Raw genomic sequence first — 68,291 nt, 5'->3', positions numbered from 1 at the left:
CAGATACTGTTTGGTGGTGCGTCCTAGGGGAGGACTTTGGGATCATCCCTTGGCCCAGACTCCTTGCCAGTGGGCATCACGGCTGAGCTTTAGGACTCACAGCACAGTCACACAGGGAGGTGGGGGCCGGATGGCACCTCTGGAGGTGTCACTGTCCCCTCAGCTCCTGCTCGGATTCTGGCTAAGACACAGCCTGTGCTCAGGCTCGATGGATGCTCCACTGGGGAGCAGCGCCATTAGCTCAGAGCCGGGACAACACGCAGGCAGACACGGTGCCGCCGCTGACCATCACCTGCAGCTTGCTGTCCCCTGCGGCCGTCATCCCTGCACACTGACTGCCGGGCAGTTTCTTCAGACGCCCACGCTCAGGGCAACGGTATAAAGCAAACTGCCATGCTGGCCACTACAAATACGTCGGCTCGCCCAAAAAGCTTTTCCAGCAGCTCCAACAGCAGCCGGACTGCTGAGGCTTTTTTGCGTCCCAGTGTGATACGGGAGACGCCCGCACCCTGATGGAGGACGAAGGATGAGCACTCTCACCATCAACCAGCTAACTGTTGCTCATAGGCTGCTGTGGTTCAAGCGGGGCCGCCAGCTGTGCAACACACAGCTGCTCCCTCCCTCCCTCCCTCCCTCCCCAGGGGGATGGCAGGGGGAACTGGGAGGCTCAAAGGGAGAAAACTCGTAGGCTGAGACCAAGGCTTTGATGTGTGCAGGGGAACGTGCTGGTGCAGTTTGTGATTGAAAACTGCGGGGACATCTTTGGGGAGGAGGTGGCCGGCCTCTCCCCTCCATCAGCCGAGGAGGTGCCAGCACCTGTGGACAGGTGCACAGGTATGAGGAGGGGCTGAGGGTTTTCAAAATCTGGGGCTTCTGGTCCAATTCCTTATTGTGCTGCTGGTGGATTTTGGTTTAGGTGTTGTCCACTTCCACGAGGTCACTTTGCTGCACGTGCTTTTGTGTTCCACGGGTGCGTTTGGAAGATCAAAGGAGCCGTGCAGGTGAAGCAAACGCAGAGCCCCAGGCAAAAGACTTCTTGCACACAGCACCCTCTCTGTTCATCCTCTACAAAGAAGCAGGGGCAGGTATGGTGGTGAAATCAGAAATAGTAGAGGGATGTCAGGCCAACAAACACTGACACGTTTCTCATGTATGACAGTAGTTTCTGATAGGTCCAAGCAGCTGCTGTGCCTCCTCCTGTCATTAGATCCCTTGTCTGTTTGACTTTTCCCACCCTGTAATGATAGAGAAGAAAAAACAGAAAGGTTGTTTCTCAGATGCATTGGGAATGTGCTTAATCAATCTAAATACTTACAAGAAGTCAAATACAAAATCGCAGATTTAAAAATAAAAGGCTCACGCCCCAGAATGGGATAATGCTGCCCAAGGGATAACGGCAGAACCGTGTCCCAGGAAGGCAGAAGAAAGCCCAGCAGAACGAAGCTGGCAAGGGTCTGTCCTACCCTCCAAGACCCCTCCAGTTTGTGGTGCCCCAGCCCGCGAGAAGGGGCAGCCCGTCATCCCAATTCATCAGAGCTCCTGAAGCCTATCTTACGACGGTGCAAAATGTGGATAATGCAAAGCAACCAAAGGGATCTTATTTGAGGAGCTAAGGTAGCAATTTGGAAAACGGTAGCTTACTGCTCCAGGTGTCTTGCCACCTGTCAACTTCAACCTTTCCGGTTCAGGCGCTTGTACCTTTGCTTCCAACCACCCCCGAGAGCACAGCAGACTCCTCGGTAGACCCGGAACAGCTGATGAGCCTTTCAGAGGAAAGAAGGTAAAATGAGCTCCCTTTGTTTAAAATGAGAACTGATTCCAGTTGATCGTGGTTTTACCTCTCTAATAACACTGTGGAATATCAAGGTTTGCAGGGTCTTTCGTTTCAGGAAAATGAAAAGCAAAGAAACAGAAAGGGAAAACAGGTCTCTGGAGAAGAGGCTGAAAGCACACCAGAAGAGAAAAGGAGAGAAGAAAAGCTTTTCGAGATCAACCGCTGAAAAAATTCAGGAAGGTCAAGAAGCCCTTCCTGACCTTCCTGAAGAAGGTGTGTACCAGACACTGCTGTCCATCTTTCAAAACTCTCAGCACTGCACTAAGGGCATGAACTATTTTTAGCGTGCACAAAGATGGCCCCAGATAGGAAGCAGACACCTGCCTTTTGGAAAAAAATGCGTGTCAGCAGGAAACTGCCATTCCCAACGTTGCAGGTTTGGTTTTGCACTTATGGAAGTACTGTTTGCTCAAGGGTAAGCAGACACCTCGCCACAAGAGCCTCAATCCTTAGCTATTTACCTAGCTACCGAAATAAAGAGGCAAAGTAAGTCCCGCTGTTTTGTCCATGTTAGCAATCCTCACGCTGCCCTGTATCATCTGAATCCCAAATATGCAGCAACGTTGTTCCAGGTCACTACATACGCTTTAGATGCTGGCACTTTTTAAAAAGGCCGCGGCTCACCTGAGGTAATTTGGGGGCGGGTCGTGGTGTTTGTGGTGGTGGTGTGTGTATTGGGATGGACACTTTTTAGTTTCTTACTTCTTCTTCCCTTACCAGTAAACAGAGGTCTATTTCTCAAGATCTTGAGAAATGTCCTGAAAATAAGTTTTCATGACTTTTTTGTATATAGATGAATACTCTTTTAACGTACACTATTTCACTGGTGCTAGAAGTACTATATTCCACTTCACATGGCTTGTTTCAGTGACAGCCTTGTACCGTAAATTCATATCGTGTACCCCCTTTTTCCTGGGATCCACAAGTTGCGATGCCTGCAGTTTGTAGTCCCTGCATGCACAGGCTATCTGCCCTGGCTGAAACCTGACAGGATAACAAACGGTGATTGCTTCAGGCAGCTTCCCTATGCAGATGTCCCAGGAACCCCTTTGGAAGAGTAACCCAGAGAGGGTGCTTCAGGGAAGCCGCAGGCATGTCCAAAGCGCAGAACTAATGAGCAGGACATGCACGGGAGAGTCTGTGTTTAGTAGCCACCTTATAGCTTGAAGTGAGCGATTCTTATTTGCTTTCCAAATCCATTTTCCTCCTGCCTAACCCAATTGGAAGAGTGAGTTCCACCGCATTTTTTTGTGATGTACTGAATGTATTCTTTTTAAAATCAGGTGCCACCTTCTTGGCTTTGCTTCACGCTTTGTGCTGTCCCCTTTTTCTATGTACAAGAAACTGCACTGAAGACAGAGCGTTGATGGTTCTATTCAGCTGCAGGGGAACTGCCATGGAGGCTGTAAGAGAGGGGCAGGGCCGGGCGCAGGCCGGGGGGTTTATCCGTTCTGAGCCCCTCGACCCCTGCTGTGCATATCTGACAGCCCTGCCTCGCTCACAGCCGCTGTCCCAGAGGGAACAAAGCCCAGGAGAGAAAGTTCTCTGTCGGCTCAGGGGAAGCACACATGCATGGGTGCAGCACGCTCGTGTTGCAGCCAAAGTGATAAACCAGCCTTGCTTAGCGCAGCTCTCCGTGCAAAAACCTCCGTGGCTGCAAGGATCTCAAGCCTCGACTCTGAGCGCTCGATGGAGCTCCCTCCCAGCCAGCCGAGATTCCCGACCGTCCTGACGTGGCGCTTTCCCTCCCAGCAGCGCCCATGCCCATTGAGTGCCTTTCGCTTGCAGCCGGCTGTAATGCCGGCATCACCCCTGCACTCCAGTTTTTGGCCTCTCTGAGTGTTGCTCACTAGAATAGCCCCGAGGGTGACACCCCCCCCCCCCGCCCCGTGCCGGCTGCCCCCATTGTGTCCATAGGGATAGCGGTTTGCCTGCGGGCATGGTGGGATGGTGTTTCTTCCAGGAACCACATGGATGGCAGGGTGAGCCCTGGGGGGGCTTGCGCCGCCCGGGCTCAAAGCTGGGGAGGCGGATTCCCCGCTCGCAGGGACTGGGGGCGAGGGGAAGTGTTTTAGGGACGGACTGTGGGGGCCGGAGGGAGGGATTTGAGGGACGGACGCCGAGGAAGGCCTCCTGCCTGCAGAGATGGCTCTGGCCCAGGGCAGGGCCCTTCTCTGGATGCCACGGGGTCGATTGCAAAGGACCAGGCTGCCCCATGCAGGGAGCAGGTGCGTGCCGGGGCTGCCAGGGGGCCCTGCCTGGCTGTTCCCAGCCCAGCCCCGGCTGGGGCCAGCCCTGCGCTGCAGCCCTGGGGCCGAGGCGCAAGGAGCCGGGCATTGCTGAGGGTGCTGCACCCTGCCGGGCCCCGCCGCCAGCTGCCGGCTGCCCTGGGCTGCCCCTCGCTCTCCCCAGCTCTGCCTGCTGCCAGCGCCGGGGGCACCGCCACGGGGCTTGCCCCCTGCCCACAGCTGCCCTGACCCACGTCTGCAGCTGTACGTGGTGCCCACATCGCACAGCTGGGGCGGGGGTGGCAGGTCTCTCTGGTGGCAGCCTGGGACTGGGGGCAAAGCCAAGCCCATCCCTCGCTTGTGATCTTTGTCCCCAGGGAGAGCCAGTGCAGACGTGTGCTGCGCTGGAGAGTGTCGCGCAGGGAGGTGACGGCCGACTGCAGAGCAGCACTGAGACCTGCGTGACAGCAACGGCAGCCAGTGGCCGCAGAGCAGCCCAGGGGAGCTGGTTCCCTCGACGGGCCCCAAAGCAGCCTTCCTCAGCCCCTGCTTTTGGTGACGTGTGGAGCAGCGCAGGGATGTCTCTCAGGCTTCCAGGCCTGAGGAGGCTTTCCTCCTCAGGGGCACTGTTAGAAATCCCGCTCCCAGGATTAAAGCACCCCTCCCACCATGGATCCGAGGCTGTGTATCCAGCCCCCTGGAGCTGGGTACAGGTGCCCTGAGGGGTCTCTCTGGGAGGATGGGGCCACCTGCCTGGTGGCTCTGACACAGAAATGATGAGCTCAAGCCCTGTGACTGTGGCCGGCCGGTTCAAAGCCTCCGAGTGCCTCAGTCTTTCTGCCCAGGAGCGTTTATCCCAGGCACTGTTTCAGGGTGTGAAGATGGGTGCCGGTGATGTTCTGGTGCCTCCACATGGCTCCCACTTCAAGGTTACGATGCCTGAGGTCAGCGTCCACCTGAAGGCCCTGACAGAGATCTCCAGGGACTTTGTGTTCCATTTTGTGTTGCCTTAGGGCTACAGCGTGCTGGGGTTTGGGGGCGACAAGGTTATGGTATGCCAGAGGTTAAGCGAGTGAAGCGTTAAAGCGTGTTATTTTTATGGACAGAATCTGGGTTTGTTGGCTCTGTATTCCTGGGGTTATGGTAGTGTGATCTTACTATGTGTTCTTTGTGTGGTTTTGGTTTGGTTTTTTTATGTGGAGAGTGCCTTTTTTCATGTTTTTGGCCTTTGCAGGGTTTGGGTGGGGGCCTTTGGTTTGTATACAATGTTTCTTCTGGTTGTTTTTCTGCTGTCTGGTGGATGGCGGTGTTTTTTCTGTCTTGTCGACCAGTAATGATGGTTTCTATATCTCCTGCAGGTCAGGCAGTGTTACTTCTGATGTGGTCTGACTCATTTCTGGTGAGTTGGTAGGTAGGTATGGAGGACTTGTGGTCCCTCCATGGAGAATGACTGCTAGAGGACTAAGAGGCAGATCAGTGGAGGGGTGAGAGGACTGCTGGCCCACAAGTAGTGACTGTCAGAGGACTAAGTGTACTTGAATTTATGCGGGCTTCCAAATTCATGGTTGTTTATCCTGCCTTGAGGAATAGCCATGGGAAGTCACCAGCCACGCAGAAGAAGAAGAGGATTCCCAAGCCTGTGTGGCTTTCTGGTTTTGCTTTTGAGTAAGAAAGTCTTGTCTCTCCGTGAGTACAACTAAACCGGTCAATTTTGTTCACCACAGAAATCAGGGAGCAGAGCCTCACATGGCTCCCAGGGCATGGTGAGAAGCAGCAAGAGAATTCCTGCCTGGCACCTTCTCCAGGGGAGCAGTGCTGCACTTTCACCGGGTGAGCTCTGGTTCTGCATGAGTGCATAAGTTTTTGGTCAATTTCCTCACCACAGGAAGCAGGGAGAAGGACTTTTGTGCTTCTCCCCACATGGTTGCAAGGGCAGGGAGAGAAACAGCAAGAGAATTCCTTCCTGGCACCTTCTCCAGGGAGCACTGCTGCACTTTGTCAAGGTGAGTTTTTTGGGGCTGTGCATGACTGCCAATGAAAAGAGGCCAATTTTGCTCACCACAGAAAGCAGGGAGCAGAACTTGTGCTCTGTGCCTGACAGGGCTACCAGGGCAGGGCGAAAAGCAGCAAGAGAATTCCTTTCTGGAACCTTCTCCAGGGGAGCAGCGCTGCACGTTCCCAAGGTGGCTTCTTTTGGAATGTGAATGATTCCAGGTATGAGAGGTCAATTTTCTTTTTCTCCGAGCAGAAAGCAGGGAGCAGAACTTTTGTGCTGTTCCTTACATGGCTGCAAGGGGAGGGTGAGAAACAGCAAGAGAACTCCTTCCTTGCACCTTCTCTGTAGGACAAGGCCTCAAGGACAAGAGTCCAAGTACTGATAGCCTGATGAACAGAGACTTGTTAGAACTTGTAGGGCACAAGCCCTGGGAGCAAAGGAACAAGCTAACTGCAGACCCCTGAGCCGTCACAGTTGAGGAGGCAACCAGACGGACAGAGAAACAAAGTAGCCAGATAAGGGAACAGATGGCGCCGATATGTAATTAAGAAAGCTGCGTAGAAAGAAACTCCCTAACCTTGGAATAAAAATTATTGCTAGGTCAAGATAAACTAGTAAGTACCTATTGTTCTAACGGTGTGCCTTAAATATTAACCAATCAGTGTTTCTTACGCTTAAGATTTAACCAATCAGTGTGTAATATGTAGAAGGTAGAAACATATATAATTGTAAGAAAATCACTAATAAAGGGACAACTTGCTTGCATCAAGCTGCGTCCCGTCTCTTCATTCGCTGCACTTCTCCAGGGGAGCTTTTACTTTTCCAAGGTGACTTCTTGGGTCTGTGTAATATTGCAAATGTGCCGTGTCAATTTTGCTCACCACAGAAATCAGGGAGCAGAACTTTTGTGCTGTGCCTCACATGTCTGCCAGGGCAGGTTGAGAAGCAGCAGGGGAATTCCTTTCTGGCACCTTCTCCAGGGGAATTTCCCATTTCCCAAGAGACTGCTGGTGCCGGCTGCAAGGGCGCTCCCAGATAAAGGGTGGTCTTGTGTGATGTTGGGGTTGGAATTGGTGATGTCTCCTTTCCTTAGTCTCGTTAAGGCTTTGCAGTGACAATTTGGTGCTTCGCTCCTATTGCTCTTTTGTCATATCGCTCACAATAGCTACTGCTGTTTCCTTTTATCATATTGCATGCTATTTTCCTGTATTATAATACAAGAAACTACCTTGGATATGTTTCAATGATTGATATATTTGATCGATTTGATGTGGAGTTCATCTTTGCTGGGTATCCAGTCAGTCAGCAAGACATAATTTGGTGTAGTGGGCAGCATATGAAGCAAAAATGTCTTTATTTAGGAAAAAAAAGGTTCCTCGACTTGCTGTTGTCAGGTGGGAACCATTGCCTTATGGTGTTTGGGCCAGAGTGGTCTGGTGGTGCTGGGCAGTTGGGCCATGCCAGGGACAGAGGGACGGGAGTAGGGGAGGGGGCGGGGGAAGGGGTTTAGGGACGGACGGGTGGGAATTGATGAAGGATTTTAGGGATGGACCGGGGTGGGCGGGGGTGTTTGTGGGTATGGGGGTGGTGGTGGTAGGGGTGTGTGTGTGCCCCACCCCGCAGCTCCCCTCGGCTGCTTCCTCCTCACCAGCACCTGCTCAGCACCCCAGAGGGGCTTCCCGGAGAGTTCCCGGAGAGCCGGGGAAGGGGCTGTCCTGCACCGCCCTCCAGACGGGGGCCACGCAGGCAGACCCCCGAGCCCCGCCGAGGGAGGGCAGCGCCGCTGGCCGCCCCCCTCCCGCCGCGTCTCCTCACCTTTGCCCCGCGCCTCGCGCAGCCAGCGACCCCGACCGCCGCTCCCACGCGCGCACAGCTGGCGGGAAGAGGCGGGCCCCTCGGCCTCGTGCCCAGCACAGGCTTCGCTGCAGGCCTACGAGAGGTAAAGCCGGTCCCGGGGCACCATCTTGGTGAAGAGGAGAGAAGTGCGTGACCTGCCAACACAGGTGTGGCCCCGCCCCCATGTGCCCTTTGGTCGGTTGCTATGGGAACGAGTCGGGCTCTTCCCCTAGCAACCGGCTGACAAAGGGCACACAGGGGAGGGACCACCCGTATGTTGGGAGGTCACACACATCTCTCTTCTTGACCACGATGACGGCAGGCCCCTCGGCCTCGTGCCCAGCATAGGCTTAGCTGCGGGCCTACTAGAGGTAAGGCCGGTCCCGGGGCACGTGGTGGCACTGGCCGCGCGGGGCGGGCGGTGGGGGTTGGGGGTATAGCCTCAGCTATAGCGGGAGGAGGGTGCGGGCCCGTCTCTGCGGCCGGGCGGGTTGCGCTGCCTCCAACAAGACAGCGGCAGCAGAGAGACGGGCTCCGCAAGCGGGATGTCCAGCGAGCACCCGACTGCACTCTGTGGTCTCGGCCTTTCCCATTGGCGTGGTGTGGCCCACGTGCCGCCAGGGCAACCCTCTGCAGCGAGCGGGGGTGCGGGGGCTGCGCGGAGGGGCTCGGCCCACCGGCCTCCTGCACCCGCCCAACCTGCCGGCCTCCCCAGCCGCTCCCCCACGCAGTGGCCGCCCCGCACTGCGCCGGCAACGGGGAGCGCTCCGGCGGCACCCAGGGCACGGACAAAATCCCTGAGTCACGTCGCGCTCCCCCTGTCTGTGGCGGCTGCCCCGCGGGTTGGTGGGAGGGCCGGGGCCACCCCCGAGGGGACAGGGCTGCGGGGGGCGGTCGCCCAGTCGCCTCCCCGCCGCTCTCCGGTAACAATGGTAACTTTTTCTTTGGTAGGATAAGGGCAGTTGCTCTCGGTCAGGTAGCTAGTCTTTTTTTCCCAATGCACATTAAGCTGCTTCTGAAGAGGGTACGGCCTATTGGAAGAGAGATCTGTAACCCTGGATTTTACAGCTGTTATCAGAGTGCAGAGCCATCCCAGATAAGCCCCCCTGTGCGGTTCACACCTTGTCAAAGAAAATCAAGATGTGCTATTGGTTACAGTATTTCCGCTGATACTGCCTTTCCCAAAACATACTCTTCCCTTTGCATATAGAAGCATGTTAAGCTGATACAAGTGCACTTAGGATTGTGCTGCTGCGGGGATCCAGGTCATTCACCCAGGCCGCTACCAGTCAGGTGGTTAGAGCAGTCAGCAGCTGCACTGAGACCAGTCTAACATGTTCAAACTGAATGCGAGCGTATGGCTGAAAAAGTTCATTCGCCGTGGCTGTGAGGGTATCTGACAATTTGATCTGTGGGTTTCTGCAAAATACCCACTTCATGTGAAAGCATTGTTTCTCTTAAAAAAAAAAAAAGAAAAGTACTAAACTATGGTTCACATTTGTTTTGTGTTCAAGAATGCTACAGAAGAAAATCCTCAGGCCTATACTGTGCAGAGCTTATCAAATGAACCTTACAGCAGGAGAGCAAGAGCCTGGCAGGTGTCCTCGTGGCTGTTTTGAAGCTGACAAGCAGTAAAGGCAGGATCTGGAAACTGCCTTTGCACTTCCCTTGCGGCCAGAAAGAGAGAAGTTGCAGATCCGTTGGTCCCATCCTTAGCAGGAGTGGGCACCCAGGCACGGCCTGAGCAGACACTATAACAAGAAATACAAGCCTTTTAGCCCCTGTGGATCAAGCACAAGAGCAGCCTTCTTTCTGCAGCATTACCCTTAGGGAAATGCTGTGACATCCTTGACAAAGACATGCACTGCTGCAGAAAGTCCGGGGCTTTTCTGAAGTGGGCTGGGAAAGGCATGTTCACCCAGCATGTAAGGAGTCTCACTTGTCCAAGAGCATGTCACTGAGAGGCCCAGAGCCTGTAAAACTTTTGCAACACGGGTCTGTGCAAGAAGTAGGGAGGTGTTCTTTGTATTAAAATATGAAAACAGATAAAGTAGAGACAGGAAAGTAAAACCCAGCTGCAGGATTAGGCCTCTCTTCCTAATGTTCCTAACCTTGAGAGAAGAAACTGTTAGGCTGCATGATGTACTGTAGTGGGCTTTGCAGGTAGTTTTTTTGTTTGGGTGATTGTTTTTCTGGGGGGGGGGGGGTGGGGTGGGGTGGGGGGGAGTTCTAGAAGCAGTTCCAGCAGAGTCTGCTACCAGGAGGCTGTGGTATTTACTGTGGGCTGTGAGACTGTACGTGGAGCGGAAGGGAAGGTCACGCTCGGTAGAGCCTGTTGTGGGAGGGATTGCAGAGGAGCTGGAGACACCAGGAGCTGCTCTCTGGGCCCCAGGTGCTCATGCTCGGTTGGTAATCAAGGCGTAAGTTTTTCAGGAAGAGGCAGCATCCTGGGCTCTTTTTTGTTTTCTCTCCAGGGTTCCACAAGGGTCTTGCACTGCCTATGTGTACCTTGGGAGACTGGTTTTAAAACTGCACGCCATTAATACTTGATAGATTAATGAGAGTATGCTTTAACAGCTTGGGGTGTCCCCCTTTCCAAGAGGCTTCTTAGGTTGCACATCCTCTGCCTTCTTAACGAGGAGCTCTGGTTTTGATGCCCGCTGTGCTATGAGGAAAAATCCCCCCTGAGTTTCTGTGTGGTTCAGCAAGAGAACAGGGCAGCAGACTGGCCCTGTAGGCGCTTCTCAAGAGGCCGGCTGGAAAAGTGCTCAGTAAACACGTCTTTTGCCTTCCTGGAGTGACTTGTGTGCATCTTGAATGGTGCTGGTAATAGCGTTGCCTCCTCTGTCTCTTCCAGTGGCATACCCAGATTGTGTGTGTGCGTGGGAGGTCGACGATGAGCTCGGTGGCACTTTTGACCCAGGAGAGCTTTGCCGAACACCGCAGTGGCTTGACGCAGCAGCAGGTGAAAGGTGAGAAGACACAGCTGAGTTCCTGTGATGTGCCTCTAAATAGAGACTGCGCAGGCAAGGTTCCTTGCTGTTAGCCAAGCTCGCTCCATGCCTCCGGCTCCCCCTAAGTGTCCAGGCACGGCGTTCGCCATTCCTAGGCTGGCGGCCTGCCAGACTCTGGCTTTCCACCCACAGGAGCACATCGGTGGTGCTGCACAGTGCAGGGCCAGGCGGAGGCAAGCCTCAGATCTTCACAGAGCTCTGGCTAGCAACGCTGTCAGCCGTGGGGCAGGGCATGTGCAAGCATGGGTCATTGGGCTGCAAGAGAGCCTCGTGGGATCAGTGTGCTGGATTGTCACTTCCTCCTTTGCTCAGCCAGGTGTTGGGGAAAGTCATTATAACCGTATTGACTGACTCACTGATGGGTCTCGGCACCCATTCTCCAGCTGCGAGCTGGCCCGCTTGGCACAGCCCAGTGCACAGCTGAGTCGAACATAAGCTACAGGCTTTCCCTGGACTCTGCCCCAACTAGAGTGCTTCTGCTTCTCTCTGCCTTCTTCCTGGGCATGTGTCTGTCTTGTCCCCTTCTGACCTACAGCCTTGCTGTGTCCCTTTGATTTCCTTCTGCTTGGCCTGTTGTCCCCCGATCAAGCTCCTCTCAACAAAGTTGGCCATAATGTGCTTGTTTGCTGCCACCATTCACTTGCACGGTTGCTTCCTGCATCCATGGCGGCACCTACTGCAGTCTGTGCTGTGCTGAGCTCAGCTGTGCTCCCGACTCGGCTGCTCTCCACAAGCATAACTGTAGCAGGATGAATAGTAGTGCACAAGTCCTTTGTTGTCCCTCTTTGATGATGCCTCAATAGAGTTGCACTGCCTATGAATGGGGGCGTTTCTGTGGGGAGAGCATCTCATTTGCCTTGTTTGCTTCACCGCAGTAACAGCTTTAAACTCTGAAGAAGAGAAGGATCCTCCCACCTACGAGGAAGCCTTCCCTGCGCTCCCTGAGAAAGCACCATGTTTGGAAGCTGCCCGGGAACCTGCTGGGCCCTGGAGCAAAATCCGGCCAATAAAGGCTTCTGTCATCACTCAGGTTGGTGGGAGTGGGTGTCTTATCTCCCTCCTTTTCATCCCTCCAAAAAGTAGGTGAAGTGAAGCTTTCCCTGGAGTATGAAATCCCTTAGTGTGTCAGAGTAACTGCCTCTTTGCTGTCCTTTGCCCTGGCGCACAAGGAAGACTGAAGCTGAATGCTAGGACTGCTCTGGAGGGGGAGGGATGTGTTGAAAAACTGCCCAGACAAAGCTCTGCATCCCTGTTGCACAGATAGCTGGAACAGGCCTGAAGGGAGGATTGCAGAGGGAGGCACTGACAATCCAAAGCACACTGACACCTTGCTGTGCCCTGCTTGTGTCTGTCCCGTGGCTGAGCAGGTGTTCCATGTGCCACTGGAGGAGAGGAAATACAAGGGCATGAATCAGTTTGGAGAAGGCGAGCAGGCCAAGATCTGCCTTGACATCATGCGGAAGACGGGAGCTCACCTGGAGCTGTCTCTCGCAAAGGACCAGGGCCTTTCGATCGTGGTCTCTGGCAAGGCGGAAGCAGTCACGAAGGCTCGGAAGCAGATTGTCGCTCGACTGCAGACTCGGGTGAGGGCATCTAACTGTTTCTGCCTTCGTCTTTGCTCTTCCCCAAGACTCGCAAATGCTTTGAGACCCTTGGGCCCGTGTGCTTGTAAGCCAAAGAGGTATGACTAATTCAGCTTTGCTGTACGTTTTCAAAGCACCCAACTGGCAATTTGGAATGGGAATGAGGCTTAAAATAGGGTTCCAAGGTAATTACAGGCCGTGGTGTTGCATGAAGCGTGGAGCCTGCGATCTCTGGAACATTTGAGTTGCAACCAGTGACTTTGTGCTGAGGTGCTGGTGCTGGAGGGGGTGCAGGAGCCTCACACACAAAGCTAGTAGTGTGTGAGAACGGGACTGTGCTTTTCCTGAAGTCCTTCAGAGGAGAACGTGGAAGGCTGGGAGAAAGAAAAGTAGAGGAAAGGAAGTCCTGCCAAAAGCCAAAAGCTTCGGGTCAGGGTTCTGCATTGTGTAACTCAAGGCACACTGGTAAGGAGCCACAACCCTGTTGTTTCGGTTGCTTCAGTCCTCTAGGTTTTGATCTCTTACCTTAAGGTTCTTGAGCTCATAGTCAAGGTGGTAGCTCTTGTTAGGATGTATCGCAGCCAGGTGTTGCAGTGTGTTTTAAAGTATAATGCCAAAGGTAGGTAATGCAATGTTAATACCATGTCTGCTTAGCGCTGTTCAGCCCCTGTGTCATACCCTGCCAGAGGAAAGAGAAAGGAACGAAACCCTACATCCACAATGTGCATCTGAAAAAACAGTTCAGGTCGTGCCGCCACAGACCCGTGAGCCACTGTTCTCAAATATAGCTCCTTCTGCCCTGGCCCCAGGTCTGGAAGGTGTGTCTGTATTCCAGCTTCTCTTGGGCTTGGCTAGCTTCAGGACAGGAACACAGAGCTGAAAAGTCACACCGAGTGATCTTTTCTTCATCCTTTATTTTTCCATTATAGCTTGAATGTTCATTGTCTGATTGCTGTTAGTGGTTGCCTAATCACAGGGATCAGGAGCACGATAGCAGTCATCAGCTACCAGACCTGTAAAAACTCAGTGAGAAGGGAAGAAGTCAGGAAGCCCTTGTATAGAGCAGCCCTTTAATGGTAGATTGAGAAGGACCCCTTTTGCATGCGGGGCCTTCTAGAAGCAGTCCCAGGAGCAGCATGTGCTACACTTGAAGACGCCTTAGCACTTAAGTAGCGGTAAGCATCTGCTAGCTGCCTGCCTCCTGCAGTAGGTTTCTGGTGTTGAATTTCTCTTTCCTAGGAGTCATACTGTACGTCTTGCTCTCTGTAGCCTTGGCAGCAGATGCCAGAGTTCAGATAAACTCCAGCTGTGCGCTGCCATCTCAGTTGTTGCCTGGTGTCTTACACTGGAGGAGAGGCACCTCCTCGTCTGTGTCGGAAGGCCTTTGCTAATTCAGAGTACTGCTCCTGTGCAAACAGAAGGGTTTTGAGGGAAAGGTGGGCTTTATACTCCTGGCATAGAGGCACTGTAGATCAGCTGGTACAGTGTCAGCCCTCAGACAGAATGTGCTGGGAAGGCGTTGTGTTTGCTCTGAGGAGCAGTACCGCTGAGCAGCGTCTACCTTGCTTTCCCTGGCTCTGTTCCTGTGGATCTGCCAGTGCAGGCAAGGCTTTTCACAGATGCTTGGTTCTTCTGCCGCAGGCTTCAGCGACAGTTGCCATCCCCAAGGAGCACCACCGTTTTGTCATTGGAAAGAAGGGTGAGAGGCTGCAGGACCTGAAGCTCAAAACTGCAACCAAAATGCAGATCCCCCGCCCAGATGACCCCAGCAACCAGATCAAGATCAGCGGCACTAAAGAAGGGATTGAGAAGGCCCGGCACGAGATCCTGCTTATCTCCGCTGAGCAGGTACCTCAGTACTGTGATCTCTCTCATGGCATTAGCTGGTCAGCCTTTTTGCTTCCCCACGGTATAGTCGGAGTTTGTAGCCACCGTGGCTACAGTCAGTGGCTAACGTTAGCCTGAACGGAGACGTATACTGTGCCACTCGCCGGCTGTATGAGCACCGCTGCCAGGTCCTGAAACTTCTTGTGCTGCGTTTTGTCCATCTCTGAAGCCCAAACAAGCATTTGATAGTTGAAGTGAAGCGTCTTAGGTGCCAGCTGGGATAAGGCAGGAGATCACAGGGGTGAATATCGTAAACAAGGAGCAGCAGCAGCAACCGTATTTGTAGATTGAAAGAGGTGGAGATCTACAAGCCCGCAAACTGAGAAGGTTGCTTGGGCCAGAGTGTCAGGCAGGACACCCCTGGGAACTTAGCTGTGCCTGGCAGAGACTGTAATATAGAGGGCAGTTCCCACCAAGGTCTGTTGTGGGCTCTTCCAGGATAAGCGTGCCGTGGAGCGGCTGGACGTGGAGAAAGTGTACCACCCTTTCATTGCTGGCCCTTACAACAAGCTGGTGAGGGAGCTCATGCAGGACACAGGGACGCGCATCAACATTCCTCCACCCAGTGTCAACAAGACCGAGATAGTCTTCACCGGAGAAAAGGAGCAACTAGCCCAGGCTGTGGCTCGCGTTAAGAAGATCTATGAGGAGAAGGTACGGATGGTCCATAAAGCTTCCCACCTTCCCCTGGCACCCGCTCCTAGGCACTCTTCCCTTCTTGTTCTACTTTTGTGCATCCCTCGGTTGCCTCTGGCTCAGCAGCCCTTGCAGTACATGACCCCGAATCCTACCGTTTCCTCACTCGGCAGAGTGGGAGCTGGGCTGATACTATCCGGGAGGTGACAGATTTCTGGCTTTTCTGTATCGTGGGAATTAGCAGGCCACCAAGAGCTCCCCTGGCTCTTGTTCACACCGGGGCTACTAAGGAAGGAAAGAAGTGTGAAGTCTACAGTGGTGGCCAGCTGACAGTATCAAAGCTGCTACATAAGCAGAAGTTGCTGAAGAGCGAATGTCACTCCAGTTTATTTCCCACAGCCAACGCTGCTGTGAATATCCTTGTTGTGGGTTGCTGGGCTGTTTCTCCTCGTGGTTAGGTCTGTATTTGTACCGGTCTGGATTTCAACAATCGGCTTATAGCCTGCACAGTGTTGCATCACAGCACTGCCTGGGAGACGGCTGGGAGTTGAACCCTGTTGTCCAACGGGGGGACGGGGACGACGACAACGACATGCCTCTGTGTGTGTGTGTGTGTGGTCTCTTGCATGCCGTGTCCCAGGGAGCTTGACCCAGCATGCTAGTTTTGTACTTCCCCTGTGAATTTTTGAGCACAAGGCTTTCTGTAGGCAGGGGTCCAAGGGGTGCTAGGGTACTGCCGAGCCACTGTGCTCAGCTTGGCTTTGCTCTTTGCTGGGTGCAGAGTTTGACTGCATCTTGTGCCTCTTCCTGTCGCTCTTGTCCTTCCCCGCCCCCTTGTGATTGATGCCTCAGTGTCTCTGCCCCTACAGAAAAAGAAGACTACTACTATTGCAGTGGAGGTGAAGAAGTCCCAGCACAAGTATGTCATCGGCCCCAAGGGGAATTCCCTGCAGGAGATCTTGGAGAAGACTGGAGTCTCTGTCGAGATCCCACCCACTGACAGTAGCTCGGAGACGCTGATACTGCGAGGCGAGCCTGAGAAACTTGGGCAAGCATTGACTGAAGTCTATGCAAAGGTACTGACAAGATGGGCTAGGCCTCCTTTGAAGGTCCCGCGAAGATACATTTGTGAGCACTGACAGGTGTAGCGGGGGTGGTCTCTCTTGGGCCATTAGAGGTGCAGCTTAGAAGTCAATACCGGAGGTGCAGCATGGGAATTGGAACTGAATTGTTGTGAAGGCCTCTCCCAGTTTGTCCATCAAACAGCTTCTCTGTTTTTCTGTCTCTCAGGCCAACAGTTTTACCGTCTCCTCGGTCTCTGCCCCCTCTTGGCTTCATCGTTTCATTATTGGAAAGAAAGGACAGAACCTGGCCAAAATAACTCAGCAGATGCCAAAGGTATGGATGAGCTGGTTAGCTTAGCACCCCCGGCGTAGAAAAAGGTTTAGTCCAGATCACTCGTCACGGAAGAGAGAGGTGTCTTCTAGCGTGGGTAAACCCAGGGGGAAATGACACAGATCTTTGCTGTTCAAGGGAACCCTCTCTTTTACTGCTGCAAACACTGCTCCTCCTATGTTATTGTCATGGGTTGAGCCCTTCCAAGGAAGCTTTATGTGGTGCTGTTTTGAGAACTGATGTAGTAGGATACCTGGAAATGGCGAGTGCAGCGAGGCTTCTCCCTGGTGAGTTAGGCGGTATCTAGATAAAGGCTAGATGGGTAAACTTCTCCAAAGCCCTTGCAGAAACTGGGACAGCACCAGAGCCTTGGGCTCTAGGCACTGCCATATGGCCGAAATCGTTAAGTTACTGACTTGTAAAATTGTGGGGATTTTGTTTGGGCTTTTTGGGAAGGAGCGCATCTCTTAGTGGCAGGGATGGATGGTGTAGGCCTGACCAAGAGCATTGGCCTGGCTTGGATCTTGGCAAATTCTTAAGAGATCCATTGTCTTTCACCTCAAGGTTCACATCAAATTCACTGGAGGAGAGGATAACATCACTTTGGAAGGACCTACAGAAGATGTGCATGTGGCTCAGGAACAGATTGAAGCCATGGTCAAGGAGCTGGTGAGCTGGAGTTACTAGTTCCGGTAAGAAACTGGGGGAAGAAGGGGCAACAGAGCAGAGGGCCCCTGCTTAGGGCCAGAAAAAATTAGAACTTGGTTTTTGGCAATTGTTCATTGAAACACGTACTTTGTGTGCTAACGCAAACTGTCAGCATTCCTAGAGTTGTATGTAACATGCTGCCTGTGTGGCTGAGGGCTGCCCAGCAAGTGTGATGTGTGTGAGAGACACAGTTTAACTGTGAAGTGAGTGGGGAGTCCCGATCTGCGTTTCCGTGTTCCCTGCGAGGGGGCCGGCCAGAGACGGACGAAGCGATTGAAAAGTCAACGTATGAAGTGGTGGAATGCACTATTAGATACTAGAATGGGGAACTGTGGACCAAACACTAGAACGAATATCATTTGGGAAAAGCACAAACGCGAGGCCCCAGGTCAGTAAAGGGGAGTCAGAGGTCTTGGGAATACAGCCTATTAAACCCTGTTCCACAGGCAGTAACGTAACATTTGAGAACTGAACGGCAAGTCAGGAAGATCCTTTCTTGCTGTGGCAGGCTGCTTGTGTAAGGCTTTTATTGTCTGCCGAGGCTGCTGGAGTAAATGAAGAGAACCAGTCCTTTGGGCGGGAGCGCTGATTCAAGGCACTTTGTAAAGCGTTCCCCAAAGCAAGGGCAACCAAGTCACGCCTCGTCCTGGCTTTGTGGCTTTAGCAGTGCTTCCTGGCTCTTATTGTTGCAGGTGCTGTTTTCCTGCCTGAAGCCCTGGGGCTCCTGGGTAGCCACCACCCCCCCAGCCTGCAGCTGATGTCCTCAATAAAATGATCTTTCCTCTCTTCTGACTACGTCTGCCATGTGATAATTGGGGACTGGGCAGATACTGTTTGGTGGTGCGTCCTAGGGGAGGACTTTGGGATCATCCCTTGGCCCAGACTCCTTGCCAGTGGGCATCACGGCTGAGCTTTAGGACTCACAGCACAGTCACACAGGGAGGTGGGGGCCGGATGGCACCTCTGGAGGTGTCACTGTCCCCTCAGCTCCTGCTCGGATTCTGGCTAAGACACAGCCTGTGCTCAGGCTCGATGGATGCTCCACTGGGGAGCAGCGCCATTAGCTCAGAGCCGGGACAACACGCAGGCAGACACGGTGCCGCCGCTGACCATCACCTGCAGCTTGCTGTCCCCTGCGGCCGTCATCCCTGCACACTGACTGCCGGGCAGTTTCTTCAGACGCCCACGCTCAGGGCAACGGTATAAAGCAAACTGCCATGCTGGCCACTACAAATACGTCGGCTCGCCCAAAAAGCTTTTCCAGCAGCTCCAACAGCAGCCGGACTGCTGAGGCTTTTTTGCGTCCCAGTGTGATACGGGAGACGCCCGCACCCTGATGGAGGACGAAGGATGAGCACTCTCACCATCAACCAGCTAACTGTTGCTCATAGGCTGCTGTGGTTCAAGCGGGGCCGCCAGCTGTGCAACACACAGCTGCTCCCTCCCTCCCTCCCTCCCTCCCCAGGGGGATGGCAGGGGGAACTGGGAGGCTCAAAGGGAGAAAACTCGTAGGCTGAGACCAAGGCTTTGATGTGTGCAGGGGAACGTGCTGGTGCAGTTTGTGATTGAAAACTGCGGGGACATCTTTGGGGAGGAGGTGGCCGGCCTCTCCCCTCCATCAGCCGAGGAGGTGCCAGCACCTGTGGACAGGTGCACAGGTATGAGGAGGGGCTGAGGGTTTTCAAAATCTGGGGCTTCTGGTCCAATTCCTTATTGTGCTGCTGGTGGATTTTGGTTTAGGTGTTGTCCACTTCCACGAGGTCACTTTGCTGCACGTGCTTTTGTGTTCCACGGGTGCGTTTGGAAGATCAAAGGAGCCGTGCAGGTGAAGCAAACGCAGAGCCCCAGGCAAAAGACTTCTTGCACACAGCACCCTCTCTGTTCATCCTCTACAAAGAAGCAGGGGCAGGTATGGTGGTGAAATCAGAAATAGTAGAGGGATGTCAGGCCAACAAACACTGACACGTTTCTCATGTATGACAGTAGTTTCTGATAGGTCCAAGCAGCTGCTGTGCCTCCTCCTGTCATTAGATCCCTTGTCTGTTTGACTTTTCCCACCCTGTAATGATAGAGAAGAAAAAACAGAAAGGTTGTTTCTCAGATGCATTGGGAATGTGCTTAATCAATCTAAATACTTACAAGAAGTCAAATACAAAATCGCAGATTTAAAAATAAAAGGCTCACGCCCCAGAATGGGATAATGCTGCCCAAGGGATAACGGCAGAACCGTGTCCCAGGAAGGCAGAAGAAAGCCCAGCAGAACGAAGCTGGCAAGGGTCTGTCCTACCCTCCAAGACCCCTCCAGTTTGTGGTGCCCCAGCCCGCGAGAAGGGGCAGCCCATCATCCCAATTCATCAGAGCTCCTGAAGCCTATCTTACGACGGTGCAAAATGTGGATAATGCAAAGCAACCAAAGGGATCTTATTTGAGGAGCTAAGGTAGCAATTTGGAAAACGGTAGCTTACTGCTCCAGGTGTCTTGCCACCTGTCAACTTCAACCTTTCCGGTTCAGGCGCTTGTACCTTTGCTTCCAACCACCCCCGAGAGCACAGCAGACTCCTCGGTAGACCCGGAACAGCTGATGAGCCTTTCAGAGGAAAGAAGGTAAAATGAGCTCCCTTTGTTTAAAATGAGAACTGATTCCAGTTGATCGTGGTTTTACCTCTCTAATAACACTGTGGAATATCAAGGTTTGCAGGGTCTTTCGTTTCAGGAAAATGAAAAGCAAAGAAACAGAAAGGGAAAACAGGTCTCTGGAGAAGAGGCTGAAAGCACACCAGAAGAGAAAAGGAGAGAAGAAAAGCTTTTCGAGATCAACCGCTGAAAAAATTCAGGAAGGTCAAGAAGCCCTTCCTGACCTTCCTGAAGAAGGTGTGTACCAGACACTGCTGTCCATCTTTCAAAACTCTCAGCACTGCACTAAGGGCATGAACTATTTTTAGCGTGCACAAAGATGGCCCCAGATAGGAAGCAGACACCTGCCTTTTGGAAAAAAATGCGTGTCAGCAGGAAACTGCCATTCCCAACGTTGCAGGTTTGGTTTTGCACTTATGGAAGTACTGTTTGCTCAAGGGTAAGCAGACACCTCGCCACAAGAGCCTCAATCCTTAGCTATTTACCTAGCTACCGAAATAAAGAGGCAAAGTAAGTCCCGCTGTTTTGTCCATGTTAGCAATCCTCACGCTGCCCTGTATCATCTGAATCCCAAATATGCAGCAACGTTGTTCCAGGTCACTACATACGCTTTAGATGCTGGCACTTTTTAAAAAGGCCGCGGCTCACCTGAGGTAATTTGGGGGCGGGTCGTGGTGTTTGTGGTGGTGGTGTGTGTATTGGGATGGACACTTTTTAGTTTCTTACTTCTTCTTCCCTTACCAGTAAACAGAGGTCTATTTCTCAAGATCTTGAGAAATGTCCTGAAAATAAGTTTTCATGACTTTTTTGTATATAGATGAATACTCTTTTAACGTACACTATTTCACTGGTGCTAGAAGTACTATATTCCACTTCACATGGCTTGTTTCAGTGACAGCCTTGTACCGTAAATTCATATCGTGTACCCCCTTTTTCCTGGGATCCACAAGTTGCGATGCCTGCAGTTTGTAGTCCCTGCATGCACAGGCTATCTGCCCTGGCTGAAACCTGACAGGATAACAAACGGTGATTGCTTCAGGCAGCTTCCCTATGCAGATGTCCCAGGAACCCCTTTGGAAGAGTAACCCAGAGAGGGTGCTTCAGGGAAGCCGCAGGCATGTCCAAAGCGCAGAACTAATGAGCAGGACATGCACGGGAGAGTCTGTGTTTAGTAGCCACCTTATAGCTTGAAGTGAGCGATTCTTATTTGCTTTCCAAATCCATTTTCCTCCTGCCTAACCCAATTGGAAGAGTGAGTTCCACCGCATTTTTTTGTGATGTACTGAATGTATTCTTTTTAAAATCAGGTGCCACCTTCTTGGCTTTGCTTCACGCTTTGTGCTGTCCCCTTTTTCTATGTACAAGAAACTGCACTGAAGACAGAGCGTTGATGGTTCTATTCAGCTGCAGGGGAACTGCCATGGAGGCTGTAAGAGAGGGGCAGGGCCGGGCGCAGGCCGGGGGGTTTATCCGTTCTGAGCCCCTCGACCCCTGCTGTGCATATCTGACAGCCCTGCCTCGCTCACAGCCGCTGTCCCAGAGGGAACAAAGCCCAGGAGAGAAAGTTCTCTGTCGGCTCAGGGGAAGCACACATGCATGGGTGCAGCACGCTCGTGTTGCAGCCAAAGTGATAAACCAGCCTTGCTTAGCGCAGCTCTCCGTGCAAAAACCTCCGTGGCTGCAAGGATCTCAAGCCTCGACTCTGAGCGCTCGATGGAGCTCCCTCCCAGCCAGCCGAGATTCCCGACCGTCCTGACGTGGCGCTTTCCCTCCCAGCAGCGCCCATGCCCATTGAGTGCCTTTCGCTTGCAGCCGGCTGTAATGCCGGCATCACCCCTGCACTCCAGTTTTTGGCCTCTCTGAGTGTTGCTCACTAGAATAGCCCCGAGGGTGACACCCCCCCCCCCCTGCCCCGTGCCGGCTGCCCCCATTGTGTCCATAGGGATAGCGGTTTGCCTGCGGGCATGGTGGGATGGTGTTTCTTCCAGGAACCACATGGATGGCAGGGTGAGCCCTGGGGGGGCTTGCGCCGCCCGGGCTCAAAGCTGGGGAGGCGGATTCCCCGCTCGCAGGGACTGGGGGCGAGGGGAAGTGTTTTAGGGACGGACTGTGGGGGCCGGAGGGAGGGATTTGAGGGACGGACGCCGAGGAAGGCCTCCTGCCTGCAGAGATGGCTCTGGCCCAGGGCAGGGCCCTTCTCTGGATGCCACGGGGTCGATTGCAAAGGACCAGGCTGCCCCATGCAGGGAGCAGGTGCGTGCCGGGGCTGCCAGGGGGCCCTGCCTGGCTGTTCCCAGCCCAGCCCCGGCTGGGGCCAGCCCTGCGCTGCAGCCCTGGGGCCGAGGCGCAAGGAGCCGGGCATTGCTGAGGGTGCTGCACCCTGCCGGGCCCCGCCGCCAGCTGCCGGCTGCCCTGGGCTGCCCCTCGCTCTCCCCAGCTCTGCCTGCTGCCAGCGCCGGGGGCACCGCCACGGGGCTTGCCCCCTGCCCACAGCTGCCCTGACCCACGTCTGCAGCTGTACGTGGTGCCCACATCGCACAGCTGGGGCGGGGGTGGCAGGTCTCTCTGGTGGCAGCCTGGGACTGGGGGCAAAGCCAAGCCCATCCCTCGCTTGTGATCTTTGTCCCCAGGGAGAGCCAGTGCAGACGTGTGCTGCGCTGGAGAGTGTCGCGCAGGGAGGTGACGGCCGACTGCAGAGCAGCACTGAGACCTGCGTGACAGCAACGGCAGCCAGTGGCCGCAGAGCAGCCCAGGGGAGCTGGTTCCCTCGACGGGCCCCAAAGCAGCCTTCCTCAGCCCCTGCTTTTGGTGACGTGTGGAGCAGCGCAGGGATGTCTCTCAGGCTTCCAGGCCTGAGGAGGCTTTCCTCCTCAGGGGCACTGTCAGAAATCCCGCTCCCAGGATTAAAGCACCCCTCCCACCATGGATCCGAGGCTGTGTATCCAGCCCCCTGGAGCTGGGTACAGGTGCCCTGAGGGGTCTCTCTGGGAGGATGGGGCCACCTGCCTGGTGGCTCTGACACAGAAATGATGAGCTCAAGCCCTGTGACTGTGGCCGGCCGGTTCAAAGCCTCCGAGTGCCTCAGTCTTTCTGCCCAGGAGCGTTTATCCCAGGCACTGTTTCAGGGTGTGAAGATGGGTGCCGGTGATGTTCTGGTGCCTCCACATGGCTCCCACTTCAAGGTTACGATGCCTGAGGTCAGCGTCCACCTGAAGGCCCTGACAGAGATCTCCAGGGACTTTGTGTTCCATTTTGTGTTGCCTTAGGGCTACAGCGTGCTGGGGTTTGGGGGCGACAAGGTTATGGTATGCCAGAGGTTAAGCGAGTGAAGCGTTAAAGCGTGTTATTTTTATGGACAGAATCTGGGTTTGTTGGCTCTGTATTCCTGGGGTTATGGTAGTGTGATCTTATTATGTGTTCTTTGTGTGGTTTTGGTTTGGTTTTTTTATGTGGAGAGTGCCTTTTTTCATGTTTTTGGCCTTTGCAGGGTTTGGGTGGGGGCCTTTGGTTTGTATACAATGTTTCTTCTGGTTGTTTTTCTGCTGTCTGGTGGATGGCGGTGTTTTTTCTGTCTTGTCGACCAGTAATGATGGTTTCTATATCTCCTGCAGGTCAGGCAGTGTTACTTCTGATGTGGTCTGACTCATTTCTGGTGAGTTGGTAGGTAGGTATGGAGGACTTGTGGTCCCTCCATGGAGAATGACTGCTAGAGGACTAAGAGGCAGATCAGTGGAGGGGTGAGAGGACTGCTGGCCCACAAGTAGTGACTGTCAGAGGACTAAGTGTACTTGAATTTATGCGGGCTTCCAAATTCATGGTTGTTTATCCTGCCTTGAGGAATAGCCATGGGAAGTCACCAGCCACGCAGAAGAAGAAGAGGATTCCCAAGCCTGTGTGGCTTTCTGGTTTTGCTTTTGAGTAAGAAAGTCTTGTCTCTCCGTGAGTACAACTAAACCGGTCAATTTTGTTCACCACAGAAATCAGGGAGCAGAGCCTCACATGGCTCCCAGGGCATGGTGAGAAGCAGCAAGAGAATTCCTGCCTGGCACCTTCTCCAGGGGAGCAGTGCTGCACTTTCACCGGGTGAGCTCTGGTTCTGCATGAGTGCATAAGTTTTTGGTCAATTTCCTCACCACAGGAAGCAGGGAGAAGGACTTTTGTGCTTCTCCCCACATGGTTGCAAGGGCAGGGAGAGAAACAGCAAGAGAATTCCTTCCTGGCACCTTCTCCAGGGAGCACTGCTGCACTTTGTCAAGGTGAGTTTTTTGGGGCTGTGCATGACTGCCAATGAAAAGAGGCCAATTTTGCTCACCACAGAAAGCAGGGAGCAGAACTTGTGCTCTGTGCCTGACAGGGCTACCAGGGCAGGGCGAAAAGCAGCAAGAGAATTCCTTTCTGGAACCTTCTCCAGGGGAGCAGCGCTGCACGTTCCCAAGGTGGCTTCTTTTGGAATGTGAATGATTCCAGGTATGAGAGGTCAATTTTCTTTTTCTCCGAGCAGAAAGCAGGGAGCAGAACTTTTGTGCTGTTCCTTACATGGCTGCAAGGGGAGGGTGAGAAACAGCAAGAGAACTCCTTCCTTGCACCTTCTCTGTAGGACAAGGCCTCAAGGACAAGAGTCCAAGTACTGATAGCCTGATGAACAGAGACTTGTTAGAACTTGTAGGGCACAAGCCCTGGGAGCAAAGGAACAAGCTAACTGCAGACCCCTGAGCCGTCACAGTTGAGGAGGCAACCAGACGGACAGAGAAACAAAGTAGCCAGATAAGGGAACAGATGGCGCCGATATGTAATTAAGAAAGCTGCGTAGAAAGAAACTCCCTAACCTTGGAATAAAAATTATTGCTAGGTCAAGATAAACTAGTAAGTACCTATTGTTCTAACGGTGTGCCTTAAATATTAACCAATCAGTGTTTCTTACGCTTAAGATTTAACCAATCAGTGTGTAATATGTAGAAGGTAGAAACATATATAATTGTAAGAAAATCACTAATAAAGGGACAACTTGCTTGCATCAAGCTGCGTCCCGTCTCTTCATTCGCTGCACTTCTCCAGGGGAGCTTTTACTTTTCCAAGGTGACTTCTTGGGTCTGTGTAATATTGCAAATGTGCCGTGTCAATTTTGCTCACCACAGAAATCAGGGAGCAGAACTTTTGTGCTGTGCCTCACATGTCTGCCAGGGCAGGTTGAGAAGCAGCAGGGGAATTCCTTTCTGGCACCTTCTCCAGGGGAATTTCCCATTTCCCAAGAGACTGCTGGTGCCGGCTGCAAGGGCGCTCCCAGATAAAGGGTGGTCTTGTGTGATGTTGGGGTTGGAATTGGTGATGTCTCCTTTCCTTAGTCTCGTTAAGGCTTTGCAGTGACAATTTGGTGCTTCGCTCCTATTGCTCTTTTGTCATATCGCTCACAATAGCTACTGCTGTTTCCTTTTATCATATTGCATGCTATTTTCCTGTATTATAATACAAGAAACTACCTTGGATATGTTTCAATGATTGATATATTTGATCGATTTGATGTGGAGTTCATCTTTGCTGGGTATCCAGTCAGTCAGCAAGACATAATTTGGTGTAGTGGGCAGCATATGAAGCAAAAATGTCTTTATTTAGGAAAAAAAAGGTTCCTCGACTTGCTGTTGTCAGGTGGGAACCATTGCCTTATGGTGTTTGGGCCAGAGTGGTCTGGTGGTGCTGGGCAGTTGGGCCATGCCAGGGACAGAGGGACGGGAGTAGGGGAGGGGGCGGGGGAAGGGGTTTAGGGACGGACGGGTGGGAATTGATGAAGGATTTTAGGGATGGACCGGGGTGGGCGGGGGTGTTTGTGGGTATGGGGGTGGTGGTGGTAGGGGTGTGTGTGTGCCCCACCCCGCAGCTCCCCTCGGCTGCTTCCTCCTCACCAGCACCTGCTCAGCACCCCAGAGGGGCTTCCCGGAGAGTTCCCGGAGAGCCGGGGAAGGGGCTGTCCTGCACCGCCCTCCAGACGGGGGCCACGCAGGCAGACCCCCGAGCCCCGCCGAGGGAGGGCAGCGCCGCTGGCCGCCCCCCTCCCGCCGCGTCTCCTCACCTTTGCCCCGCGCCTCGCGCAGCCAGCGACCCCGACCGCCGCTCCCACGCGCGCACAGCTGGCGGGAAGAGGCGGGCCCCTCGGCCTCGTGCCCAGCACAGGCTTCGCTGCAGGCCTACGAGAGGTAAAGCCGGTCCCGGGGCACCATCTTGGTGAAGAGGAGAGAAGTGCGTGACCTGCCAACACAGGTGTGGCCCCGCCCCCATGTGCCCTTTGGTCGGTTGCTATGGGAACGAGTCGGGCTCTTCCCCTAGCAACCGGCTGACAAAGGGCACACAGGGGAGGGACCACCCGTATGTTGGGAGGTCACACACATCTCTCTTCTTGACCACGATGACGGCAGGCCCCTCGGCCTCGTGCCCAGCATAGGCTTAGCTGCGGGCCTACTAGAGGTAAGGCCGGTCCCGGGGCACGCGGTGGCACTGGCCGCGCGGGGCGGGCGGTGGGGGTTGGGGGTATAGCCTCAGCTATAGCGGGAGGAGGGTGCGGGCCCGTCTCTGCGGCCGGGCGGGTTGCGCTGCCTCCAACAAGACAGCGGCAGCAGAGAGACGGGCTCCGCAAGCGGGATGTCCAGCGAGCACCCGACTGCACTCTGTGGTCTCGGCCTTTCCCATTGGCGTGGTGTGGCCCACGTGCCGCCAGCGCAACCCTCCGCAGCGAGCGGGGGTGCGGGGGCTGCGCGGAGGGGCTCGGCCCACCGGCCTCCTGCACCCGCCCAACCTGCCGGCCTCCCCAGCCGCTCCCCCACGCAGTGGCCGCCCCGCACTGCGCCGGCAACGGGGAGCGCTCCGGCGGCACCCAGGGCACGGACAAAATCCCTGAGTCACGTCGCGCTCCCCCTGTCTGTGGCGGCTGCCCCGCGGGTTGGTGGGAGGGCCGGGGCCACCCCCGAGGGGACAGGGCTGCGGGGGGCGGTCGCCCAGTCGCCTCCCCGCCGCTCTCCGGTAACAATGGTAACTTTTTCTTTGGTAGGATAAGGGCAGTTGCTCTCGGTCAGGTAGCTAGTCTTTTTTTCCCAATGCACATTAAGCTGCTTCTGAAGAGGGTACGGCCTATTGGAAGAGAGATCTGTAACCCTGGATTTTACAGCTGTTATCAGAGTGCAGAGCCATCCCAGATAAGCCCCCCTGTGCGGTTCACACCTTGTCAAAGAAAATCAAGATGTGCTATTGGTTACAGTATTTCCGCTGATACTGCCTTTCCCAAAACATACTCTTCCCTTTGCATATAGAAGCATGTTAAGCTGATACAAGTGCACTTAGGATTGTGCTGCTGCGGGGATCCAGGTCATTCACCCAGGCCGCTACCAGTCAGGTGGTTAGAGCAGTCAGCAGCTGCACTGAGACCAGTCTAACATGTTCAAACTGAATGCGAGCGTATGGCTGAAAAAGTTCATTCGCCGTGGCTGTGAGGGTATCTGACAATTTGATCTGTGGGTTTCTGCAAAATACCCACTTCATGTGAAAGCATTGTTTCTCTTAAAAAAAAAAAAAGAAAAGTACTAAACTATGGTTCACATTTGTTTTGTGTTCAAGAATGCTACAGAAGAAAATCCTCAGGCCTATACTGTGCAGAGCTTATCAAATGAACCTTACAGCAGGAGAGCAAGAGCCTGGCAGGTGTCCTCGTGGCTGTTTTGAAGCTGACAAGCAGTAAAGGCAGGATCTGGAAACTGCCTTTGCACTTCCCTTGCGGCCAGAAAGAGAGAAGTTGCAGATCCGTTGGTCCCATCCTTAGCAGGAGTGGGCACCCAGGCACGGCCTGAGCAGACACTATAACAAGAAATACAAGCCTTTTAGCCCCTGTGGATCAAGCACAAGAGCAGCCTTCTTTCTGCAGCATTACCCTTAGGGAAATGCTGTGACATCCTTGACAAAGACATGCACTGCTGCAGAAAGTCCGGGGCTTTTCTGAAGTGGGCTGGGAAAGGCATGTTCACCCAGCATGTAAGGAGTCTCACTTGTCCAAGAGCATGTCACTGAGAGGCCCAGAGCCTGTAAAACTTTTGCAACACGGGTCTGTGCAAGAAGTAGGGAGGTGTTCTTTGTATTAAAATATGAAAACAGATAAAGTAGAGACAGGAAAGTAAAACCCAGCTGCAGGATTAGGCCTCTCTTCCTAATGTTCCTAACCTTGAGAGAAGAAACTGTTAGGCTGCATGATGTACTGTAGTGGGCTTTGCAGGTAGTTTTTTTGTTTGGGTGATTGTTTTTCTGGGGGGGGTGGGGTGGGGTGGGGGGGAGTTCTAGAAGCAGTTCCAGCAGAGTCTGCTACCAGGAGGCTGTGGTATTTACTGTGGGCTGTGAGACTGTACGTGGAGCGGAAGGGAAGGTCACGCTCGGTAGAGCCTGTTGTGGGAGGGATTGCAGAGGAGCTGGAGACACCAGGAGCTGCTCTCTGGGCCCCAGGTGCTCATGCTCGGTTGGTAATCAAGGCGTAAGTTTTTCAGGAAGAGGCAGCATCCTGGGCTCTTTTTTGTTTTCTCTCCAGGGTTCCACAAGGGTCTTGCACTGCCTATGTGTACCTTGGGAGACTGGTTTTAAAACTGCACGCCATTAATACTTGATAGATTAATGAGAGTATGCTTTAACAGCTTGGGGTGTCCCCCTTTCCAAGAGGCTTCTTAGGTTGCACATCCTCTGCCTTCTTAACGAGGAGCTCTGGTTTTGATGCCCGCTGTGCTATGAGGAAAAATCCCCCCTGAGTTTCTGTGTGGTTCAGCAAGAGAACAGGGCAGCAGACTGGCCCTGTAGGCGCTTCTCAAGAGGCCGGCTGGAAAAGTGCTCAGTAAACACGTCTTTTGCCTTCCTGGAGTGACTTGTGTGCATCTTGAATGGTGCTGGTAATAGCGTTGCCTCCTCTGTCTCTTCCAGTGGCATACCCAGATTGTGTGTGTGCGTGGGAGGTCGACGATGAGCTCGGTGGCACTTTTGACCCAGGAGAGCTTTGCCGAACACCGCAGTGGCTTGACGCAGCAGCAGGTGAAAGGTGAGAAGACACAGCTGAGTTCCTGTGATGTGCCTCTAAATAGAGACTGCGCAGGCAAGGTTCCTTGCTGTTAGCCAAGCTCGCTCCATGCCTCCGGCTCCCCCTAAGTGTCCAGGCACGGCGTTCGCCATTCCTAGGCTGGCGGCCTGCCAGACTCTGGCTTTCCACCCACAGGAGCACATCGGTGGTGCTGCACAGTGCAGGGCCAGGCGGAGGCAAGCCTCAGATCTTCACAGAGCTCTGGCTAGCAACGCTGTCAGCCGTGGGGCAGGGCATGTGCAAGCATGGGTCATTGGGCTGCAAGAGAGCCTCGTGGGATCAGTGTGCTGGATTGTCACTTCCTCCTTTGCTCAGCCAGGTGTTGGGGAAAGTCATTATAACCGTATTGACTGACTCACTGATGGGTCTCGGCACCCATTCTCCAGCTGCGAGCTGGCCCGCTTGGCACAGCCCAGTGCACAGCTGAGTCGAACATAAGCTACAGGCTTTCCCTGGACTCTGCCCCAACTAGAGTGCTTCTGCTTCTCTCTGCCTTCTTCCTGGGCATGTGTCTGTCTTGTCCCCTTCTGACCTACAGCCTTGCTGTGTCCCTTTGATTTCCTTCTGCTTGGCCTGTTGTCCCCCGATGAAGCTCCTCTCAACAAAGTTGGCCATAATGTGCTTGTTTGCTGCCACCATTCACTTGCACGGTTGCTTCCTGCATCCATGGCGGCACCTACTGCAGTCTGTGCTGTGCTGAGCTCAGCTGTGCTCCCGACTCGGCTGCTCTCCACAAGCATAACTGTAGCAGGATGAATAGTAGTGCACAAGTCCTTTGTTGTCTCTCTTTGATGATGCCTCAATAGAGTTGCACTGCCTATGAATGGGGGCGTTTCTGTGGGGAGAGCATCTCATTTGCCTTGTTTGCTTCACCGCAGTAACAGCTTTAAACTCTGAAGAAGAGAAGGATCCTCCCACCTACGAGGAAGCCTTCCCTGCGCTCCCTGAGAAAGCACCATGTTTGGAAGCTGCCCGGGAACCTGCTGGGCCCTGGAGCAAAATCCGGCCAATAAAGGCTTCTGTCATCACTCAGGTTGGTGGGAGTGGGTGTCTTATCTCCCTCCTTTTCATCCCTCCAAAAAGTAGGTGAAGTGAAGCTTTCCCTGGAGTATGAAATCCCTTAGTGTGTCAGAGTAACTGCCTCTTTGCTGTCCTTTGCCCTGGCGCACAAGGAAGACTGAAGCTGAATGCTAGGACTGCTCTGGAGGGGGAGGGATGTGTTGAAAAACTGCCCAGACAAAGCTCTGCATCCCTGTTGCACAGATAGCTGGAACAGGCCTGAAGGGAGGATTGCAGAGGGAGGCACTGACAATCCAAAGCACACTGACACCTTGCTGTGCCCTGCTTGTGTCTGTCCCGTGGCTGAGCAGGTGTTCCATGTGCCACTGGAGGAGAGGAAATACAAGGGCATGAATCAGTTTGGAGAAGGCGAGCAGGCCAAGATCTGCCTTGACATCATGCGGAAGACGGGAGCTCACCTGGAGCTGTCTCTCGCAAAGGACCAGGGCCTTTCGATCGTGGTCTCTGGCAAGGCGGAAGCAGTCACGAAGGCTCGGAAGCAGATTGTCGCTCGACTGCAGACTCGGGTGAGGGCATCTAACTGTTTCTGCCTTCGTCTTTGCTCTTCCCCAAGACTCGCAAATGCTTTGAGACCCTTGGGCCCGTGTGCTTGTAAGCCAAAGAGGTATGACTAATTCAGCTTTGCTGTACGTTTTCAAAGCACCCAACTGGCAATTTGGAATGGGAATGAGGCTTAAAATAGGGTTCCAAGGTAATTACAGGCCGTGGTGTTGCATGAAGCGTGGAGCCTGCGATCTCTGGAACATTTGAGTTGCAACCAGTGACTTTGTGCTGAGGTGCTGGTGCTGGAGGGGGTGCAGGAGCCTCACACACAAAGCTAGTAGTGTGTGAGAACGGGACTGTGCTTTTCCTGAAGTCCTTCAGAGGAGAACGTGGAAGGCTGGGAGAAAGAAAAGTAGAGGAAAGGAAGTCCTGCCAAAAGCCAAAAGCTTCGGGTCAGGGTTCTGCATTGTGTAACTCAAGGCACACTGGTAAGGAGCCACAACCCTGTTGTTTCGGTTGCTTCAGTCCTCTAGGTTTTGATCTCTTACCTTAAGGTTCTTGAGCTCATAGTCAAGGTGGTAGCTCTTGTTAGGATGTATCGCAGCCAGGTGTTGCAGTGTGTTTTAAAGTATAATGCCAAAGGTAGGTAATGCAATGTTAATACCATGTCTGCTTAGCGCTGTTCAGCCCCTGTGTCATACCCTGCCAGAGGAAAGAGAAAGGAACGAAACCCTACATCCACAATGTGCATCTGAAAAAACAGTTCAGGTCGTGCCGCCACAGACCCGTGAGCCACTGTTCTCAAATATAGCTCCTTCTGCCCTGGCCCCAGGTCTGGAAGGTGTGTCTGTATTCCAGCTTCTCTTGGGCTTGGCTAGCTTCAGGACAGGAACACAGAGCTGAAAAGTCACACCGAGTGATCTTTTCTTCATCCTTTATTTTTCCATTATAGCTTGAATGTTCATTGTCTGATTGCTGTTAGTGGTTGCCTAATCACAGGGATCAGGAGCACGATAGCAGTCATCAGCTACCAGACCTGTAAAAACTCAGTGAGAAGGGAAGAAGTCAGGAAGCCCTTGTATAGAGCAGCCCTTTAATGGTAGATTGAGAAGGACCCCTTTTGCATGCGGGGCCTTCTAGAAGCAGTCCCAGGAGCAGCATGTGCTACACTTGAAGACGCCTTAGCACTTAAGTAGCGGTAAGCATCTGCTAGCTGCCTGCCTCCTGCAGTAGGTTTCTGGTGTTGAATTTCTCTTTCCTAGGAGTCATACTGTACGTCTTGCTCTCTGTAGCCTTGGCAGCAGATGCCAGAGTTCAGATAAACTCCAGCTGTGCGCTGCCATCTCAGTTGTTGCCTGGTGTCTTACACTGGAGGAGAGGCACCTCCTCGTCTGTGTCGGAAGGCCTTTGCTAATTCAGAGTACTGCTCCTGTGCAAACAGAAGGGTTTTGAGGGAAAGGTGGGCTTTATACTCCTGGCATAGAGGCACTGTAGATCAGCTGGTACAGTGTCAGCCCTCAGACAGAATGTGCTGGGAAGGCGTTGTGTTTGCTCTGAGGAGCAGTACCGCTGAGCAGCGTCTACCTTGCTTTCCCTGGCTCTGTTCCTGTGGATCTGCCAGTGCAGGCAAGGCTTTTCACAGATGCTTGGTTCTTCTGCCGCAGGCTTCAGCGACAGTTGCCATCCCCAAGGAGCACCACCGTTTTGTCATTGGAAAGAAGGGTGAGAGGCTGCAGGACCTGAAGCTCAAAACTGCAACCAAAATGCAGATCCCCCGCCCAGATGACCCCAGCAACCAGATCAAGATCAGCGGCACTAAAGAAGGGATTGAGAAGGCCCGGCACGAGATCCTGCTTATCTCCGCTGAGCAGGTACCTCAGTACTGTGATCTCTCTCATGGCATTAGCTGGTCAGCCTTTTTGCTTCCCCACGGTATAGTCGGAGTTTGTAGCCACCGTGGCTACAGTCAGTGGCTAACGTTAGCCTGAACGGAGACGTATACTGTGCCACTCGCCGGCTGTATGAGCACCGCTGCCAGGTCCTGAAACTTCTTGTGCTGCGTTTTGTCCATCTCTGAAGCCCAAACAAGCATTTGATAGTTGAAGTGAAGCGTCTTAGGTGCCAGCTGGGATAAGGCAGGAGATCACAGGGGTGAATATCGTAAACAAGGAGCAGCAGCAGCAACCGTATTTGTAGATTGAAAGAGGTGGAGATCTACAAGCCCGCAAACTGAGAAGGTTGCTTGGGCCAGAGTGTCAGGCAGGACACCCCTGGGAACTTAGCTGTGCCTGGCAGAGACTGTAATATAGAGGGCAGTTCCCACCAAGGTCTGTTGTGGGCTCTTCCAGGATAAGCGTGCCGTGGAGCGGCTGGACGTGGAGAAAGTGTACCACCCTTTCATTGCTGGCCCTTACAACAAGCTGGTGAGGGAGCTCATGCAGGACACAGGGACGCGCATCAACATTCCTCCACCCAGTGTCAACAAGACCGAGATAGTCTTCACCGGAGAAAAGGAGCAACTAGCCCAGGCTGTGGCTCGCGTTAAGAAGATCTATGAGGAGAAGGTACGGATGGTCCATAAAGCTTCCCACCTTCCCCTGGCACCCGCTCCTAGGCACTCTTCCCTTCTTGTTCTACTTTTGTGCATCCCTCGGTTGCCTCTGGCTCAGCAGCCCTTGCAGTACATGACCCCGAATCCTACCGTTTCCTCACTCGGCAGAGTGGGAGCTGGGCTGATACTATCCGGGAGGTGACAGATTTCTGGCTTTTCTGTATCGTGGGAATTAGCAGGCCACCAAGAGCTCCCCTGGCTCTTGTTCACACCGGGGCTACTAAGGAAGGAAAGAAGTGTGAAGTCTACAGTGGTGGCCAGCTGACAGTATCAAAGCTGCTACATAAGCAGAAGTTGCTGAAGAGCGAATGTCACTCCAGTTTATTTCCCACAGCCAACGCTGCTGTGAATATCCTTGTTGTGGGTTGCTGGGCTGTTTCTCCTCGTGGTTAGGTCTGTATTTGTACCGGTCTGGATTTCAACAATCGGCTTATAGCCTGCACAGTGTTGCATCACGGCACTGCCTGGGAGACGGCTGGGAGTTGAACCCTGTTGTCCAACGGGGGGACGGGGACGACGACAACGACATGCCTCTGTGTGTGTGTGTGTGTGGTCTCTTGCATGCCGTGTCCCAGGGAGCTTGACCCAGCATGCTAGTTTTGTACTTCCCCTGTGAATTTTTGAGCACAAGGCTTTCTGTAGGCAGGGGTCCAAGGGGTGCTAGGGTACTGCCGAGCCACTGTGCTCAGCTTGGCTTTGCTCTTTGCTGGGTGCAGAGTTTGACTGCATCTTGTGCCTCTTCCTGTCGCTCTTGTCCTTCCCCGCCCCCTTGTGATTGATGCCTCAGTGTCTCTGCCCCTACAGAAAAAGAAGACTACTACTATTGCAGTGGAGGTGAAGAAGTCCCAGCACAAGTATGTCATCGGCCCCAAGGGGAATTCCCTGCAGGAGATCTTGGAGAAGACTGGAGTCTCTGTCGAGATCCCACCCACTGACAGTAGCTCGGAGACGCTGATACTGCGAGGCGAGCCTGAGAAACTTGGGCAAGCATTGACTGAAGTCTATGCAAAGGTACTGACAAGATGGGCTAGGCCTCCTTTGAAGGTCCCGCGAAGATACATTTGTGAGCACTGACAGGTGTAGCGGGGGTGGTCTCTCTTGGGCCATTAGAGGTGCAGCTTAGAAGTCAATACCGGAGGTGCAGCATGGGAATTGGAACTGAATTGTTGTGAAGGCCTCTCCCAGTTTGTCCATCAAACAGCTTCTCTGTTTTTCTGTCTCTCAGGCCAACAGTTTTACCGTCTCCTCGGTCTCTGCCCCCTCTTGGCTTCATCGTTTCATTATTGGAAAGAAAGGACAGAACCTGGCCAAAATAACTCAGCAGATGCCAAAGGTATGGATGAGCTGGTTAGCTTAGCACCCCCGGCGTAGAAAAAGGTTTAGTCCAGATCACTCGTCACGGAAGAGAGAGGTGTCTTCTAGCGTGGGTAAACCCAGGGGGAAATGACACAGATCTTTGCTGTTCAAGGGAACCCTCTCTTTTACTGCTGCAAACACTGCTCCTCCTATGTTATTGTCATGGGTTGAGCCCTTCCAAGGAAGCTTTATGTGGTGCTGTTTTGAGAACTGATGTAGTAGGATACCTGGAAATGGCGAGTGCAGCGAGGCTTCTCCCTGGTGAGTTAGGCGGTATCTAGATAAAGGCTAGATGGGTAAACTTCTCCAAAGCCCTTGCAGAAACTGGGACAGCACCAGAGCCTTGGGCTCTAGGCACTGCCATATGGCCGAAATCGTTAAGTTACTGACTTGTAAAATTGTGGGGATTTTGTTTGGGCTTTTTGGGAAGGAGCGCATCTCTTAGTGGCAGGGATGGATGGTGTAGGCCTGACCAAGAGCATTGGCCTGGCTTGGATCTTGGCAAATTCTTAAGAGATCCATTGTCTTTCACCTCAAGGTTCACATCAAATTCACTGGAGGAGAGGATAACATCACTTTGGAAGGACCTACAGAAGATGTGCATGTGGCTCAGGAACAGATTGAAGCCATGGTCAAGGAGCTGGTGAGCTGGAGTTACTAGTTCCGGTAAGAAACTGGGGGAAGAAGGGGCAACAGAGCAGAGGGCCCCTGCTTAGGGCCAGAAAAAATTAGAACTTGGTTTTTGGCAATTGTTCATTGAAACACGTACTTTGTGTGCTAACGCAAACTGTCAGCATTCCTAGAGTTGTATGTAACATGCTGCCTGTGTGGCTGAGGGCTGCCCAGCAAGTGTGATGTGTGTGAGAGACACAGTTTAACTGTGAAGTGAGTGGGGAGTCCCGATCTGCGTTTCCGTGTTCCCTGCGAGGGGGCCGGCCAGAGACGGACGAAGCGATTGAAAAGTCAACGTATGAAGTGGTGGAATGCACTATTAGATACTAGAATGGGGAACTGTGGACCAAACACTAGAACGAATATCATTTGGGAAAAGCACAAACGCGAGGCCCCAGGTCAGTAAAGGGGAGTCAGAGGTCTTGGGAATACAGCCTATTAAACCCTGTTCCACAGGCAGTAACGTAACATTTGAGAACTGAACGGCAAGTCAGGAAGATCCTTTCTTGCTGTGGCAGGCTGCTTGTGTAAGGCTTTTATTGTCTGCCGAGGCTGCTGGAGTAAATGAAGAGAACCAGTCCTTTGGGCGGGAGCGCTGATTCAAGGCACTTTGTAAAGCGTTCCCCAAAGCAAGGGCAACCAAGTCACGCCTCGTCCTGGCTTTGTGGCTTTAGCAGTGCTTCCTGGCTCTTATTGTTGCAGGTGCTGTTTTCCTGCCTGAAGCCCTGGGGCTCCTGGGTAGCCACCACCCCCCCAGCCTGCAGCTGATGTCCTCAATAAAATGATCTTTCCTCTCTTCTGACTACGTCTGCCATGTGATAATTGGGGACTGGGCAGATACTGTTTGGTGGTGCGTCCTAGGGGAGGACTTTGGGATCATCCCTTGGCCCAGACTCCTTGCCAGTGGGCATCACGGCTGAGCTTTAGGACTCACAGCACAGTCACACAGGGAGGTGGGGGCCGGATGGCACCTCTGGAGGTGTCACTGTCCCCTCAGCTCCTGCTCGGATTCTGGCTAAGACACAGCCTGTGCTCAGGCTCGATGGATGCTCCACTGGGGAGCAGCGCCATTAGCTCAGAGCCGGGACAACACGCAGGCAGACACGGTGCCGCCGCTGACCATCACCTGCAGCTTGCTGTCCCCTGCGGCCGTCATCCCTGCACACTGACTGCCGGGCAGTTTCTTCAGACGCCCACGCTCAGGGCAACGGTATAAAGCAAACTGCCATGCTGGCCACTACAAATACGTCGGCTCGCCCAAAAAGCTTTTCCAGCAGCTCCAACAGCAGCCGGACTGCTGAGGCTTTTTTGCGTCCCAGTGTGATACGGGAGACGCCCGCACCCTGATGGAGGACGAAGGATGAGCACTCTCACCATCAACCAGCTAACTGTTGCTCATAGGCTGCTGTGGTTCAAGCGGGGCCGCCAGCTGTGCAACACACAGCTGCTCCCTCCCTCCCTCCCTCCCTCCCCAGGGGGATGGCAGGGGGAACTGGGAGGCTCAAAGGGAGAAAACTCGTAGGCTGAGACCAAGGCTTTGATGTGTGCAGGGGAACGTGCTGGTGCAGTTTGTGATTGAAAACTGCGGGGACATCTTTGGGGAGGAGGTGGCCGGCCTCTCCCCTCCATCAGCCGAGGAGGTGCCAGCACCTGTGGACAGGTGCACAGGTATGAGGAGGGGCTGAGGGTTTTCAAAATCTGGGGCTTCTGGTCCAATTCCTTATTGTGCTGCTGGTGGATTTTGGTTTAGGTGTTGTCCACTTCCACGAGGTCACTTTGCTGCACGTGCTTTTGTGTTCCACGGGTGCGTTTGGAAGATCAAAGGAGCCGTGCAGGTGAAGCAAACGCAGAGCCCCAGGCAAAAGACTTCTTGCACACAGCACCCTCTCTGTTCATCCTCTACAAAGAAGCAGGGGCAGGTATGGTGGTGAAATCAGAAATAGTAGAGGGATGTCAGGCCAACAAACACTGACACGTTTCTCATGTATGACAGTAGTTTCTGATAGGTCCAAGCAGCTGCTGTGCCTCCTCCTGTCATTAGATCCCTTGTCTGTTTGACTTTTCCCACCCTGTAATGATAGAGAAGAAAAAACAGAAAGGTTGTTTCTCAGATGCATTGGGAATGTGCTTAATCAATCTAAATACTTACAAGAAGTCAAATACAAAATCGCAGATTTAAAAATAAAAGGCTCACGCCCCAGAATGGGATAATGCTGCCCAAGGGATAACGGCAGAACCGTGTCCCAGGAAGGCAGAAGAAAGCCCAGCAGAACGAAGCTGGCAAGGGTCTGTCCTACCCTCCAAGACCCCTCCAGTTTGTGGTGCCCCAGCCCGCGAGAAGGGGCAGCCCATCATCCCAATTCATCAGAGCTCCTGAAGCCTATCTTACGACGGTGCAAAATGTGGATAATGCAAAGCAACCAAAGGGATCTTATTTGAGGAGCTAAGGTAGCAATTTGGAAAACGGTAGCTTACTGCTCCAGGTGTCTTGCCACCTGTCAACTTCAACCTTTCCGGTTCAGGCGCTTGTACCTTTGCTTCCAACCACCCCCGAGAGCACAGCAGACTCCTCGGTAGACCCGGAACAGCTGATGAGCCTTTCAGAGGAAAGAAGGTAAAATGAGCTCCCTTTGTTTAAAATGAGAACTGATTCCAGTTGATCGTGGTTTTACCTCTCTAATAACACTGTGGAATATCAAGGTTTGCAGGGTCTTTCGTTTCAGGAAAATGAAAAGCAAAGAAACAGAAAGGGAAAACAGGTCTCTGGAGAAGAGGCTGAAAGCACACCAGAAGAGAAAAGGAGAGAAGAAAAGCTTTTCGAGATCAACCGCTGAAAAAATTCAGGAAGGTCAAGAAGCCCTTCCTGACCTTCCTGAAGAAGGTGTGTACCAGACACTGCTGTCCATCTTTCAAAACTCTCAGCACTGCACTAAGGGCATGAACTATTTTTAGCGTGCACAAAGATGGCCCCAGATAGGAAGCAGACACCTGCCTTTTGGAAAAAAATGCGTGTCAGCAGGAAACTGCCATTCCCAACGTTGCAGGTTTGGTTTTGCACTTATGGAAGTACTGTTTGCTCAAGGGTAAGCAGACACCTCGCCACAAGAGCCTCAATCCTTAGCTATTTACCTAGCTACCGAAATAAAGAGGCAAAGTAAGTCCCGCTGTTTTGTCCATGTTAGCAATCCTCACGCTGCCCTGTATCATCTGAATCCCAAATATGCAGCAACGTTGTTCCAGGTCACTACATACGCTTTAGATGCTGGCACTTTTTAAAAAGGCCGCGGCTCACCTGAGGTAATTTGGGGGCGGGTCGTGGTGTTTGTGGTGGTGGTGTGTGTATTGGGATGGACACTTTTTAGTTTCTTACTTCTTCTTCCCTTACCAGTAAACAGAGGTCTATTTCTCAAGATCTTGAGAAATGTCCTGAAAATAAGTTTTCATGACTTTTTTGTATATAGATGAATACTCTTTTAACGTACACTATTTCACTGGTGCTAGAAGTACTATATTCCACTTCACATGGCTTGTTTCAGTGACAGCCTTGTACCGTAAATTCATATCGTGTACCCCCTTTTTCCTGGGATCCACAAGTTGCGATGCCTGCAGTTTGTAGTCCCTGCATGCACAGGCTATCTGCCCTGGCTGAAACCTGACAGGATAACAAACGGTGATTGCTTCAGGCAGCTTCCCTATGCAGATGTCCCAGGAACCCCTTTGGAAGAGTAACCCAGAGAGGGTGCTTCAGGGAAGCCGCAGGCATGTCCAAAGCGCAGAACTAATGAGCAGGACATGCACGGGAGAGTCTGTGTTTAGTAGCCACCTTATAGCTTGAAGTGAGCGATTCTTATTTGCTTTCCAAATCCATTTTCCTCCTGCCTAACCCAATTGGAAGAGTGAGTTCCACCGCATTTTTTTGTGATGTACTGAATGTATTCTTTTTAAAATCAGGTGCCACCTTCTTGGCTTTGCTTCACGCTTTGTGCTGTCCCCTTTTTCTATGTACAAGAAACTGCACTGAAGACAGAGCGTTGATGGTTCTATTCAGCTGCAGGGGAACTGCCATGGAGGCTGTAAGAGAGGGGCAGGGCCGGGCGCAGGCCGGGGGGTTTATCCGTTCTGAGCCCCTCGACCCCTGCTGTGCATATCTGACAGCCCTGCCTCGCTCACAGCCGCTGTCCCAGAGGGAACAAAGCCCAGGAGAGAAAGTTCTCTGTCGGCTCAGGGGAAGCACACATGCATGGGTGCAGCACGCTCGTGTTGCAGCCAAAGTGATAAACCAGCCTTGCTTAGCGCAGCTCTCCGTGCAAAAACCTCCGTGGCTGCAAGGATCTCAAGCCTCGACTCTGAGCGCTCGATGGAGCTCCCTCCCAGCCAGCCGAGATTCCCGACCGTCCTGACGTGGCGCTTTCCCTCCCAGCAGCGCCCATGCCCATTGAGTGCCTTTCGCTTGCAGCCGGCTGTAATGCCGGCATCACCCCTGCACTCCAGTTTTTGGCCTCTCTGAGTGTTGCTCACTAGAATAGCCCCGAGGGTGACACCCCCCCCCCCCTGCCCCGTGCCGGCTGCCCCCATTGTGTCCATAGGGATAGCGGTTTGCCTGCGGGCATGGTGGGATGGTGTTTCTTCCAGGAACCACATGGATGGCAGGGTGAGCCCTGGGGGGGCTTGCGCCGCCCGGGCTCAAAGCTGGGGAGGCGGATTCCCCGCTCGCAGGGACTGGGGGCGAGGGGAAGTGTTTTAGGGACGGACTGTGGGGGCCGGAGGGAGGGATTTGAGGGACGGACGCCGAGGAAGGCCTCCTGCCTGCAGAGATGGCTCTGGCCCAGGGCAGGGCCCTTCTCTGGATGCCACGGGGTCGATTGCAAAGGACCAGGCTGCCCCATGCAGGGAGCAGGTGCGTGCCGGGGCTGCCAGGGGGCCCTGCCTGGCTGTTCCCAGCCCAGCCCCGGCTGGGGCCAGCCCTGCGCTGCAGCCCTGGGGCCGAGGCGCAAGGAGCCGGGCATTGCTGAGGGTGCTGCACCCTGCCGGGCCCCGCCGCCAGCTGCCGGCTGCCCTGGGCTGCCCCTCGCTCTCCCCAGCTCTGCCTGCTGCCAGCGCCGGGGGCACCGCCACGGGGCTTGCCCCCTGCCCACAGCTGCCCTGACCCACGTCTGCAGCTGTACGTGGTGCCCACATCGCACAGCTGGGGCGGGGGTGGCAGGTCTCTCTGGTGGCAGCCTGGGACTGGGGGCAAAGCCAAGCCCATCCCTCGCTTGTGATCTTTGTCCCCAGGGAGAGCCAGTGCAGACGTGTGCTGCGCTGGAGAGTGTCGCGCAGGGAGGTGACGGCCGACTGCAGAGCAGCACTGAGACCTGCGTGACAGCAACGGCAGCCAGTGGCCGCAGAGCAGCCCAGGGGAGCTGGTTCCCTCGACGGGCCCCAAAGCAGCCTTCCTCAGCCCCTGCTTTTGGTGACGTGTGGAGCAGCGCAGGGATGTCTCTCAGGCTTCCAGGCCTGAGGAGGCTTTCCTCCTCAGGGGCACTGTCAGAAATCCCGCTCCCAGGATTAAAGCACCCCTCCCACCATGGATCCGAGGCTGTGTATCCAGCCCCCTGGAGCTGGGTACAGGTGCCCTGAGGGGTCTCTCTGGGAGGATGGGGCCACCTGCCTGGTGGCTCTGACACAGAAATGATGAGCTCAAGCCCTGTGACTGTGGCCGGCCGGTTCAAAGCCTCCGAGTGCCTCAGTCTTTCTGCCCAGGAGCGTTTATCCCAGGCACTGTTTCAGGGTGTGAAGATGGGTGCCGGTGATGTTCTGGTGCCTCCACATGGCTCCCACTTCAAGGTTACGATGCCTGAGGTCAGCGTCCACCTGAAGGCCCTGACAGAGATCTCCAGGGACTTTGTGTTCCATTTTGTGTTGCCTTAGGGCTACAGCGTGCTGGGGTTTGGGGGCGACAAGGTTATGGTATGCCAGAGGTTAAGCGAGTGAAGCGTTAAAGCGTGTTATTTTTATGGACAGAATCTGGGTTTGTTGGCTCTGTATTCCTGGGGTTATGGTAGTGTGATCTTATTATGTGTTCTTTGTGTGGTTTTGGTTTGGTTTTTTTATGTGGAGAGTGCCTTTTTTCATGTTTTTGGCCTTTGCAGGGTTTGGGTGGGGGCCTTTGGTTTGTATACAATGTTTCTTCTGGTTGTTTTTCTGCTGTCTGGTGGATGGCGGTGTTTTTTCTGTCTTGTCGACCAGTAATGATGGTTTCTATATCTCCTGCAGGTCAGGCAGTGTTACTTCTGATGTGGTCTGACTCATTTCTGGTGAGTTGGTAGGTAGGTATGGAGGACTTGTGGTCCCTCCATGGAGAATGACTGCTAGAGGACTAAGAGGCAGATCAGTGGAGGGGTGAGAGGACTGCTGGCCCACAAGTAGTGACTGTCAGAGGACTAAGTGTACTTGAATTTATGCGGGCTTCCAAATTCATGGTTGTTTATCCTGCCTTGAGGAATAGCCATGGGAAGTCACCAGCCACGCAGAAGAAGAAGAGGATTCCCAAGCCTGTGTGGCTTTCTGGTTTTGCTTTTGAGTAAGAAAGTCTTGTCTCTCCGTGAGTACAACTAAACCGGTCAATTTTGTTCACCACAGAAATCAGGGAGCAGAGCCTCACATGGCTCCCAGGGCATGGTGAGAAGCAGCAAGAGAATTCCTGCCTGGCACCTTCTCCAGGGGAGCAGTGCTGCACTTTCACCGGGTGAGCTCTGGTTCTGCATGAGTGCATAAGTTTTTGGTCAATTTCCTCACCACAGGAAGCAGGGAGAAGGACTTTTGTGCTTCTCCCCACATGGTTGCAAGGGCAGGGAGAGAAACAGCAAGAGAATTCCTTCCTGGCACCTTCTCCAGGGAGCACTGCTGCACTTTGTCAAGGTGAGTTTTTTGGGGCTGTGCATGACTGCCAATGAAAAGAGGCCAATTTTGCTCACCACAGAAAGCAGGGAGCAGAACTTGTGCTCTGTGCCTGACAGGGCTACCAGGGCAGGGCGAAAAGCAGCAAGAGAATTCCTTTCTGGAACCTTCTCCAGGGGAGCAGCGCTGCACGTTCCCAAGGTGGCTTCTTTTGGAATGTGAATGATTCCAGGTATGAGAGGTCAATTTTCTTTTTCTCCGAGCAGAAAGCAGGGAGCAGAACTTTTGTGCTGTTCCTTACATGGCTGCAAGGGGAGGGTGAGAAACAGCAAGAGAACTCCTTCCTTGCACCTTCTCTGTAGGACAAGGCCTCAAGGACAAGAGTCCAAGTACTGATAGCCTGATGAACAGAGACTTGTTAGAACTTGTAGGGCACAAGCCCTGGGAGCAAAGGAACAAGCTAACTGCAGACCCCTGAGCCGTCACAGTTGAGGAGGCAACCAGACGGACAGAGAAACAAAGTAGCCAGATAAGGGAACAGATGGCGCCGATATGTAATTAAGAAAGCCGCGTAGAAAGAAACTCCCTAACCTTGGAATAAAAATTATTGCTAGGTCAAGATAAACTAGTAAGTACCTATTGTTCTAACGGTGTGCCTTAAATATTAACCAATCAGTGTTTCTTACGCTTAAGATTTAACCAATCAGTGTGTAATATGTAGAAGGTAGAAACATATATAATTGTAAGAAAATCACTAATAAAGGGACAACTTGCTTGCATCAAGCTGCGTCCCGTCTCTTCATTCGCTGCACTTCTCCAGGGGAGCTTTTACTTTTCCAAGGTGACTTCTTGGGTCTGTGTAATATTGCAAATGTGCCGTGTCAATTTTGCTCACCACAGAAATCAGGGAGCAGAACTTTTGTGCTGTGCCTCACATGTCTGCCAGGGCAGGTTGAGAAGCAGCAGGGGAATTCCTTTCTGGCACCTTCTCCAGGGGAATTTCCCATTTCCCAAGAGACTGCTGGTGCCGGCTGCAAGGGCGCTCCCAGATAAAGGGTGGTCTTGTGTGATGTTGGGGTTGGAATTGGTGATGTCTCCTTTCCTTAGTCTCGTTAAGGCTTTGCAGTGACAATTTGGTGCTTCGCTCCTATTGCTCTTTTGTCATATCGCTCACAATAGCTACTGCTGTTTCCTTTTATCATATTGCATGCTATTTTCCTGTATTATAATACAAGAAACTACCTTGGATATGTTTCAATGATTGATATATTTGATCGATTTGATGTGGAGTTCATCTTTGCTGGGTATCCAGTCAGTCAGCAAGACATAATTTGGTGTAGTGGGCAGCATATGAAGCAAAAATGTCTTTATTTAGGAAAAAAAAGGTTCCTCGACTTGCTGTTGTCAGGTGGGAACCATTGCCTTATGGTGTTTGGGCCAGAGTGGTCTGGTGGTGCTGGGCAGTTGGGCCATGCCAGGGACAGAGGGACGGGAGTAGGGGAGGGGGCGGGGGAAGGGGTTTAGGGACGGACGGGTGGGAATTGATGAAGGATTTTAGGGATGGACCGGGGTGGGCGGGGGTGTTTGTGGGTATGGGGGTGGTGGTGGTAGGGGTGTGTGTGTGCCCCACCCCGCAGCTCCCCTCGGCTGCTTCCTCCTCACCAGCACCTGCTCAGCACCCCAGAGGGGCTTCCCGGAGAGTTCCCGGAGAGCCGGGGAAGGGGCTGTCCTGCACCGCCCCTCCAGACGGGGGCCACGCAGGCAGACCCCCGAGCCCCGCTGAGGGAGGGCAGCGCCGCTGGCCGCCCCCCTCCCGCCGCGTCTCCTCACCTTTGCCCCGCGCCTCGCGCAGCCAGCGACCCCGACCGCCGCTCCCACGCGCGCACAGCTGGCGGGAAGAGGCGGGCCCCTCGGCCTCGTGCCCAGCACAGGCTTCGCTGCAGGCCTACGAGAGGTAAAGCCGGTCCCGGGGCACCATCTTGGTGAAGAGGAGAGAAGTGCGTGACCTGCCAACACAGGTGTGGCCCCGCCCCCATGTGCCCTTTGGTCGGTTGCTATGGGAACGAGTCGGGCTCTTCCCCTAGCAACCGGCTGACAAAGGGCACACAGGGGAGGGACCACCCGTATGTTGGGAGGTCACACACATCTCTCTTCTTGACCACGATGACGGCAGGCCCCTCGGCCTCGTGCCCAGCATAGGCTTAGCTGCGGGCCTACTAGAGGTAAGGCCGGTCCCGGGGCACGCGGTGGCACTGGCCGCGCGGGGCGGGCGGTGGGGGTTGGGGGTATAGCCTCAGCTATAGCGGGAGGAGGGTGCGGGCCCGTCTCTGCGGCCGGGCGGGTTGCGCTGCCTCCAACAAGACAGCGGCAGCAGAGAGACGGGCTCCGCAAGCGGGATGTCCAGCGAGCACCCGACTGCACTCTGTGGTCTCGGCCTTTCCCATTGGCGTGGTGTGGCCCACGTGCCGCCAGCGCAACCCTCCGCAGCGAGCGGGGGTGCGGGGGCTGCGCGGAGGGGCTCGGCCCACCGGCCTCCTGCACCCGCCCAACCTGCCGGCCTCCCCAGCCGCTCCCCCACGCAGTGGCCGCCCCGCACTGCGCCGGCAACGGGGAGCGCTCCGGCGGCACCCAGGGCACGGACAAAATCCCTGAGTCACGTCGCGCTCCCCCTGTCTGTGGCGGCTGCCCCGCGGGTTGGTGGGAGGGCCGGGGCCACCCCCGAGGGGACAGGGCTGCGGGGGGCGGTCGCCCAGTCGCCTCCCCGCCGCTCTCCGGTAACAATGGTAACTTTTTCTTTGGTAGGATAAGGGCAGTTGCTCTCGGTCAGGTAGCTAGTCTTTTTTTCCCAATGCACATTAAGCTGCTTCTGAAGAGGGTACGGCCTATTGGAAGAGAGATCTGTAACCCTGGATTTTACAGCTGTTATCAGAGTGCAGAGCCATCCCAGATAAGCCCCCCTGTGCGGTTCACACCTTGTCAAAGAAAATCAAGATGTGCTATTGGTTACAGTATTTCCGCTGATACTGCCTTTCCCAAAACATACTCTTCCCTTTGCATATAGAAGCATGTTAAGCTGATACAAGTGCACTTAGGATTGTGCTGCTGCGGGGATCCAGGTCATTCACCCAGGCCGCTACCAGTCAGGTGGTTAGAGCAGTCAGCAGCTGCACTGAGACCAGTCTAACATGTTCAAACTGAATGCGAGCGTATGGCTGAAAAAGTTCATTCGCCGTGGCTGTGAGGGTATCTGACAATTTGATCTGTGGGTTTCTGCAAAATACCCACTTCATGTGAAAGCATTGTTTCTCTTAAAAAAAAAAAAAAAAAAGTACTAAACTATGGTTCACATTTGTTTTGTGTTCAAGAATGCTACAGAAGAAAATCCTCAGGCCTATACTGTGCAGAGCTTATCAAATGAACCTTACAGCAGGAGAGCAAGAGCCTGGCAGGTGTCCTCGTGGCTGTTTTGAAGCTGACAAGCAGTAAAGGCAGGATCTGGAAACTGCCTTTGCACTTCCCTTGCGGCCAGAAAGAGAGAAGTTGCAGATCCGTTGGTCCCATCCTTAGCAGGAGTGGGCACCCAGGCACGGCCTGAGCAGACACTATAACAAGAAATACAAGCCTTTTAGCCCCTGTGGATCAAGCACAAGAGCAGCCTTCTTTCTGCAGCATTACCCTTAGGGAAATGCTGTGACATCCTTGACAAAGACATGCACTGCTGCAGAAAGTCCGGGGCTTTTCTGAAGTGGGCTGGGAAAGGCATGTTCACCCAGCATGTAAGGAGTCTCACTTGTCCAAGAGCATGTCACTGAGAGGCCCAGAGCCTGTAAAACTTTTGCAACACGGGTCTGTGCAAGAAGTAGGGAGGTGTTCTTTGTATTAAAATATGAAAACAGATAAAGTAGAGACAGGAAAGTAAAACCCAGCTGCAGGATTAGGCCTCTCTTCCTAATGTTCCTAACCTTGAGAGAAGAAACTGTTAGGCTGCATGATGTACTGTAGTGGGCTTTGCAGGTAGTTTTTTTGTTTGGGTGATTGTTTTTCTGGGGGGGGTGGGGTGGGGTGGGGGGGAGTTCTAGAAGCAGTTCCAGCAGAGTCTGCTACCAGGAGGCTGTGGTATTTACTGTGGGCTGTGAGACTGTACGTGGAGCGGAAGGGAAGGTCACGCTCGGTAGAGCCTGTTGTGGGAGGGATTGCAGAGGAGCTGGAGACACCAGGAGCTGCTCTCTGGGCCCCAGGTGCTCATGCTCGGTTGGTAATCAAGGCGTAAGTTTTTCAGGAAGAGGCAGCATCCTGGGCTCTTTTTTGTTTTCTCTCCAGGGTTCCACAAGGGTCTTGCACTGCCTATGTGTACCTTGGGAGACTGGTTTTAAAACTGCACGCCATTAATACTTGATAGATTAATGAGAGTATGCTTTAACAGCTTGGGGTGTCCCCCTTTCCAAGAGGCTTCTTAGGTTGCACATCCTCTGCCTTCTTAACGAGGAGCTCTGGTTTTGATGCCCGCTGTGCTATGAGGAAAAATCCCCCCTGAGTTTCTGTGTGGTTCAGCAAGAGAACAGGGCAGCAGACTGGCCCTGTAGGCGCTTCTCAAGAGGCCGGCTGGAAAAGTGCTCAGTAAACACGTCTTTTGCCTTCCTGGAGTGACTTGTGTGCATCTTGAATGGTGCTGGTAATAGCGTTGCCTCCTCTGTCTCTTCCAGTGGCATACCCAGATTGTGTGTGTGCGTGGGAGGTCGACGATGAGCTCGGTGGCACTTTTGACCCAGGAGAGCTTTGCCGAACACCGCAGTGGCTTGACGCAGCAGCAGGTGAAAGGTGAGAAGACACAGCTGAGTTCCTGTGATGTGCCTCTAAATAGAGACTGCGCAGGCAAGGTTCCTTGCTGTTAGCCAAGCTCGCTCCATGCCTCCGGCTCCCCCTAAGTGTCCAGGCACGGCGTTCGCCATTCCTAGGCTGGCGGCCTGCCAGACTCTGGCTTTCCACCCACAGGAGCACATCGGTGGTGCTGCACAGTGCAGGGCCAGGCGGAGGCAAGCCTCAGATCTTCACAGAGCTCTGGCTAGCAACGCTGTCAGCCGTGGGGCAGGGCATGTGCAAGCATGGGTCATTGGGCTGCAAGAGAGCCTCGTGGGATCAGTGTGCTGGATTGTCACTTCCTCCTTTGCTCAGCCAGGTGTTGGGGAAAGTCATTATAACCGTATTGACTGACTCACTGATGGGTCTCGGCACCCATTCTCCAGCTGCGAGCTGGCCCGCTTGGCACAGCCCAGTGCACAGCTGAGTCGAACATAAGCTACAGGCTTTCCCTGGACTCTGCCCCAACTAGAGTGCTTCTGCTTCTCTCTGCCTTCTTCCTGGGCATGTGTCTGTCTTGTCCCCTTCTGACCTACAGCCTTGCTGTGTCCCTTTGATTTCCTTCTGCTTGGCCTGTTGTCCCCCGATCAAGCTCCTCTCAACAAAGTTGGCCATAATGTGCTTGTTTGCTGCCACCATTCACTTGCACGGTTGCTTCCTGCATCCATGGCGGCACCTACTGCAGTCTGTGCTGTGCTGAGCTCAGCTGTGCTCCCGACTCGGCTGCTCTCCACAAGCATAACTGTAGCAGGATGAATAGTAGTGCACAAGTCCTTTGTTGTCCCTCTTTGATGATGCCTCAATAGAGTTGCACTGCCTATGAATGGGGGCGTTTCTGTGGGGAGAGCATCTCATTTGCCTTGTTTGCTTCACCGCAGTAACAGCTTTAAACTCTGAAGAAGAGAAGGATCCTCCCACCTACGAGGAAGCCTTCCCTGCGCTCCCTGAGAAAGCACCATGTTTGGAAGCTGCCCGGGAACCTGCTGGGCCCTGGAGCAAAATCCGGCCAATAAAGGCTTCTGTCATCACTCAGGTTGGTGGGAGTGGGTGTCTTATCTCCCTCCTTTTCATCCCTCCAAAAAGTAGGTGAAGTGAAGCTTTCCCTGGAGTATGAAATCCCTTAGTGTGTCAGAGTAACTGCCTCTTTGCTGTCCTTTGCCCTGGCGCACAAGGAAGACTGAAGCTGAATGCTAGGACTGCTCTGGAGGGGGAGGGATGTGTTGAAAAACTGCCCAGACAAAGCTCTGCATCCCTGTTGCACAGATAGCTGGAACAGGCCTGAAGGGAGGATTGCAGAGGGAGGCACTGACAATCCAAAGCACACTGACACCTTGCTGTGCCCTGCTTGTGTCTGTCCCGTGGCTGAGCAGGTGTTCCATGTGCCACTGGAGGAGAGGAAATACAAGGGCATGAATCAGTTTGGAGAAGGCGAGCAGGCCAAGATCTGCCTTGACATCATGCGGAAGACGGGAGCTCACCTGGAGCTGTCTCTCGCAAAGGACCAGGGCCTTTCGATCGTGGTCTCTGGCAAGGCGGAAGCAGTCACGAAGGCTCGGAAGCAGATTGTCGCTCGACTGCAGACTCGGGTGAGGGCATCTAACTGTTTCTGCCTTCGTCTTTGCTCTTCCCCAAGACTCGCAAATGCTTTGAGACCCTTGGGCCCGTGTGCTTGTAAGCCAAAGAGGTATGACTAATTCAGCTTTGCTGTACGTTTTCAAAGCACCCAACTGGCAATTTGGAATGGGAATGAGGCTTAAAATAGGGTTCCAAGGTAATTACAGGCCGTGGTGTTGCATGAAGCGTGGAGCCTGCGATCTCTGGAACATTTGAGTTGCAACCAGTGACTTTGTGCTGAGGTGCTGGTGCTGGAGGGGGTGCAGGAGCCTCACACACAAAGCTAGTAGTGTGTGAGAACGGGACTGTGCTTTTCCTGAAGTCCTTCAGAGGAGAACGTGGAAGGCTGGGAGAAAGAAAAGTAGAGGAAAGGAAGTCCTGCCAAAAGCCAAAAGCTTCGGGTCAGGGTTCTGCATTGTGTAACTCAAGGCACACTGGTAAGGAGCCACAACCCTGTTGTTTCGGTTGCTTCAGTCCTCTAGGTTTTGATCTCTTACCTTAAGGTTCTTGAGCTCATAGTCAAGGTGGTAGCTCTTGTTAGGATGTATCGCAGCCAGGTGTTGCAGTGTGTTTTAAAGTATAATGCCAAAGGTAGGTAATGCAATGTTAATACCATGTCTGCTTAGCGCTGTTCAGCCCCTGTGTCATACCCTGCCAGAGGAAAGAGAAAGGAACGAAACCCTACATCCACAATGTGCATCTGAAAAAACAGTTCAGGTCGTGCCGCCACAGACCCGTGAGCCACTGTTCTCAAATATAGCTCCTTCTGCCCTGGCCCCAGGTCTGGAAGGTGTGTCTGTATTCCAGCTTCTCTTGGGCTTGGCTAGCTTCAGGACAGGAACACAGAGCTGAAAAGTCACACCGAGTGATCTTTTCTTCATCCTTTATTTTTCCATTATAGCTTGAATGTTCATTGTCTGATTGCTGTTAGTGGTTGCCTAATCACAGGGATCAGGAGCACGATAGCAGTCATCAGCTACCAGACCTGTAAAAACTCAGTGAGAAGGGAAGAAGTCAGGAAGCCCTTGTATAGAGCAGCCCTTTAATGGTAGATTGAGAAGGACCCCTTTTGCATGCGGGGCCTTCTAGAAGCAGTCCCAGGAGCAGCATGTGCTACACTTGAAGACGCCTTAGCACTTAAGTAGCGGTAAGCATCTGCTAGCTGCCTGCCTCCTGCAGTAGGTTTCTGGTGTTGAATTTCTCTTTCCTAGGAGTCATACTGTACGTCTTGCTCTCTGTAGCCTTGGCAGCAGATGCCAGAGTTCAGATAAACTCCAGCTGTGCGCTGCCATCTCAGTTGTTGCCTGGTGTCTTACACTGGAGGAGAGGCACCTCCTCGTCTGTGTCGGAAGGCCTTTGCTAATTCAGAGTACTGCTCCTGTGCAAACAGAAGGGTTTTGAGGGAAAGGTGGGCTTTATACTCCTGGCATAGAGGCACTGTAGATCAGCTGGTACAGTGTCAGCCCTCAGACAGAATGTGCTGGGAAGGCGTTGTGTTTGCTCTGAGGAGCAGTACCGCTGAGCAGCGTCTACCTTGCTTTCCCTGGCTCTGTTCCTGTGGATCTGCCAGTGCAGGCAAGGCTTTTCACAGATGCTTGGTTCTTCTGCCGCAGGCTTCAGCGACAGTTGCCATCCCCAAGGAGCACCACCGTTTTGTCATTGGAAAGAAGGGTGAGAGGCTGCAGGACCTGAAGCTCAAAACTGCAACCAAAATGCAGATCCCCCGCCCAGATGACCCCAGCAACCAGATCAAGATCAGCGGCACTAAAGAAGGGATTGAGAAGGCCCGGCACGAGATCCTGCTTATCTCCGCTGAGCAGGTACCTCAGTACTGTGATCTCTCTCATGGCATTAGCTGGTCAGCCTTTTTGCTTCCCCACGGTATAGTCGGAGTTTGTAGCCACCGTGGCTACAGTCAGTGGCTAACGTTAGCCTGAACGGAGACGTATACTGTGCCACTCGCCGGCTGTATGAGCACCGCTGCCAGGTCCTGAAACTTCTTGTGCTGCGTTTTGTCCATCTCTGAAGCCCAAACAAGCATTTGATAGTTGAAGTGAAGCGTCTTAGGTGCCAGCTGGGATAAGGCAGGAGATCACAGGGGTGAATATCGTAAACAAGGAGCAGCAGCAGCAACCGTATTTGTAGATTGAAAGAGGTGGAGATCTACAAGCCCGCAAACTGAGAAGGTTGCTTGGGCCAGAGTGTCAGGCAGGACACCCCTGGGAACTTAGCTGTGCCTGGCAGAGACTGTAATATAGAGGGCAGTTCCCACCAAGGTCTGTTGTGGGCTCTTCCAGGATAAGCGTGCCGTGGAGCGGCTGGACGTGGAGAAAGTGTACCACCCTTTCATTGCTGGCCCTTACAACAAGCTGGTGAGGGAGCTCATGCAGGACACAGGGACGCGCATCAACATTCCTCCACCCAGTGTCAACAAGACCGAGATAGTCTTCACCGGAGAAAAGGAGCAACTAGCCCAGGCTGTGGCTCGCGTTAAGAAGATCTATGAGGAGAAGGTACGGATGGTCCATAAAGCTTCCCACCTTCCCCTGGCACCCGCTCCTAGGCACTCTTCCCTTCTTGTTCTACTTTTGTGCATCCCTCGGTTGCCTCTGGCTCAGCAGCCCTTGCAGTACATGACCCCGAATCCTACCGTTTCCTCACTCGGCAGAGTGGGAGCTGGGCTGATACTATCCGGGAGGTGACAGATTTCTGGCTTTTCTGTATCGTGGGAATTAGCAGGCCACCAAGAGCTCCCCTGGCTCTTGTTCACACCGGGGCTACTAAGGAAGGAAAGAAGTGTGAAGTCTACAGTGGTGGCCAGCTGACAGTATCAAAGCTGCTACATAAGCAGAAGTTGCTGAAGAGCGAATGTCACTCCAGTTTATTTCCCACAGCCAACGCTGCTGTGAATATCCTTGTTGTGGGTTGCTGGGCTGTTTCTCCTCGTGGTTAGGTCTGTATTTGTACCGGTCTGGATTTCAACAATCGGCTTATAGCCTGCACAGTGTTGCATCACGGCACTGCCTGGGAGACGGCTGGGAGTTGAACCCTGTTGTCCAACGGGGGGACGGGGACGACGACAACGACATGCCTCTGTGTGTGTGTGTGTGTGGTCTCTTGCATGCCGTGTCCCAGGGAGCTTGACCCAGCATGCTAGTTTTGTACTTCCCCTGTGAATTTTTGAGCACAAGGCTTTCTGTAGGCAGGGGTCCAAGGGGTGCTAGGGTACTGCCGAGCCACTGTGCTCAGCTTGGCTTTGCTCTTTGCTGGGTGCAGAGTTTGACTGCATCTTGTGCCTCTTCCTGTCGCTCTTGTCCTTCCCCGCCCCCTTGTGATTGATGCCTCAGTGTCTCTGCCCCTACAGAAAAAGAAGACTACTACTATTGCAGTGGAGGTGAAGAAGTCCCAGCACAAGTATGTCATCGGCCCCAAGGGGAATTCCCTGCAGGAGATCTTGGAGAAGACTGGAGTCTCTGTCGAGATCCCACCCACTGACAGTAGCTCGGAGACGCTGATACTGCGAGGCGAGCCTGAGAAACTTGGGCAAGCATTGACTGAAGTCTATGCAAAGGTACTGACAAGATGGGCTAGGCCTCCTTTGAAGGTCCCGCGAAGATACATTTGTGAGCACTGACAGGTGTAGCGGGGGTGGTCTCTCTTGGGCCATTAGAGGTGCAGCTTAGAAGTCAATACCGGAGGTGCAGCATGGGAATTGGAACTGAATTGTTGTGAAGGCCTCTCCCAGTTTGTCCATCAAACAGCTTCTCTGTTTTTCTGTCTCTCAGGCCAACAGTTTTACCGTCTCCTCGGTCTCTGCCCCCTCTTGGCTTCATCGTTTCATTATTGGAAAGAAAGGACAGAACCTGGCCAAAATAACTCAGCAGATGCCAAAGGTATGGATGAGCTGGTTAGCTTAGCACCCCCGGCGTAGAAAAAGGTTTAGTCCAGATCACTCGTCACGGAAGAGAGAGGTGTCTTCTAGCGTGGGTAAACCCAGGGGGAAATGACACAGATCTTTGCTGTTCAAGGGAACCCTCTCTTTTACTGCTGCAAACACTGCTCCTCCTATGTTATTGTCATGGGTTGAGCCCTTCCAAGGAAGCTTTATGTGGTGCTGTTTTGAGAACTGATGTAGTAGGATACCTGGAAATGGCGAGTGCAGCGAGGCTTCTCCCTGGTGAGTTAGGCGGTATCTAGATAAAGGCTAGATGGGTAAACTTCTCCAAAGCCCTTGCAGAAACTGGGACAGCACCAGAGCCTTGGGCTCTAGGCACTGCCATATGGCCGAAATCGTTAAGTTACTGACTTGTAAAATTGTGGGGATTTTGTTTGGGCTTTTTGGGAAGGAGCGCATCTCTTAGTGGCAGGGATGGATGGTGTAGGCCTGACCAAGAGCATTGGCCTGGCTTGGATCTTGGCAAATTCTTAAGAGATCCATTGTCTTTCACCTCAAGGTTCACATCAAATTCACTGGAGGAGAGGATAACATCACTTTGGAAGGACCTACAGAAGATGTGCATGTGGCTCAGGAACAGATTGAAGCCATGGTCAAGGAGCTGGTGAGCTGGAGTTACTAGTTCCGGTAAGAAACTGGGGGAAGAAGGGGCAACAGAGCAGAGGGCCCCTGCTTAGGGCCAGAAAAAATTAGAACTTGGTTTTTGGCAATTGTTCATTGAAACACGTACTTTGTGTGCTAACGCAAACTGTCAGCATTCCTAGAGTTGTATGTAACATGCTGCCTGTGTGGCTGAGGGCTGCCCAGCAAGTGTGATGTGTGTGAGAGACACAGTTTAACTGTGAAGTGAGTGGGGAGTCCCGATCTGCGTTTCCGTGTTCCCTGCGAGGGGGCCGGCCAGAGACGGACGAAGCGATTGAAAAGTCAACGTATGAAGTGGTGGAATGCACTATTAGATACTAGAATGGGGAACTGTGGACCAAACACTAGAACGAATATCATTTGGGAAAAGCACAAACGCGAGGCCCCAGGTCAGTAAAGGGGAGTCAGAGGTCTTGGGAATACAGCCTATTAAACCCTGTTCCACAGGCAGTAACGTAACATTTGAGAACTGAACGGCAAGTCAGGAAGATCCTTTCTTGCTGTGGCAGGCTGCTTGTGTAAGGCTTTTATTGTCTGCCGAGGCTGCTGGAGTAAATGAAGAGAACCAGTCCTTTGGGCGGGAGCGCTGATTCAAGGCACTTTGTAAAGCGTTCCCCAAAGCAAGGGCAACCAAGTCACGCCTCGTCCTGGCTTTGTGGCTTTAGCAGTGCTTCCTGGCTCTTATTGTTGCAGGTGCTGTTTTCCTGCCTGAAGCCCTGGGGCTCCTGGGTAGCCACCACCCCCCCAGCCTGCAGCTGATGTCCTCAATAAAATGATCTTTCCTCTCTTCTGACTACGTCTGCCATGTGATAATTGGGGACTGGGCAGATACTGTTTGGTGGTGCGTCCTAGGGGAGGACTTTGGGATCATCCCTTGGCCCAGACTCCTTGCCAGTGGGCATCACGGCTGAGCTTTAGGACTCACAGCACAGTCACACAGGGAGGTGGGGGCCGGATGGCACCTCTGGAGGTGTCACTGTCCCCTCAGCTCCTGCTCGGATTCTGGCTAAGACACAGCCTGTGCTCAGGCTCGATGGATGCTCCACTGGGGAGCAGCGCCATTAGCTCAGAGCCGGGACAACACGCAGGCAGACACGGTGCCGCCGCTGACCATCACCTGCAGCTTGCTGTCCCCTGCGGCCGTCATCCCTGCACACTGACTGCCGGGCAGTTTCTTCAGACGCCCACGCTCAGGGCAACGGTATAAAGCAAACTGCCATGCTGGCCACTACAAATACGTCGGCTCGCCCAAAAAGCTTTTCCAGCAGCTCCAACAGCAGCCGGACTGCTGAGGCTTTTTTGCGTCCCAGTGTGATACGGGAGACGCCCGCACCCTGATGGAGGACGAAGGATGAGCACTCTCACCATCAACCAGCTAACTGTTGCTCATAGGCTGCTGTGGTTCAAGCGGGGCCGCCAGCTGTGCAACACACAGCTGCTCCCTCCCTCCCTCCCTCCCTCCCCAGGGGGATGGCAGGGGGAACTGGGAGGCTCAAAGGGAGAAAACTCGTAGGCTGAGACCAAGGCTTTGATGTGTGCAGGGGAACGTGCTGGTGCAGTTTGTGATTGAAAACTGCGGGGACATCTTTGGGGAGGAGGTGGCCGGCCTCTCCCCTCCATCAGCCGAGGAGGTGCCAGCACCTGTGGACAGGTGCACAGGTATGAGGAGGGGCTGAGGGTTTTCAAAATCTGGGGCTTCTGGTCCAATTCCTTATTGTGCTGCTGGTGGATTTTGGTTTAGGTGTTGTCCACTTCCACGAGGTCACTTTGCTGCACGTGCTTTTGTGTTCCACGGGTGCGTTTGGAAGATCAAAGGAGCCGTGCAGGTGAAGCAAACGCAGAGCCCCAGGCAAAAGACTTCTTGCACACAGCACCCTCTCTGTTCATCCTCTACAAAGAAGCAGGGGCAGGTATGGTGGTGAAATCAGAAATAGTAGAGGGATGTCAGGCCAACAAACACTGACACGTTTCTCATGTATGACAGTAGTTTCTGATAGGTCCAAGCAGCTGCTGTGCCTCCTCCTGTCATTAGATCCCTTGTCTGTTTGACTTTTCCCACCCTGTAATGATAGAGAAGAAAAAACAGAAAGGTTGTTTCTCAGATGCATTGGGAATGTGCTTAATCAATCTAAATACTTACAAGAAGTCAAATACAAAATCGCAGATTTAAAAATAAAAGGCTCACGCCCCAGAATGGGATAATGCTGCCCAAGGGATAACGGCAGAACCGTGTCCCAGGAAGGCAGAAGAAAGCCCAGCAGAACGAAGCTGGCAAGGGTCTGTCCTACCCTCCAAGACCCCTCCAGTTTGTGGTGCCCCAGCCCGCGAGAAGGGGCAGCCCGTCATCCCAATTCATCAGAGCTCCTGAAGCCTATCTTACGACGGTGCAAAATGTGGATAATGCAAAGCAACCAAAGGGATCTTATTTGAGGAGCTAAGGTAGCAATTTGGAAAACGGTAGCTTACTGCTCCAGGTGTCTTGCCACCTGTCAACTTCAACCTTTCCGGTTCAGGCGCTTGTACCTTTGCTTCCAACCACCCCCGAGAGCACAGCAGACTCCTCGGTAGACCCGGAACAGCTGATGAGCCTTTCAGAGGAAAGAAGGTAAAATGAGCTCCCTTTGTTTAAAATGAGAACTGATTCCAGTTGATCGTGGTTTTACCTCTCTAATAACACTGTGGAATATCAAGGTTTGCAGGGTCTTTCGTTTCAGGAAAATGAAAAGCAAAGAAACAGAAAGGGAAAACAGGTCTCTGGAGAAGAGGCTGAAAGCACACCAGAAGAGAAAAGGAGAGAAGAAAAGCTTTTCGAGATCAACCGCTGAAAAAATTCAGGAAGGTCAAGAAGCCCTTCCTGACCTTCCTGAAGAAGGTGTGTACCAGACACTGCTGTCCATCTTTCAAAACTCTCAGCACTGCACTAAGGGCATGAACTATTTTTAGCGTGCACAAAGATGGCCCCAGATAGGAAGCAGACACCTGCCTTTTGGAAAAAAATGCGTGTCAGCAGGAAACTGCCATTCCCAACGTTGCAGGTTTGGTTTTGCACTTATGGAAGTACTGTTTGCTCAAGGGTAAGCAGACACCTCGCCACAAGAGCCTCAATCCTTAGCTATTTACCTAGCTACCGAAATAAAGAGGCAAAGTAAGTCCCGCTGTTTTGTCCATGTTAGCAATCCTCACGCTGCCCTGTATCATCTGAATCCCAAATATGCAGCAACGTTGTTCCAGGTCACTACATACGCTTTAGATGCTGGCACTTTTTAAAAAGGCCGCGGCTCACCTGAGGTAATTTGGGGGCGGGTCGTGGTGTTTGTGGTGGTGGTGTGTGTATTGGGATGGACACTTTTTAGTTTCTTACTTCTTCTTCCCTTACCAGTAAACAGAGGTCTATTTCTCAAGATCTTGAGAAATGTCCTGAAAATAAGTTTTCATGACTTTTTTGTATATAGATGAATACTCTTTTAACGTACACTATTTCACTGGTGCTAGAAGTACTATATTCCACTTCACATGGCTTGTTTCAGTGACAGCCTTGTACCGTAAATTCATATCGTGTACCCCCTTTTTCCTGGGATCCACAAGTTGCGATGCCTGCAGTTTGTAGTCCCTGCATGCACAGGCTATCTGCCCTGGCTGAAACCTGACAGGATAACAAACGGTGATTGCTTCAGGCAGCTTCCCTATGCAGATGTCCCAGGAACCCCTTTGGAAGAGTAACCCAGAGAGGGTGCTTCAGGGAAGCCGCAGGCATGTCCAAAGCGCAGAACTAATGAGCAGGACATGCACGGGAGAGTCTGTGTTTAGTAGCCACCTTATAGCTTGAAGTGAGCGATTCTTATTTGCTTTCCAAATCCATTTTCCTCCTGCCTAACCCAATTGGAAGAGTGAGTTCCACCGCATTTTTTTGTGATGTACTGAATGTATTCTTTTTAAAATCAGGTGCCACCTTCTTGGCTTTGCTTCACGCTTTGTGCTGTCCCCTTTTTCTATGTACAAGAAACTGCACTGAAGACAGAGCGTTGATGGTTCTATTCAGCTGCAGGGGAACTGCCATGGAGGCTGTAAGAGAGGGGCAGGGCCGGGCGCAGGCCGGGGGGTTTATCCGTTCTGAGCCCCTCGACCCCTGCTGTGCATATCTGACAGCCCTGCCTCGCTCACAGCCGCTGTCCCAGAGGGAACAAAGCCCAGGAGAGAAAGTTCTCTGTCGGCTCAGGGGAAGCACACATGCATGGGTGCAGCACGCTCGTGTTGCAGCCAAAGTGATAAACCAGCCTTGCTTAGCGCAGCTCTCCGTGCAAAAACCTCCGTGGCTGCAAGGATCTCAAGCCTCGACTCTGAGCGCTCGATGGAGCTCCCTCCCAGCCAGCCGAGATTCCCGACCGTCCTGACGTGGCGCTTTCCCTCCCAGCAGCGCCCATGCCCATTGAGTGCCTTTCGCTTGCAGCCGGCTGTAATGCCGGCTTCACCCCTGCACTCCAGTTTTTGGCCTCTCTGAGTGTTGCTCACTAGAATAGCCCCGAGGGTGACACACCCCCCCCCCGCCCCGTGCCGGCTGCCCCCATTGTGTCCATAGGGATAGCGGTTTGCCTGCGGGCATGGTGGGATGGTGTTTCGTCCAGGAACCACATGGATGGCAGGGTGAGCCCTGGGGGGGCTTGCGCCGCCCGGGCTCAAAGCTGGGGAGGCGGATTCCCCGCTCGCAGGGACTGGGGGCGAGGGGAAGTGTTTTAGGGACGGACTGTGGGGGCCGGAGGGAGGGATTTGAGGGACGGACGCCGAGGAAGGCCTCCTGCCTGCAGAGATGGCTCTGGCCCAGGGCAGGGCCCTTCTCTGGATGCCACGGGGTCGATTGCAAAGGACCAGGCTGCCCCATGCAGGGAGCAGGTGCGTGCCGGGGCTGCCAGGGGGCCCTGCCTGGCTGTTCCCAGCCCAGCCCCGGCTGGGGCCAGCCCTGCGCTGCAGCCCTGGGGCCGAGGCGCAAGGAGCCGGGCATTGCTGAGGGTGCTGCACCCTGCCGGGCCCCGCCGCCAGCTGCCGGCTGCCCTGGGCTGCCCCTCGCTCTCCCCAGCTCTGCCTGCTGCCAGCGCCGGGGGCACCGCCACGGGGCTTGCCCCCTGCCCACAGCTGCCCTGACCCACGTCTGCAGCTGTACGTGGTGCCCACATCGCACAGCTGGGGCGGGGGTGGCAGGTCTCTCTGGTGGCAGCCTGGGACTGGGGGCAAAGCCAAGCCCATCCCTCGCTTGTGATCTTTGTCCCCAGGGAGAGCCAGTGCAGACGTGTGCTGCGCTGGAGAGTGTCGCGCAGGGAGGTGACGGCCGACTGCAGAGCAGCACTGAGACCTGCGTGACAGCAACGGCAGCCAGTGGCCGCAGAGCAGCCCAGGGGAGCTGGTTCCCTCGACGGGCCCCAAAGCAGCCTTCCTCAGCCCCTGCTTTTGGTGACGTGTGGAGCAGCGCAGGGATGTCTCTCAGGCTTCCAGGCCTGAGGAAGGCTTTCCTCCTCAGGGGCACTGTCAGAAATCCCGCTCCCAGGATTAAAGCACCCCTCCCACCATGGATCCGAGGCTGTGTATCCAGCCCCCTGGAGCTGGGTACAGGTGCCCTGAGGGGTCTCTCTGGGAGGATGGGGCCACCTGCCTGGTGGCTCTGACACAGAAATGATGAGCTCAAGCCCTGTGACTGTGGCCGGCCGGTTCAAAGCCTCCGAGTGCCTCAGTCTTTCTGCCCAGGAGCGTTTATCCCAGGCACTGTTTCAGGGTGTGAAGATGGGTGCCGGTGATGTTCTGGTGCCTCCACATGGCTCCCACTTCAAGGTTACGATGCCTGAGGTCAGCGTCCACCTGAAGGCCCTGACAGAGATCTCCAGGGACTTTGTGTTCCATTTTGTGTTGCCTTAGGGCTACAGCGTGCTGGGGTTTGGGGGCGACAAGGTTATGGTATGCCAGAGGTTAAGCGAGTGAAGCGTTAAAGCGTGTTATTTTTATGGACAGAATCTGGGTTTGTTGGCTCTGTATTCCTGGGGTTATGGTAGTGTGATCTTATTATGTGTTCTTTGTGTGGTTTTGGTTTGGTTTTTTTATGTGGAGAGTGCCTTTTTTCATGTTTTTGGCCTTTGCAGGGTTTGGGTGGGGGCCTTTGGTTTGTATACAATGTTTCTTCTGGTTGTTTTTCTGCTGTCTGGTGGATGGCGGTGTTTTTTCTGTCTTGTCGACCAGTAATGATGGTTTCTATATCTCCTGCAGGTCAGGCAGTGTTACTTCTGATGTGGTCTGACTCATTTCTGGTGAGTTGGTAGGTAGGTATGGAGGACTTGTGGTCCCTCCATGGAGAATGACTGCTAGAGGACTAAGAGGCAGATCAGTGGAGGGGTGAGAGGACTGCTGGCCCACAAGTAGTGACTGTCAGAGGACTAAGTGTACTTGAATTTATGCGGGCTTCCAAATTCATGGTTGTTTATCCTGCCTTGAGGAATAGCCATGGGAAGTCACCAGCCACGCAGAAGAAGAAGAGGATTCCCAAGCCTGTGTGGCTTTCTGGTTTTGCTTTTGAGTAAGAAAGTCTTGTCTCTCCGTGAGTACAACTAAACCGGTCAATTTTGTTCACCACAGAAATCAGGGAGCAGAATTTTTGTGCTGTGCCTCACATGGCTCCCAGGGCATGGTGAGAAGCAGCAAGAGAATTCCTTTCTGGAACCTTCTCCAGGGGAGCAGCGCTGCACGTTCCCAAGGTGGCTTCTTTTGGAATGTGAATGATTCCAGGTATGAGAGGTCAATTTTCTTTTTCTCCGAGCAGAAAGCAGGGAGCAGAACTTTTGTGCTGTTCCTTACATGGCTGCAAGGGGAGGGTGAGAAACAGCAAGAGAACTCCTTCCTTGCACCTTCTCTGTAGGACAAGGCCTCAAGGACAAGAGTCCAAGTACTGATAGCCTGATGAACAGAGACTTGTTAGAACTTGTAGGGCACAAGCCCTGGGAGCAAAGGAACAAGCTAACTGCAGACCCCTGAGCCGTCACAGTTGAGGAGGCAACCAGACGGACAGAGAAACAAGTAGCCAGATAAGGGAACAGATGGCGCCGATATGTAATTAAGAAAGCTGCGTAGAAAGAAACTCCCTAACCTTGGAATAAAAATTATTGCTAGGTCAAGATAAACTAGTAAGTACCTATTGTTCTAACGGTGTGCCTTAAATATTAACCAATCAGTGTTTCTTACGCTTAAGATTTAACCAATCAGTGTGTAATATGTAGAAGGTAGAAACATATATAATTGTAAGAAAATCACTAATAAAGGGACAACTTGCTTGCATCAAGCTGCGTCCCGTCTCTTCATTCGCTGCACTTCTCCAGGGGAGCTTTTACTTTTCCAAGGTGACTTCTTGGGTCTGTGTAATATTGCAAATGTGCCGTGTCAATTTTGCTCACCACAGAAATCAGGGAGCAGAACTTTTGTGCTGTGCCTCACATGTCTGCCAGGGCAGGTTGAGAAGCAGCAGGGGAATTCCTTTCTGGCACCTTCTCCAGGGGAATTTCCCATTTCCCAAGAGACTGCTGGTGCCGGCTGCAAGGGCGCTCCCAGATAAAGGGTGGTCTTGTGTGATGTTGGGGTTGGAATTGGTGATGTCTCCTTTCCTTAGTCTCGTTAAGGCTTTGCAGTGACAATTTGGTGCTTCGCTCCTATTGCTCTTTTGTCATATCGCTCACAATAGCTACTGCTGTTTCCTTTTATCATATTGCATGCTATTTTCCTGTATTATAATACAAGAAACTACCTTGGATATGTTTCAATGATTGATATATTTGATCGATTTGATGTGGAGTTCATCTTTGCTGGGTATCCAGTCAGTCAGCAAGACATAATTTGGTGTAGTGGGCAGCATATGAAGCAAAAATGTCTTTATTTAGGAAAAAAAAGGTTCCTCGACTTGCTGTTGTCAGGTGGGAACCATTGCCTTATGGTGTTTGGGCCAGAGTGGTCTGGTGGTGCTGGGCAGTTGGGCCATGCCAGGGACAGAGGGACGGGAGTAGGGGAGGGGGCGGGGGAAGGGGTTTAGGGACGGACGGGTGGGAATTGATGAAGGATTTTAGGGATGGACCGGGGTGGGCGGGGGTGTTTGTGGGTATGGGGGTGGTGGTGGTAGGGGTGTGTGTGTGCCCCACCCCGCAGCTCCCCTCGGCTGCTTCCTCCTCACCAGCACCTGCTCAGCACCCCAGAGGGGCTTCCCGGAGAGTTCCCGGAGAGCCGGGGAAGGGGCTGTCCTGCACCGCCCCTCCAGACGGGGGCCACGCAGGCAGACCCCCGAGCCCCGCTGAGGGAGGGCAGCGCCGCTGGCCGCCCCCCTCCCGCCGCGTCTCCTCACCTTTGCCCCGCGCCTCGCGCAGCCAGCGACCCCGACCGCCGCTCCCACGCGCGCACAGCTGGCGGGAAGAGGCGGGCCCCTCGGCCTCGTGCCCAGCACAGGCTTCGCTGCAGGCCTACGAGAGGTAAAGCCGGTCCCGGGGCACCATCTTGGTGAAGAGGAGAGAAGTGCGTGACCTGCCAACACAGGTGTGGCCCCGCCCCCATGTGCCCTTTGGTCGGTTGCTATGGGAACGAGTCGGGCTCTTCCCCTAGCAACCGGCTGACAAAGGGCACACAGGGGAGGGACCACCCGTATGTTGGGAGGTCACACACATCTCTCTTCTTGACCACGATGACGGCAGGCCCCTCGGCCTCGTGCCCAGCATAGGCTTAGCTGCGGGCCTACTAGAGGTAAGGCCGGTCCCGGGGCACGCGGTGGCACTGGCCGCGCGGGGCGGGCGGTGGGGGTTGGGGGTATAGCCTCAGCTATAGCGGGAGGAGGGTGCGGGCCCGTCTCTGCGGCCGGGCGGGTTGCGCTGCCTCCAACAAGACAGCGGCAGCAGAGAGACGGGCTCCGCAAGCGGGATGTCCAGCGAGCACCCGACTGCACTCTGTGGTCTCGGCCTTTCCCATTGGCGTGGTGTGGCCCACGTGCCGCCAGCGCAACCCTCCGCAGCGAGCGGGGGTGCGGGGGCTGCGCGGAGGGGCTCGGCCCACCGGCCTCCTGCACCCGCCCAACCTGCCGGCCTCCCCAGCCGCTCCCCCACGCAGTGGCCGCCCCGCACTGCGCCGGCAACGGGGAGCGCTCCGGCGGCACCCAGGGCACGGACAAAATCCCTGAGTCACGTCGCGCTCCCCCTGTCTGTGGCGGCTGCCCCGCGGGTTGGTGGGAGGGCCGGGGCCACCCCCGAGGGGACAGGGCTGCGGGGGGCGGTCGCCCAGTCGCCTCCCCGCCGCTCTCCGGTAACAATGGTAACTTTTTCTTTGGTAGGATAAGGGCAGTTGCTCTCGGTCAGGTAGCTAGTCTTTTTTTCCCAATGCACATTAAGCTGCTTCTGAAGAGGGTACGGCCTATTGGAAGAGAGATCTGTAACCCTGGATTTTACAGCTGTTATCAGAGTGCAGAGCCATCCCAGATAAGCCCCCCTGTGCGGTTCACACCTTGTCAAAGAAAATCAAGATGTGCTATTGGTTACAGTATTTCCGCTGATACTGCCTTTCCCAAAACATACTCTTCCCTTTGCATATAGAAGCATGTTAAGCTGATACAAGTGCACTTAGGATTGTGCTGCTGCGGGGATCCAGGTCATTCACCCAGGCCGCTACCAGTCAGGTGGTTAGAGCAGTCAGCAGCTGCACTGAGACCAGTCTAACATGTTCAAACTGAATGCGAGCGTATGGCTGAAAAAGTTCATTCGCCGTGGCTGTGAGGGTATCTGACAATTTGATCTGTGGGTTTCTGCAAAATACCCACTTCATGTGAAAGCATTGTTTCTCTTAAAAAAAAAAAAAGAAAAGTACTAAACTATGGTTCACATTTGTTTTGTGTTCAAGAATGCTACAGAAGAAAATCCTCAGGCCTATACTGTGCAGAGCTTATCAAATGAACCTTACAGCAGGAGAGCAAGAGCCTGGCAGGTGTCCTCGTGGCTGTTTTGAAGCTGACAAGCAGTAAAGGCAGGATCTGGAAACTGCCTTTGCACTTCCCTTGCGGCCAGAAAGAGAGAAGTTGCAGATCCGTTGGTCCCATCCTTAGCAGGAGTGGGCACCCAGGCACGGCCTGAGCAGACACTATAACAAGAAATACAAGCCTTTTAGCCCCTGTGGATCAAGCACAAGAGCAGCCTTCTTTCTGCAGCATTACCCTTAGGGAAATGCTGTGACATCCTTGACAAAGACATGCACTGCTGCAGAAAGTCCGGGGCTTTTCTGAAGTGGGCTGGGAAAGGCATGTTCACCCAGCATGTAAGGAGTCTCACTTGTCCAAGAGCATGTCACTGAGAGGCCCAGAGCCTGTAAAACTTTTGCAACACGGGTCTGTGCAAGAAGTAGGGAGGTGTTCTTTGTATTAAAATATGAAAACAGATAAAGTAGAGACAGGAAAGTAAAACCCAGCTGCAGGATTAGGCCTCTCTTCCTAATGTTCCTAACCTTGAGAGAAGAAACTGTTAGGCTGCATGATGTACTGTAGTGGGCTTTGCAGGTAGTTTTTTTGTTTGGGTGATTGTTTTTCTGGGGGGGGGGGGGGTGGGGTGGGGGGGAGTTCTAGAAGCAGTTCCAGCAGAGTCTGCTACCAGGAGGCTGTGGTATTTACTGTGGGCTGTGAGACTGTACGTGGAGCGGAAGGGAAGGTCACGCTCGGTAGAGCCTGTTGTGGGAGGGATTGCAGAGGAGCTGGAGACACCAGGAGCTGCTCTCTGGGCCCCAGGTGCTCATGCTCGGTTGGTAATCAAGGCGTAAGTTTTTCAGGAAGAGGCAGCATCCTGGGCTCTTTTTTGTTTTCTCTCCAGGGTTCCACAAGGGTCTTGCACTGCCTATGTGTACCTTGGGAGACTGGTTTTAAAACTGCACGCCATTAATACTTGATAGATTAATGAGAGTATGCTTTAACAGCTTGGGGTGTCCCCCTTTCCAAGAGGCTTCTTAGGTTGCACATCCTCTGCCTTCTTAACGAGGAGCTCTGGTTTTGATGCCCGCTGTGCTATGAGGAAAAATCCCCCCTGAGTTTCTGTGTGGTTCAGCAAGAGAACAGGGCAGCAGACTGGCCCTGTAGGCGCTTCTCAAGAGGCCGGCTGGAAAAGTGCTCAGTAAACACGTCTTTTGCCTTCCTGGAGTGACTTGTGTGCATCTTGAATGGTGCTGGTAATAGCGTTGCCTCCTCTGTCTCTTCCAGTGGCATACCCAGATTGTGTGTGTGCGTGGGAGGTCGACGATGAGCTCGGTGGCACTTTTGACCCAGGAGAGCTTTGCCGAACACCGCAGTGGCTTGACGCAGCAGCAGGTGAAAGGTGAGAAGACACAGCTGAGTTCCTGTGATGTGCCTCTAAATAGAGACTGCGCAGGCAAGGTTCCTTGCTGTTAGCCAAGCTCGCTCCATGCCTCCGGCTCCCCCTAAGTGTCCAGGCACGGCGTTCGCCATTCCTAGGCTGGCGGCCTGCCAGACTCTGGCTTTCCACCCACAGGAGCACATCGGTGGTGCTGCACAGTGCAGGGCCAGGCGGAGGCAAGCCTCAGATCTTCACAGAGCTCTGGCTAGCAACGCTGTCAGCCGTGGGGCAGGGCATGTGCAAGCATGGGTCATTGGGCTGCAAGAGAGCCTCGTGGGATCAGTGTGCTGGATTGTCACTTCCTCCTTTGCTCAGCCAGGTGTTGGGGAAAGTCATTATAACCGTATTGACTGACTCACTGATGGGTCTCGGCACCCATTCTCCAGCTGCGAGCTGGCCCGCTTGGCACAGCCCAGTGCACAGCTGAGTCGAACATAAGCTACAGGCTTTCCCTGGACTCTGCCCCAACTAGAGTGCTTCTGCTTCTCTCTGCCTTCTTCCTGGGCATGTGTCTGTCTTGTCCCCTTCTGACCTACAGCCTTGCTGTGTCCCTTTGATTTCCTTCTGCTTGGCCTGTTGTCCCCCGATCAAGCTCCTCTCAACAAAGTTGGCCATAATGTGCTTGTTTGCTGCCACCATTCACTTGCACGGTTGCTTCCTGCATCCATGGCGGCACCTACTGCAGTCTGTGCTGTGCTGAGCTCAGCTGTGCTCCCGACTCGGCTGCTCTCCACAAGCATAACTGTAGCAGGATGAATAGTAGTGCACAAGTCCTTTGTTGTCTCTCTTTGATGATGCCTCAATAGAGTTGCACTGCCTATGAATGGGGGCGTTTCTGTGGGGAGAGCATCTCATTTGCCTTGTTTGCTTCACCGCAGTAACAGCTTTAAACTCTGAAGAAGAGAAGGATCCTCCCACCTACAAGGAAGCCTTCCCTGCGCTCCCTGAGAAAGCACCATGTTTGGAAGCTGCCCGGGAACCTGCTGGGCCCTGGAGCAAAATCCGGCCAATAAAGGCTTCTGTCATCACTCAGGTTGGTGGGAGTGGGTGTCTTATCTCCCTCCTTTTCATCCCTCCAAAAAGTAGGTGAAGTGAAGCTTTCCCTGGAGTATGAAATCCCTTAGTGTGTCAGAGTAACTGCCTCTTTGCTGTCCTTTGCCCTGGCGCACAAGGAAGACTGAAGCTGAATGCTAGGACTGCTCTGGAGGGGGAGGGATGTGTTGAAAAACTGCCCAGACAAAGCTCTGCATCCCTGTTGCACAGATAGCTGGAACAGGCCTGAAGGGAGGATTGCAGAGGGAGGCACTGACAATCCAAAGCACACTGACACCTTGCTGTGCCCTGCTTGTGTCTGTCCCGTGGCTGAGCAGGTGTTCCATGTGCCACTGGAGGAGAGGAAATACAAGGGCATGAATCAGTTTGGAGAAGGCGAGCAGGCCAAGATCTGCCTTGACATCATGCGGAAGACGGGAGCTCACCTGGAGCTGTCTCTCGCAAAGGACCAGGGCCTTTCGATCGTGGTCTCTGGCAAGGCGGAAGCAGTCACGAAGGCTCGGAAGCAGATTGTCGCTCGACTGCAGACTCGGGTGAGGGCATCTAACTGTTTCTGCCTTCGTCTTTGCTCTTCCCCAAGACTCGCAAATGCTTTGAGACCCTTGGGCCCGTGTGCTTGTAAGCCAAAGAGGTATGACTAATTCAGCTTTGCTGTACGTTTTCAAAGCACCCAACTGGCAATTTGGAATGGGAATGAGGCTTAAAATAGGGTTCCAAGGTAATTACAGGCCGTGGTGTTGCATGAAGCGTGGAGCCTGCGATCTCTGGAACATTTGAGTTGCAACCAGTGACTTTGTGCTGAGGTGCTGGTGCTGGAGGGGGTGCAGGAGCCTCACACACAAAGCTAGTAGTGTGTGAGAACGGGACTGTGCTTTTCCTGAAGTCCTTCAGAGGAGAACGTGGAAGGCTGGGAGAAAGAAAAGTAGAGGAAAGGAAGTCCTGCCAAAAGCCAAAAGCTTCGGGTCAGGGTTCTGCATTGTGTAACTCAAGGCACACTGGTAAGGAGCCACAACCCTGTTGTTTCGGTTGCTTCAGTCCTCTAGGTTTTGATCTCTTACCTTAAGGTTCTTGAGCTCATAGTCAAGGTGGTAGCTCTTGTTAGGATGTATCGCAGCCAGGTGTTGCAGTGTGTTTTAAAGTATAATGCCAAAGGTAGGTAATGCAATGTTAATACCATGTCTGCTTAGCGCTGTTCAGCCCCTGTGTCATACCCTGCCAGAGGAAAGAGAAAGGAACGAAACCCTACATCCACAATGTGCATCTGAAAAAACAGTTCAGGTCGTGCCGCCACAGACCCGTGAGCCACTGTTCTCAAATATAGCTCCTTCTGCCCTGGCCCCAGGTCTGGAAGGTGTGTCTGTATTCCAGCTTCTCTTGGGCTTGGCTAGCTTCAGGACAGGAACACAGAGCTGAAAAGTCACACCGAGTGATCTTTTCTTCATCCTTTATTTTTCCATTATAGCTTGAATGTTCATTGTCTGATTGCTGTTAGTGGTTGCCTAATCACAGGGATCAGGAGCACGATAGCAGTCATCAGCTACCAGACCTGTAAAAACTCAGTGAGAAGGGAAGAAGTCAGGAAGCCCTTGTATAGAGCAGCCCTTTAATGGTAGATTGAGAAGGACCCCTTTTGCATGCGGGGCCTTCTAGAAGCAGTCCCAGGAGCAGCATGTGCTACACTTGAAGACGCCTTAGCACTTAAGTAGCGGTAAGCATCTGCTAGCTGCCTGCCTCCTGCAGTAGGTTTCTGGTGTTGAATTTCTCTTTCCTAGGAGTCATACTGTACGTCTTGCTCTCTGTAGCCTTGGCAGCAGATGCCAGAGTTCAGATAAACTCCAGCTGTGCGCTGCCATCTCAGTTGTTGCCTGGTGTCTTACACTGGAGGAGAGGCACCTCCTCGTCTGTGTCGGAAGGCCTTTGCTAATTCAGAGTACTGCTCCTGTGCAAACAGAAGGGTTTTGAGGGAAAGGTGGGCTTTATACTCCTGGCATAGAGGCACTGTAGATCAGCTGGTACAGTGTCAGCCCTCAGACAGAATGTGCTGGGAAGGCGTTGTGTTTGCTCTGAGGAGCAGTACCGCTGAGCAGCGTCTACCTTGCTTTCCCTGGCTCTGTTCCTGTGGATCTGCCAGTGCAGGCAAGGCTTTTCACAGATGCTTGGTTCTTCTGCCGCAGGCTTCAGCGACAGTTGCCATCCCCAAGGAGCACCACCGTTTTGTCATTGGAAAGAAGGGTGAGAGGCTGCAGGACCTGAAGCTCAAAACTGCAACCAAAATGCAGATCCCCCGCCCAGATGACCCCAGCAACCAGATCAAGATCAGCGGCACTAAAGAAGGGATTGAGAAGGCCCGGCACGAGATCCTGCTTATCTCCGCTGAGCAGGTACCTCAGTACTGTGATCTCTCTCATGGCATTAGCTGGTCAGCCTTTTTGCTTCCCCACGGTATAGTCGGAGTTTGTAGCCACCGTGGCTACAGTCAGTGGCTAACGTTAGCCTGAACGGAGACGTATACTGTGCCACTCGCCGGCTGTATGAGCACCGCTGCCAGGTCCTGAAACTTCTTGTGCTGCGTTTTGTCCATCTCTGAAGCCCAAACAAGCATTTGATAGTTGAAGTGAAGCGTCTTAGGTGCCAGCTGGGATAAGGCAGGAGATCACAGGGGTGAATATCGTAAACAAGGAGCAGCAGCAGCAACCGTATTTGTAGATTGAAAGAGGTGGAGATCTACAAGCCCGCAAACTGAGAAGGTTGCTTGGGCCAGAGTGTCAGGCAGGACACCCCTGGGAACTTAGCTGTGCCTGGCAGAGACTGTAATATAGAGGGCAGTTCCCACCAAGGTCTGTTGTGGGCTCTTCCAGGA

The 68,291-nt window shown here is 53.4% G+C and overlaps 3 protein-coding genes across 3 annotated transcripts; all 3 read left to right on the top strand.

Annotated features, from left to right (window-relative positions):
• The first annotated feature begins 10,731 nt into the window (after positions 1-10,731).
• Positions 10,732-16,451, top strand: LOC129734968 (vigilin-like). Its single transcript, XM_055700378.1, has 7 exons — positions 10,732-10,866; positions 11,784-11,938; positions 12,276-12,491; positions 14,133-14,339; positions 14,817-15,032; positions 15,884-16,090; positions 16,305-16,451. The coding sequence occupies exons 1-7, from the start codon at positions 10,791-10,793 to the stop codon at positions 16,434-16,436; spliced, it is 1,209 nt and encodes a 402-aa protein (XP_055556353.1). The 5' UTR covers positions 10,732-10,790; the 3' UTR covers positions 16,437-16,451.
• Positions 16,452-28,668: 12,217 nt separating this feature from the next.
• On the top strand, positions 28,669-34,388 carry LOC129734970 (vigilin-like). Its single transcript, XM_055700380.1, has 7 exons — positions 28,669-28,803; positions 29,721-29,875; positions 30,213-30,428; positions 32,070-32,276; positions 32,754-32,969; positions 33,821-34,027; positions 34,242-34,388. The coding sequence occupies exons 1-7, from the start codon at positions 28,728-28,730 to the stop codon at positions 34,371-34,373; spliced, it is 1,209 nt and encodes a 402-aa protein (XP_055556355.1). The 5' UTR covers positions 28,669-28,727; the 3' UTR covers positions 34,374-34,388.
• A 12,218-nt stretch (positions 34,389-46,606) lies between these two features.
• Positions 46,607-52,326, top strand: LOC129734969 (vigilin-like). Its single transcript, XM_055700379.1, has 7 exons — positions 46,607-46,741; positions 47,659-47,813; positions 48,151-48,366; positions 50,008-50,214; positions 50,692-50,907; positions 51,759-51,965; positions 52,180-52,326. The coding sequence occupies exons 1-7, from the start codon at positions 46,666-46,668 to the stop codon at positions 52,309-52,311; spliced, it is 1,209 nt and encodes a 402-aa protein (XP_055556354.1). The 5' UTR covers positions 46,607-46,665; the 3' UTR covers positions 52,312-52,326.
• The last annotated feature ends 15,965 nt before the right edge of the window (positions 52,327-68,291 follow it).

Source organism: Falco cherrug, unplaced genomic scaffold, assembly GCF_023634085.1.
Source record: "Falco cherrug isolate bFalChe1 unplaced genomic scaffold, bFalChe1.pri U_21a, whole genome shotgun sequence".
In the NCBI taxonomy this organism is placed as follows: domain Eukaryota; kingdom Metazoa; phylum Chordata; class Aves; order Falconiformes; family Falconidae; genus Falco; species Falco cherrug.
Note: the sequence above shows the minus strand (reverse complement) of the source record. Positions and strands in the feature narration are given on the sequence as shown.

Bases quoted from the DNA above. Each gene is read 5' to 3' on its own strand.
- LOC129734968 (XM_055700378.1), top strand. From the start codon at position 10,791: ATGAGCTCGGTGGCACTTTTGACCCAGGAGAGCTTTGCCGAACACCGC. The intron at 10,867-11,783 runs GTGAGAAGACAC...GCTTCACCGCAG, and splicing joins GACGCAGCAGCAGGTGAAAG to TAACAGCTTTAAACTCTGAA. The intron at 12,492-14,132 runs GTGAGGGCATCT...CTTCTGCCGCAG, and splicing joins TCGCTCGACTGCAGACTCGG to GCTTCAGCGACAGTTGCCAT.
- LOC129734970 (XM_055700380.1), top strand. From the start codon at position 28,728: ATGAGCTCGGTGGCACTTTTGACCCAGGAGAGCTTTGCCGAACACCGC. The intron at 30,429-32,069 runs GTGAGGGCATCT...CTTCTGCCGCAG, and splicing joins TCGCTCGACTGCAGACTCGG to GCTTCAGCGACAGTTGCCAT. The intron at 32,277-32,753 runs GTACCTCAGTAC...GGGCTCTTCCAG, and splicing joins TGCTTATCTCCGCTGAGCAG to GATAAGCGTGCCGTGGAGCG.
- LOC129734969 (XM_055700379.1), top strand. From the start codon at position 46,666: ATGAGCTCGGTGGCACTTTTGACCCAGGAGAGCTTTGCCGAACACCGC. The intron at 48,367-50,007 runs GTGAGGGCATCT...CTTCTGCCGCAG, and splicing joins TCGCTCGACTGCAGACTCGG to GCTTCAGCGACAGTTGCCAT. The intron at 50,215-50,691 runs GTACCTCAGTAC...GGGCTCTTCCAG, and splicing joins TGCTTATCTCCGCTGAGCAG to GATAAGCGTGCCGTGGAGCG.